Source organism: Coptis chinensis, chromosome 6 (genome assembly GCF_015680905.1).
Source record: "Coptis chinensis isolate HL-2020 chromosome 6, ASM1568090v1, whole genome shotgun sequence".
NCBI classification, from domain to species: domain Eukaryota; kingdom Viridiplantae; phylum Streptophyta; class Magnoliopsida; order Ranunculales; family Ranunculaceae; genus Coptis; species Coptis chinensis.
Window position 1 is genome coordinate 17177825 of NC_141461.1, and position 71827 is coordinate 17249651.

The 71827-nt window shown below is 37.8% G+C and overlaps 4 protein-coding genes and 1 long non-coding RNA gene across 35 annotated transcripts; all 5 read left to right on the top strand.

The window, feature by feature from the left end:
* Positions 1–1246: 1246 nt before the first annotated feature.
* On the top strand, positions 1247–6770 carry LOC147491825 (uncharacterized). Of its 29 annotated transcripts, XR_015199079.1 has the most exons (9): positions 1247–1510; positions 2118–3089; positions 3554–3751; positions 4774–4821; positions 4903–4989; positions 5095–5130; positions 5541–5671; positions 5864–5989; positions 6439–6770. XR_015199079.1 is itself a non-coding variant. In XM_086566559.1 (6 exons), the coding sequence occupies exons 2-4, from the start codon at positions 2221–2223 to the stop codon at positions 5580–5582; spliced, it is 381 nt and encodes a 126-aa protein (XP_086422685.1). In that variant the 5' UTR covers positions 1247–1510; positions 2118–2220; the 3' UTR covers positions 5583–5671; positions 5864–5989; positions 6439–6770. The 29 variants fall into 29 exon arrangements, 2 of the variants coding, with proteins under 2 accessions (XP_086422685.1, XP_086422686.1); XR_015199077.1 differs by having other exon boundaries at positions 3554–4821; XR_015199081.1 differs by lacking the exon at positions 4774–4821 and having other exon boundaries at positions 2118–3751.
* A 3438-nt stretch (positions 6771–10208) lies between these two features.
* LOC147491826 (uncharacterized) lies at positions 10209–18002 on the top strand. Its single transcript, XM_086567342.1, has 7 exons — positions 10209–10726; positions 14754–14896; positions 14994–15128; positions 15229–15291; positions 15365–15485; positions 16232–16324; positions 17953–18002. Exons 2-7 carry the CDS (start codon positions 14759–14761, stop codon positions 18000–18002), a joined length of 600 nt encoding a protein of 199 aa, XP_086423468.1. The 5' UTR covers positions 10209–10726; positions 14754–14758.
* Positions 18003–19907: 1905 nt separating this feature from the next.
* On the top strand, positions 19908–20606 carry LOC147491827 (uncharacterized). Its single transcript, XR_015200321.1, has 3 exons — positions 19908–20137; positions 20234–20434; positions 20513–20606. It is a non-coding gene; the product is annotated as an uncharacterized LOC147491827 (long non-coding RNA).
* Positions 20607–24332: 3726 nt separating this feature from the next.
* Positions 24333–30042, top strand: LOC147491828 (Transducin/WD40 repeat-like superfamily protein). Of its 2 annotated transcripts, none has more exons than XM_086566036.1 (5): positions 24333–24671; positions 26109–26360; positions 26978–27121; positions 27536–28288; positions 29303–30042. In XM_086566036.1, exons 1-5 carry the CDS (start codon positions 24567–24569, stop codon positions 29549–29551), a joined length of 1503 nt encoding a protein of 500 aa, XP_086422162.1. In that variant the 5' UTR covers positions 24333–24566; the 3' UTR covers positions 29552–30042. The 2 variants fall into 2 exon arrangements, with proteins under 2 accessions (XP_086422162.1, XP_086422161.1); XM_086566035.1 differs by having other exon boundaries at positions 24367–24671; positions 29568–30042.
* Positions 30043–63675: 33633 nt separating this feature from the next.
* On the top strand, positions 63676–66027 carry LOC147491829 (24-methylenesterol C-methyltransferase 2-like). 2 transcript variants are annotated; one of them, XM_086565177.1, is made up of 2 exons: positions 63676–65023; positions 65144–65383. In XM_086565177.1, exon 1 carries the CDS (start codon positions 63938–63940, stop codon positions 65006–65008), a length of 1071 nt encoding a protein of 356 aa, XP_086421303.1. In that variant the 5' UTR covers positions 63676–63937; the 3' UTR covers positions 65009–65023; positions 65144–65383. The 2 variants fall into 2 exon arrangements, with proteins under 2 accessions (XP_086421303.1, XP_086421304.1); XM_086565178.1 differs by lacking the exon at positions 65144–65383 and adding an exon at positions 65518–66027 and having other exon boundaries at positions 63804–65023.
* Positions 66028–71827: the final 5800 nt, after the last annotated feature.

Sequence of the window (71827 nt, forward strand, 5' to 3'; positions counted from 1 at the left end):
AATTTTGGCTTTGTAATTAGTTAAGACTTTATAGTTTCAGAGGATTGCTAGCGTCCTGTCCCTTTAAAGGGGTAGGACCGTCCTACCACACTAGAAACAAACTATAGTGACCATTTACCTGTAAACATTTAAAACTGATTTAACTCAATTGACTCACATCTTTTCTCAAACACCACCACAAGCAATCTCCATCCAGCAGCAGCCAAATCCAACACCGCCATCGGAAACCGTCATCACAAGACCTTTCTCATCTTTATCATATTTTGTTACAATTAATTGTTGATAATTCTTTTTTATTAACCTTTTTCATTTGATTTTTCTTTTCCTTCTTTTCTTCCTCTCCACACCACCACCAACTATCAAAACATCATACATCATACATAGTTGATTTTGAAATTATTGTAGTTCACTTGTTGTAAACATGGTGATGGGGTTACTTATTAATGGTTAACTTTTTATGGGGTGTCAAATTTCTGAAGATTTACATCTCAAACTTGAAGGCATCTATTTTGATGCTATGATGTTATGCTTTTGTTGTATCTCAAACAAAGAACATTAAGTGTTGATTTTTCTTTTGTTTGAAAAAAAAAATTACTCGGGCATTTTAACGGATTCCGCAGCCGGAACTAATGGGTGCTGCATTTGTTAAAAAAAGAGAGAGAAGAAAGTGAGTCAACTCATTAATTGACTTGTTCTCAAAACAATTAAGAAAACCTTTAGAATAGGTGAAAAAGTAGTATTTTCTTGTTTGTAGTGTGGTAGGACGGTCCTACCCCTTTAAAGGGGCAGGATGCTAGCAATTCTCATAGTTTCAACCATGGAAGCTATAATTTTAGTGTCCTCAAATTTTATGACTTCAAGGCATAGCTAGTAAATTCGTGGACGGCAAAAATTCGATACGGAAATTATTCGTTAAAAATTCGAAATTTTGAATAATAATACGTTTAAAATCTGACAAAAAAAAATGAAAAAAACACACTACACCATAACAATTTTTTTTATGACAGGGGTTTTTTTCGTTTTGTGACGCCAAATAGGCGTCAGATTATGGCGTCACTGTGTGGGTTTTGCCGTCACAATTAATCAAATAATTCATTTAATTTCTTTAAGAAATGTTTAGAAAATATACTGACGGCAAGGTGGCGTCAAAGAATTTAATTTACCAACGCACGTGTTGGGCATGTGCGACAAGACGAGCGTCAACACGAAACTGTCCAAAGACTTCGATTTCTTCGTTACCTCAACTTCAGAACACCAAATGAGAAACCCTTCTTCTCCACCTTTCTCGATCTATTCCAATTCCACCTGTTTATGTTTTTCCCAAAATTACACTACCGTGGATAAAGGGGTCTCAAAAATAAAACTGAAAATAGGCAAAAAAAAAACATAGCGCTAAATCTCCCTCTTTTCTGTCGTCACTGGGGGGTTTCTTCCCTACGTCTCTCCTGGATACAGTTGCAATGCTCACTTCCAAAAAATCGTCCTGCTCACTACGTGTTCGATTCATCTGGTAAGAATTCCTCGTTTTTAGTTAGAAATTTTTTATTTGTGATTTCAAAATTTTGAAATTAAATTTCTCATATTTAGTTCAAAACTCATGTTGCATAATTCCTGAATTTAGTAGTAACACTTGTGCTTCTCCTGTTTTTCCTACCTCTTCTTTCATTTATGTAATTCTACCATGTGAGGGCATCACCAATGCAGGCCCTTAAAACCCAGATCCACGTCACTTTTTTGGAGGGCCACGTCGGATTAACATGAGCATAAAGAGGAGCTAAATCTCAATAATAGTTGGGTGTTCCAACAGAGAAACTAATAGAGTTATCTGGAAATAGAAACACTCTAAATCGCGTGAGAGAAAGAAATTTGGAGGAAGTAAAGTCACGTGAGCACTTAAGTGGAGTCATGTGCGGATTTTCACTCAAAGGTTTGGGCTTCCGGCTCCTTTAAAAACATCTATAGAAATGAAGATAGTTATCCAGGATGACAAAACTAGAGGCCCATTTAGGGGCTGCACTGGAAGCTGTTTTCTTTTCAGGTCGGTTAAATTTGAAGAAAAGTGCCCGTATCCAGGCCCCATTGGTGATGCCCTGATATACGTGATTTGTACTGAACAGGTTTTCATTACGGGTTATTTTTCCAAATCAGCTTGCGAGAAAACTTTTCTTTCACAGGTGTACAAGTAAAAGCTATTTCGAGATACTCCCTTAATTTGACTTCATGATTTCTTGTATCTTAGTTGAATGTGAGAATTTAAGGAGGATTTATCTGGGATTGGGTAGATCAGGTGGTAAAAACCACTCAAACTTGTGTCAACCATTCTTGGCCAGCCGTTCCATGTGCGAGTTCTTAAGAGCTACGGTAGTGCTCTGCATAGTTGTTTTCGCGAATATTCTATGCTATGTAAGAAAATATTTGAAATTTGAAGGTACAATTGAATGGATCTAAAATTTACTTAATAGAATATCTGGTCTGATTTTCACAGGGAGGATTGAGTTTATGGTGCCTAGTAGTGAGCACTTTGGTCTATTCTTGTTGGTATAGCCAGTACATGTGCTAAACCATGATATTAGTATGTATATACACTAGGAATAAAAAAATTCACTGTAGAATTGTTATACTTGCTACTCCTGCCCTTCGCTAGAAATAGCACCATTAACATAGACGCTGCTTATAAATATGTTTCTTTGTCTAAGGAAGTGCTGATAGTTAAATTGTGAGGACCTGTTTCAGTCCAGAACTAGCTCTTGTAACCATTGGCGGAGGGAAGGAACTTGAAGAAAAACTTGTGGTAACTTTCTTTCTTGAATCTAATACTGATTGTTGTTGTCCCATCTCTAATCAATCAGTATTAGATTCAAGAAAGAAAGTTGTTGTTTTTGTTGTCCCATCTCTAATCACCAGTATAATTATCAAAAAAAAAAAATCTTTAATCACAAGTATATGAAAGCCTCTGTGGGCCTGACTTTTTGGTTTTAATTCCTGTTACTTCAGCTTTTGAGGTACTGGCAGCTGCGGCCTACTAGTGAAACAATTGTAAAGCACATGTTCACTCAATGGATTGATAGTTATCGCGATCTACCCCTCGGGTAATTTTGTTGCTTGTTGTAACCTTTTTTCCCTTATAATTATAATTATACATTATACAAATACCAAGTACCGTATTTGTATTATGTATCCCGATGTGTAATTAAAGATGTCTATTGGATTTTCACTTAGTTTGGTGACAGTGGTTGTCAGTTAAAGGTTCTACTCTTTGTCGAATTAGTAAAGTTAGTGAGCGTTGTTATATAGAAGAATTAGGTTCTAACTTGTAAGTGTATATATCTGTTCTCATCCATAAATTAATCAGAAACCTAAACTCCGAGTTTGTTGATGCTGTGTATGAGGTCAATTTCTAGGATGCATAAGAATATAAGATCCGTTTAAGACAATTTATTGTTGAAGATAGTAATAGTCTTGGAAACGTACACATGTTATGCTTTGGTTGTTGATAATCGAGCGTCTAAGATTCTTGCTATGCTTGATATTTGACATTTGAATTATGTTCCAGGAAAACGGAGGTTGTGGATTCTTTGAGTGGTGTGATAGTTCGTCAGCAACTCCGACATCTAATGTTGCACAGTATTCAACACCTAGTTCATCATTTCCAGATGTTGCTTGTCCTTGTGGTGCAGGTGTATGCTTGATTCGGACTGCAAAGACTGAAAAATATATGGGTCAGCAGTTCTACCGATGTCCTGCAAATCAGGTAGGTGTTATATGAATTTGCAGTTCCGAATTTAGATGATTTTGTTGACTGGAACTTCTTGCAAATCTTAAATAGAATCGGAGAATGCAAAACTAACAATAAATAATTTTTCCCCTCACATTTATTTTATCCTTAGGGGCATTCCCTCTTAGAGAAGCTACACAAAGTATCACTTCCGGAATGTATGTTACTGTGAATTGTATGTTAATGTAGTCTAATGACTGTAATGTAGAAGTATGTCTTGTATAAAGAAAATAAAGTATCATCTCGAGATATTCAATCTCTGAACTTCATTCGTACAAATAGAATTAGTAAGAATCTGATAAGCAGTTTTTTATTAGAAAAGGATGTCAAGTTATATACGTTTACGGAAAGTAATTAATATTATTTTATGCTTAATGGTATTTGTAAATAAGATATACAAGCACCTCAAACTGCAAGGTTATTACTTAGTTATGGCTCAAAACCTCATACAATTTCCTCTACTGCAAAAGTGGAAGAGAAGAATGTGAATCAAGCAACAACTGCTCAAGGTTAGAATCCAATATAGTATCAACCCATATGACTTTCTAGTCACAGGCAATGTTACCAATTATGGTTAGTGATTCTGTCAATAGAAGTCTGACAGTGTCATATACTTTTAAGAAAGATTGTAAAGGTAACCTTTTTTGTTTTATTTTATAATTATTTTTGTTTCCTTCAGTTTGATATGATCGTCTAAGCTATAGCATTAGCTTATTATTGATGCTGCCTTTGGAATACCAGCACTTTTAGCAAAACTTTACTGGTAAAAAAGGGTAATTTTGATAGGTGGCCCAACTAGAGAAACCTATATCAAGGATGTTTATCGAAATTCTGCTGCAATCTGAAAACTTCAAAACTTTAATTGGATTTGGCTTCCATGAGATTTATACTAGGGATACCTGTACTCTTGAGGCTTGACTCATCAATGAGGTTTTCTTATAAATCTTATTTAAGTAGCAATGGTTGTAGGCTAAATATTTACTTTCTACCTAGCAAAGCCTAAAGAAAATTGAAGTGTGGGAGATCTATTGCAATTCCATGAACTGGTGAGATTACTTCAATTATTTTAATGGGCAAGTTGTGAAATGTGGACATATAAGCTATTTGAAGCACATTTTTCTTCACAGCTTATCATAGTACAAGCCTGGAAGGATGCAATAAATATCAGAATCACAGTGATGCCTTAATAATTTGTAATTGAGGACTGTGAAAAGGTTGTAGCTCTTACATGCTCTTTTGTTTACGAATTAGTGGAGTTTGTTAAATTATAGGCCAACTTTTACTGATAACGAAGGATTTTGTGATGGATGTGCCTACAGATGGATGGTCTTCGACAGTTTCTTGCAACGAACTAAGTAAGGAATGGTACCATCTAATGTGCTGATTGATCTGGTTTAGAACTAAATTTCCAAGATATTTTGAATAAAATATTTTATCATCAAGCATAACTGCTTAAATGAAATAATTATTTGTGACTGCTCCCTTATTCTGACTATAGAGATTGTGATGTCAGAAACTATCATATACTTAAAGCAGTGTGTCATCTTTCCTGTTGATGCCAACACCTATACAAGTAACATGTCATCTCATATGATACCAAAGTACGCTCCTCTGAAATGCTGCCTGTTTTGCCTAAATGTTATATGCGAAGTTGTGAACAGGCTGACACTAATATTTTTCCTGTGGTAACTTCTTGAAGATCTTATCCTGATTTACTTGGAGTCACTAACATGTTTTAGTCCACCTCTTTTTCTTTGTTTTGCAGGAAAGCTCCTGTGGCTTCTTTCAATGGTGCACTGACTACTGAGCGCAGCTCAACTGGTGTGCTACAAACAAATGCCTTCAAGACCAGTAACTTGAGCAGTTCAAGCAACAAAAGCTATGGTGAAAGTAGAGGTAATTCCTGTTTTAAATGTGGTCAGGATGGACATTGGGCTAGGGATTGCCTTGAGCCTTATTCTGATGGTTATATGACTTATATCTTATTATCTTCAGTGGGTAACTTTGTTTCTGCACATTTAATTACTCCTATATTCTGAAGGAGCTATCCAACATTAATTTTTGCTTTGTGCTTTTCGTTGGAATCAGGTTGTGGCTCATAACAGGCCAGTCATGGCTGGTCTTCTGCATCCCCATCTTCTTCTGCTTCAGCTGTGGGTCACAACAGGCCAGTCATGGCAGCAGCAACAACAACAACAACAAGCGTTTAGGCAGGTTAGTAGTAGTGTTTCTTGGTGTACCACCCTTTTTTGAATTAGTATAATTTGGTGTTTATTTACTCAAAAAGGGTATTGAATTGAATAAAGATTAGTTATTGGTAGTTTAGACTTTTGGATTAATTGAAGATGACTAATGGAGATTATAAGACATAGTGGAAACTGGGAATCAAGAAGTCTTAACATGGAAAATAATTTAATATCTATTGTTTTGAATGGGAAGGGGAGTAATCACTTTCTTATATCTAGTGTTGTGTTGTCAAATAGTAATGGTCTATAGCTACTTTGATATCCTAGTGGCATGGTTACCTTCTTGCTATGTTACTAATTTGGTAGACTAGAAACTATGTCACTTAGTTTTAATTAGTATAAGTGAACCTATTGTTGTATATCTCTTGTTACATTTTAAGTAGAAGTCTATCTAAACTCTTTTGTTAAATTATACAGGTTGTATGTGGCATTTGTTTGTTGCCGACCTTGAAGGATGGAGGCGGTTGATATTGCCACTTGGACACTTTCTAATAAGAAGACTTTCTTTCTAGCTTGAAAAATTGAAGTACTTGGTGTTTACAAGTGATTTTGTATTGTACTTTTCGCTTGGAAAATTGAAGTACTTGGTGTTTACAAGTGATTTGTATTGTACTTTTCGCTTAGAAAATTGAAGTACTTGGTGTTTACAAGTGATTTGTATTGTATTTTTCGCTAGGAAAATTGAAGTACTTGGTGTTTACAAGTGACTTGATAATTTTGAGTAATGGAATGAATGTTTTATTCTTGAATGGGATTGACGGTGTGATTGTGTATTTTATGGAATGGAATGTTTTTTAAAAGAGTTGTATCTTGGCTAGTTCATGTAACAACCGGTAGTGGCTAGGACTAGTTGTATCTTGAATAATAATAATAATAACTAGTTATGCAATACCAGACACAATGCGGGCCTGTTTATTCTTAAACCCATCATGTCCCCTATATTTAAGGGAAGCACTTGGAAGTTTAACATATCCATATCCAATAAGTAATCCATATCCATATCTATTAACTAATACATATCCATATCCATATCCAATAACTAATACATATCAATTAACTAATCCATTGTTTTTAGAATTTTTTTTTATCCCATGCGTACATTTGAAATAATGAAATAATGCGTAGCTTTGTTTTTTGTTTTAGCATAACACATGAAAGGACAATTTTAATTTATATTAAATTAGAGAGCAAGCCAAATTCAGGGTTAGTTTGGTAAGAAGGCAAGTAATTATTTTTCAAATAGGAACTATTTTAAAAACTTTGCTGATGTGGCTCACTATGAGCATCTTGGGAGAAACGGATATTAATATAGGTAGGATTGGTTGTTATGTATAGCAATTAATTATTTTTATTTTATTTTCTAAAATATATTTTGTGACGCCAAAACGATGTCACAAAATTTGTGACACCTAATATTTTGTGACGCCATTTTGGCGTCACTAATTTGTGACGTCAAAATGGTGTCATAAACATTTGTGACGTCAAAATGGCACCACAAGTATTGAATAATAATAATAATAATAATTGGTTGTTATACATCCACCGGTGGATATATAGCAATCAATTATTATTATTTTTTTCTAAAATATATTTTGTGACGCTAAAACGATGTCACAAAATTTGTGATGTCATTTTGGCGTCACTAATTTGTGACGTCAAAGTGATGTCAAAATGGCATCAATATAGTGACGCCATTTTGACGTCACACATTAGTGATGTCAAAATGGCATCACAAATATTTGTGACGTCAAAATGGCGTCACAAAAATAATTTACGCCAAATTGTGATACTATATTTGTGATGCCAAATGGTGTCACTAAAATTATTTGTGACGCCATTTTGGCGTCACAAAAAAACTGTTTTGGTGTAGTGACACCAAACATATAATTCTTCTTTTATACGCATATAATATGAAAAAAATCATATATACTTTGTTGCATTACAAATTTATAATGTAATAATTTGTCAGAATTACTCATTAACTACACATACATAACTCAATTTTTCATTTATATTTAATTGTTAACACTTTAGTTCTTCGATATTATTTAGGTATGGAAGGTTCTAACTTAAGTGGATTTTCAAAACCTTCCATTTTGAAGTTGCATCGTACCTTTTATAGTACGTTTTTTTCATTTAAAAAATACGGACCTTATTATTCGGCAATTATAAGCCTGGATCATAGAATTTGTGTATTAATCTCTTGGTTTGAAACGTTCGCCTTATTATTCATATTATACGTAAAAATATATAAAACGGGTGTTAAACGCGAATTTACTAGCTATGCTTCAAGGTCTGTTTTATCTAGCAAAGAAGATATGAGAAAGGATGAAGAACTTTTTTGTTTACTTTTGTTTTGTTTCTGATTTATTTCAACCACAGCCACGTGTTTATCTCAGTATTTGTGTGTATTTGGACAATTATGACCTCACGCACATGACTTGTAGAGTTGTAGTAGGGGAGATCGATCTCTCCTCATCAAGACTCAGTTGGTCACACCAAAAGAAACATGTAATACCACTTACTAAAATATATAAGATATCGTCCCTGCGAACTTTGAGACGGTGATACTAATGACACTCACTACAACAAAAAGTAGCAGCAATAGCGACCACAGGATAGCCTACCTCATGGGCACGCTATTTCAACCAACAATAGTATCTTGGTTGGACGAAAAAAGAGGAGTTATATTTCTCCAACTCCTTGAAGGCAAAACCCATTTATCAATCAACCACCGGCGGCGGTTGCCTCTTAACGCACCGTCGCCGGAACTCTTCTTCTTCTTTTCTTCTTCTCTTCTTTTTCTTTTTCTTCTTTTGGAACCCACTCGTATGGGAAAATTTTATGGTTGTCAAGGTTCCGTTGTCATTGGCCATGGGTCGAGAGATAGGTCCGATTCCTCAAGATCCGTAGAAGACATCATCGAGTTAAGTGTTGTGTGAAAGTATTGGTCCATTATCATGGATGTCCTTGGAGGTTGGAGTTGAGTAGAGGTTGGATCTGGTGGGAGAACTTGTAAAGTTTGGAACTTGATTCATTCTGTGCTTGGACGGAAACAAACGAGGAGTTCAAGGTAGGAGCTGTTTTTTAAACAACCCTATTCTCTATGGGCGGATACTGGCATTTGGGATCGAATTTATTTCTTGCCGATAGTTTTTTTTTGTTGAGGTTGGGTTTTTGAAGAGAGGAGCTGAGGTCGATTTTTGTTTTTATGCTGCTTTCTTAGCATAAGCAATTGTTGCGAGATCTAATCCCTCGAAATAATTCCAAACTTAGATCTTGTACAACCGTTTGGAGGCTACCAAGGGGTATGGGAATGTGAAATTGAATCAGTTTAGCGATTCAAAAATGTCAAAGTTTCGGTCTTGGAAAGCATGTTGGATTTTGATGTAGCCGCGATCCGAAAGGCGTACATTTGTTCATCGCTCATAGGTTGAGAAGATTGTTGAACCCTCTTGATCCAGAGAAATCCTTCCGAGTTTGGTTTGTTTTGAAACCAAGGCTCCATTACATCGTGGTTGTTCCCCGGAGTTTTAGGGTTGAACTAGTTTGAATCGTGTGAGAACTTCGCGCAAGTTTGGAACTTGAATCAATAGGTGTTTGGCAGAAACTAGGGAGGTGATAGCAGTTACGGGGTGCTTTTCACTCAACTGTTCTCTATGGGTGGATATGATAGATCGATTGGTTGGAAAATGATTTCTTTGCTGATGAGCTTTGTAATGATTGCTGTTTTTGGGTTTCTGAGGAGATGAGTTGGTAATAACTTCTAGATTTGGTTAATCCTCAGCCTTGCGATGGGGAAGACATCACTTAGACGCTGGTTGCTGCTGACGGGTTGAGAAGAAGGAGTTCGGGTCGCCCAGATCCGTTTGCTCTCCTTGGGCCTGACCTGGTTGGGCCGGTAGACATGAAGTTTTGGTCTTTTTTGGTGTTGGGCTTGGGTAGATTGTTAGTTCATGGACATGTTTCTAGAGCAGGATAATAGTTTTTGTTCGGTCCAGTTTGGGCATCCTCTAGATATAGATTTGTAAGCCAATCTTAAAGAGGATGTCAGTGGATATGTCTATGTAAGTTGTTCTTGATTTTAATACAGGTGAGGGTCTGCCTAACCCTAGCTTACTATTTAAAAAAAAAACCTAATCGCTTCTCAATTAAAAAAAAAAGAGCGCCGTAACCTCGCCCGCTATTTCAACTCTTCCCAAATAAAAAAAAATAAGCGTGCCGCAAGTGAAACCAAAAAATGAAATCACAAGCACAAATCACTCCCCGGGTTTCCAAACTCTTGAGACCAGAAAATCGAGAAAACCCATAAAATCAAGTGTCGCTATTTTCTTTTTCCTATTTTTCACTCTTTACTCCTCACATAAAATCGAGAAAACCCATTTCTATTTTGTCTCAAAAAAACTGGAAAGAGAAAACTCATTTCTCAGAAGCCAAGCGAAAATGAGGCGAGTGAAAATTAGGGATTTCAGATTTGATTATTTGGGATTTCAATGGTGATAAATTGATAATTAGGGATTTCAGATTTGATCATTTGGGATTTCAATGGTGATAAATTGATAATTATGGATTTCAGATTTGATCATTACTAATTTCTTACATTTTTATGTAGATCAAATTGAATTTCGAGGCAGATCGATCTGTTTCTTCATTAAATTCGAGGAGATTTCGAGCTGTTTGTGTTGATTGATTTTCTGCTGTGTAGGTAATATACATATTTCATATTTATTTCATTTCATTATTGATTTCATTTGGTTATTGATTTCATTTTGTTATTTTGATACTAATATTGCTAGTTCAAACAAGGGTAGTGAAAGCATGTTTGAAACAGTTTAACTATATGCTTAGTATTGCATGGATTCATTGATATTGGTAGAATTGTTAGTTGTTTGAACTTCAAACTTTTGTTTGTTTGACTTTGAAAATTGAATAGAGAGAGAGAGTGACGTGAGAAGATGGACAAGGAGTGGATGTCATATGACAGGTAAAACAACACTTTAAGTCCAAGACCTTCTCACTTCTTAAGTAGTTAGGTTGTTGATTCCTGTTTGTTACTTGTAGAAACACCAATGAGTATAAAGTCGGGTTCGAGAGTTTATATTGTTCGCTAGAGAGAATGCTTTGAAAACCGGAGAAGACCTAGATAATATCTTATGCCCTTGCAAACAAAGTGTAAGAACCTAAAGGCCGAGTTGTGAAACCGTATGGGATCACCTAATAATTAAAGGGATGGATATGACATATGATACTTTCGTCTGTCATGGGAGAAACCAAATAAAGTCATACCAAATTTTGAAATGTCGAAACATATAACTTGTGTAGAGCCGCTTATATGGAGAATGAGAGGAAATCAAGAATTGATGATGATCAAACCAATGATGAGTTTAAGAATTACATGGAAAATGTTGAATCACCTTTATATCTTGGTTGTACAACGCATTACCGCGAGATTATCAGCAGCAGTGGTTTTATACAAACTTAAAGCTATCGCTTAATCGGTCTAACAAGAGTTTTAATAGGCTATTGGACATATTGTGTGAAATGCTTCCAAATAACAATACACTACCAGATTCTCTATATTCGGTGAAAAGATTACTAAAGGAGTTTGATTTAGAGGAGAGGAAAATCCATGCTTGTGTGAATGATTGTGTTCTTTTTAGGGGTGATCTAGAGCTTGCAAATACATGTCCAAAATGTGATTCTTCTCGATGGAAAGTAGATGATAGGACTGATAAGGTTTATAAGAAAGTTCCGAAAAAGGTGTTGAGGTATTTTCTTATAATTCCAAGGTTTAAGAGGATGTTTGGGTCGGTTGAGAAGGCTGAACTTTTGAGGTGGCATTTTAATAATAAAAGTAAAGATGGCTACATGCGCCATCCGGTGGATTCCTTTGTGTGGGACAAAATCAATAAAAACTGGCCTTCTTTCTCAAATGATCCCCAAAATCTTAGACTTGCTTTGGTGATGGAATGAATCCTTACCGTGGTCTAAGTTCTAAGTATAGTATTTGGCCAGTAATGCTAGTGATATACAACTTACCACCGTGGTTATGCATGAAAAAGGAATACATGATGTTGGCATTATTAATACCAGGGGATAAGCAGCCGGGGGATGAAATAGACGTGTACTTACAACCACTTATAGATGACTTGCTTGAGTTGTGGAATAAAGGGATTCAAGTTTATGATGCATTCACCAAAAGCTTTTTTAGTTTGAAGGCAGTTTTGATGTGGACTATAAGTGATTTTCCAGCTCTTGGAAATTTAGCTGGATGTACAGTTAAGGGGAAAAAAAGCATGTCCTGAGTGTGCCAATGAAACCCATTCATGCTGGTTGCCTTTTAGTAAAAAGTTTGCATACATGGGCAGTAGGAAATTTCTTCCCAGTAACCATCCTTATCGGCAGAAAAAAAGTTGGTTTAACGGGAAGAAAGAACTTGGAGAAAAGCCAAGTATATTGGCTGGCACTAAAGTTTTTGCAGAGGTTGAGAACATTCAAAATGATTTTGGGAAAGTCAGGATAGGAATGAAAAGAAAGAAGAAGTGTGGGCACATGTGGAAGAAGAGATCAATTTTCTTCGACTTGCCGTATTGGGAGGTAATAACTATCTTCGATTTGTATATAGTCCATATGTTTTTTTTTCCTAAGTTTGTAATAAATTTTCATTTTGCAGTGTGATAAAATAGTTCTTCATTCTGTTTTTCAGCATCTAGTTTTGTTACACAACTTGGATGTGATGCATATGGAAAAAAACGTGTGTGAAAGCATTGTCGGGACATTATTGAATGTGAAAGAAAAATCTAAAGATGGACTTCATTCTCGCCAAGATTTACAAGTAATGGGAATTAGGTGTGCATTGCATCCAAAAGATAATGGTAAAAGAACCTTTCTTCCTGCTGCACCTCATACTTTATCAAAGAAGGATAAAAATATCATGTTAAAGAGATTGACGGACTTAAAGTTGCCGGATGGTTATAGCTCAAACATTGGAAAAAAATGCGTTAAGATGGTGGAAGGCAAGATAATTGGTCTCAAGTCTCATGATTGCCATATTCTAATGTAACAATTGTTGCCTGTATCTTTGAGAGGGCTTCTTCCAAGAGGTCCAAGAGACGCAATATTTCGATTTTGTGCTTTTTTCAACAAGTTATGTCAAAGAGTCATACATAGAGAAGAGATGGAAGCCCTTGAGGATGAAGTTGCTGAAACTTTGTGCATGTTAGAAAGGTTCTTTCCTCCTTCCTTCTTTGATATAATGGTGCACTTGACTATTCACTTAGCACGGGAAGCACGAAAGTGGGCGGGCGATTCATCTTCGTTGGATGTTTGCATTTGAGAGGTAATTACTTGGCTTTACTCAGATCAATTTTGTCAAAATAATAAAAAATTAACATTATAAGTTACATCTTACATATTTCTTTAGATACATGAAGATGCTTAAAGGTTACGTTAGGAATCCCGCACGTCCTGAAGGTTGCATAGCAGAAAACTATGTTGCAGATGAAGCTATGAGGTTTTGTAGTGAGCATATGAAGAAAGTAGCTGAAATGGATGTAAGAGAATCTCGACATGAAGAGTATAATGAAACGATACTTGAAGGACGCCCTACTTCTAAGGAGAGACCAGTTTCATTAATGCATCAGAGATGCTTGAGAGTGCACATCGTTATGTGCTATTTAACATGGCTGTAGTGGAACCATATGTAAAGTATGTATAACTAAATCTTGTCTATTATTTAATTTTTAACATCAAACACGTGCATGATTGTTTTTGAATTGACCAGATTGCACATAGATGAACTTAAGCATTTAGAGCCACGTCTCTCAAAGAATGAAAGCTTGTTGTGGGCAAGACATGTAGCAAGTTTTTCTAGTTGGTCGAGGCAAAAGGTCACGATGAAGAGAAGAAAACCAAGATATCCAACTTATTGAAGTGGCTTGCTTTATGGTCCTCGCGAATCAAGCAATGTCATGCTCGTGTTATATCATCAAGGGACAATGCTTCCATACCAAAGAGGGAGAGAAATATACTCAAGATAGCGGGCGCGTTGCATCAATTCAAAACATTGTGCCGATCTAGTTCAAAGGATACAAACCAAGTTTTGAGAGATCAGTTCCAGATTATGGTTATATAAAAGACATTATTTTGCTTGATTATCATATCTTTTAATTCCTGTGTTTAATTGTTATTGGGCAAATGTTACCAGTGGTGTTAAAGTTGACGATGGGTTCACCTTGGTTAACCTTCACCAAGGATAAAGCCAACAGAAAGAGCCTTTCATACTAGCATCACAAGCTAACAAAGTCTTTTACTCTAGGGAAAGTGATTTATCTGCCTGGTATGTCCTATTGAAGGTTCCGCCAAAAGGTTTCATTGAGTTGGTGATGCATGAGAACATTGTTGACATTTTCCCACAAGCACAAGATGTTTCTAGCCGTAACTAGAATGTCAATAATGATGATGATGAGACTTATGTGAGAAAGGATTGTGAAGGCGTATGGGTATAATAGTATATGCATGTAATTGGTGGTCGATTTAGTTTTGTTCAGAAATGTAATAGAATATTATGTCTCGACTTTTTGTTGGAATTTCTTATATGCTATTTTGTATTATTGACAAGTATGTTTGATGAATTTATATTTTGTTTGATGAACTTTGTGTATGTATTATATATATTAAAGGTTGTTGATTGAACTTTATATAATGACTTCTCTGCCCTGGTCACATATTAGACATCATGGGTAAATCTCGGCTGTATCGCAATGGGGCTCATGGCAATGAGGAGGAAGAGAACAAGAAGAAAATGAAGAAAGGTAAGAATATTGATGATAGAGACCCTGAACCACTGTCAAGCAAGGGCAAAAAGCGTGAGAAGGTAAGTTTATGTGAGGGTACTTGTCAATGTGATATATAGTTTTGTTTTTGAAGATGGGATTAATTAATTACATTATATTGTGTGTGTCTTTTTGAAGGAGAGAGCTGATTTTAAGCAAATTCTTGCTGATAAAGGGGAGGAGATGTACATGAAGATGAAACAACGAGGTAAGGGTGTTGATAATGGGGAAAATCATGAAACACTTGCAGACATGAAGAGAAAGCTTGAAAAGGTAAGGTTATGTTCCGTACTTGTTAAATATAATTTACTGAAATTGCTTTTGAAGATGAGGTTAATTCAATGTGTTGTTTGTGTTTTTTTTTCTATTGCAGAAAGGAGTAGCATGTCTTGGTTCTCATGGTATATTGTCACAACCCAATGAGGCAGAAGCAGAGGTAAGCATTTTTAATGTAAACCTGAATTAGGAAGAACATATTTGGTGATCTAAGTCTGACTTATATTTTATAGAGTTCAAAGAGTGCAAGTAAAAGAGTTAAGAAAGAGAGAGATGCAATTCTTGCTGCACTGTTTGGACATTCAGACGGTGGTGTACACATTTCAAATCCTCGCAATGATGTCTTTACTTCAGGTATACATGCATCCTTATATCTAATTATAACTTATTAGGAAGTATGTGGTCTCTCGCCTTCGGACCTCTTCCAAGCAGAGTTTGGTCTCATTTCCAATTTGTAAGACCGTGTTCTCCATTTTAATTACAAAAACTAGATGCAAACCTTCAGGTGTGCAGCAGACGTATTGAAGTACTCAACTCTCAATTGCTATCATAAATCGATTAATGGCCAACACTAAAATTTGGAACCGGAGATGGGTTATGTATGCTTCAAGAAATGCAAAGAGGATGGCACATGAGAAAGTTTTAAGCTGAAAAGAATAATGAAGAAACGAAGACGACACATTACGTATGATCCTAGAGTTGTATCATGATACTATGCATCACATTCAATTAATAACTTCGATGGACAAGTTTAAATCACAATAGCAAGAATACAAGTTTTAACATGTCGGTTTTTCATCTTTGTGTTTGATCATGCACTGCATAATATTAGACCAACCGAAAGAATATCTAATCATCGATTAAATGATGAGACTCACCAAGGTGACTCTTTTTTTCGGCGGGCTGAACCCATCTACAAAAAAGGATTAACAAAGAATTCAACCAAAGGGGGCTGCCAGTATGCAATGTCATACCAAATGAAAAAGCAAACGGTTGAATCCTCGCTAATGATGTCTTTATTTCGGTATACATGCATCCTTATATCGATTTGTCCTCACTATTGATTTCATGTTAAGTTTTTCATACTATGTTTGATGCAGACCAGAATATTAGACCAACTGAAAGAATATCTAATCATCGATTAAATGATGAGACTCACCAAGGTGACTCTTTCGAAAGCGGGTTGAACCCATGTCACACCCCGAATTTCGACAGAATTCGGAAAAAACATTATTTGTTCCCGACTCTTCGATCTCCGAGGTGTGACGCACTCTCAACTCCCCCAAAACCCATAAACGGTTTAAATATCACGGATAATAAAACCCATAAAATTTTTAACTTAAACAAAAGTCTTCTTCATGACAAAGATTCACAAATAAGATTAGGTTACAACTCTCCTTTCAATAACTCTTTAATAAAATTTACAAATGAAATACAAAAACATTGTCTAGACTGAAATTCTATATCACCTCAAGGGAAAACAAAACAAATCCTGAGATGCAACGCTAACGCAAACCACAAGCAGCAACCACTCTTCTTCAACACTAAACTCAAAAACTTATCAACTATGTTCATTGAATGAACACACCCGATAAGCAAACATGCAAATCGGGTCAGCATTATAAAAATGCTGGTGTGAGTAGCTCTAAAAACAACATATACTTATACAAATATATACATAATCCATACGGCAGTTAGTTCCTCCACCGAGGCCTTTAACTTTCGATTTACTAATATAACATGCTCAAATACAATAATTAAGGCGTAGTTCCTCCACCGAGGCCTTTAACTTCCCACTAACCACACAACAAACTATGCGATCATAAATAAGGCATGTAGTTCCCTCCATCGAGGCCTTTAGGTTCTAACTAAACAAATAACCAACCAAACATATTACCATAATTAGATTATTTCGTGCTTTCTTTGTGTGTCCCTAAAATCACGTCGTATCTATGTCTTACCTAGTTTCCGCTACCACAATCGCTACCCAACGCCCGAACACATACATCCACATGGCTCCCCTTATATAATGTACCACTCCATGCGAACCACCACCCGAAATGGATGCACCGACACGTAAAATCTCACACGGAAGCCATTATATAAGTAATGCCCCTATTCGCATAAAATATCGCGGCCTCTCTTCAATATTTGCGAACGGAATAATCAAGCCACTATTCGCTCACGATTGCTTGCCCAACACATGGGTCAATCAACATCTCATATATATACAACATCTTATATATCAACATCTTATATATCAAGCCACTATTCGGCTACGATTGCCCAACACATGGGTCAATCAACATCTCATATATATACAACATCTTATATATCAAGCCACTATTCGGCTACGATTGCCCAACACATGGGTCAATCAACATCTCATATATATACAACATCTTATATATCAACATCTTATATATTAAATACGCCCACACAGGGCAGATCACATGAGTTGTGGTAGTCAGGTTCTAGGATTTTCGTTACGTAATTTATTCAGGTGTCATCCATCTATGACTCATAATAATTCCACTATATCACGTGCAGGTCAATTACCTTATTGCACTAAGCCACACTATTTAGAAATATCTCAATTATATCTCAGAACCACTTTTATTATTTCACGCGTGCCAATATATTATTGCACTACGCCACAAACCCGGGAAAATATCCACACATATTATACTACCTCATAGTAGCATCTCACATATAAAATAATAAAACTTTTATACATCTATGTCTCCAAAACTATTGCATTCAATATATATATCCCAACATATTACATAGTGTCACAATATCAACGTCAAATCTTAATTAGATAATGACAACCAAATTTATATCGCCTTCTACAAAGATTTCAACATTTGATTTGTCCATACAATTTACAACATAAAATGTAGCACAATTAAACAGTCTACAGTCCACAATCAAAGCCCAATATATATATACTTTACACACTACTCACGTCAAATCATAATTAGATAATGACAAACAACGTTATATAATGTTCGACAACATTTTATTATTAGAATAGTCCATAAAATCAAATATGAGAAAAACTGGAAAAGTCAACATTCCACGGTCAACGGTCAAAGTCAAAGTCAAAACGTCATGGTCAAAGTCAAACTATCGTTTCCATGTTCGACAAGTTCATGGTCATAGCCATGGTTCATGGCTAAGGGCAATGTGCATGGCTCATGAGCTCATGACCAAGGTAATGGTTCGGACCCAACTAGCCAAGCCCAAACCTTAGAACTCGAAAGTCTAAAACCAACTCATTTATTCTACCTGACCCAATTGGGATCTATATTAAGTCCTATGGACTGGCCCCAAGCAATATTAGAAACTGGCCCAAAACTTATAATCGAATCGCCCAAAACACAACCGAAGTTCGCCCAAAAATTAAACCTCAAACCGCCCAATCAAAACAAATAAAACGGGCCCCTAGACTAATATTAGAACTGGCCCATACAAAACAACTAAGTTTTCGGCCCCAAAAACTAAAACTGAAATTTCGGCCCAACCACTATTGAAATTTCGGCCAAGCCACTAAAAGAATTTGGCCCAAACCAAACACTTAAACATTTCGGCCCAACTATCACCTAAAGCCCAACCATCTAAACCGGCCCAAAGCCCAAACCCGAAATTACTGTTCATCTTCTCCAACATCCTCCACCACCAGCAGCCACCAAATTTTCCGGCCACCCACTCCCATTTTGAACCAAGCGGTTTCACTCCTAACCACAAACCCTACAACTTTAATAAAATCAAAAACTCTAATCCTTTGATCCCCCATCTTCCTCAACATTAGATCTGATTTTCGCCGCCATTAATGGCTCCTCCAAGCTATCAACAGCCCCCATCCAAATTCTAACGTTCAAACATACATCAACAACCCACAAAACAACATGGCAGATCAAACACGAAAATAAAACCAAAAATAAAATCCCCGGTTATCACAAGAATAACGCTTTTCTCGAGAGGAGGTGTGGGCTCAGCGCCTCCTCACCGAAACCTCGAGGCTTCCAACAAGATTCCCAAATGGTTGGGTTCCGATCCCCTCACCACCAAACTTTTGGAGTGAAATCAACACCCACTCAAAACCACTCAAAACCTCCAGGTTCACCATCGTCGACGCCATTAACGCCTCCGAAGCTTCGGCGACAGAAGACATCAACTCGATACAAATCCAAAACATAAAGGGTTCAAACAACCCAAAAGACAGATCGATGCCATTATCTCGGCACGCGACGCCGCCATTGGCGACGCCTGTCGAAGCTTTCGGCGATTTAAGTTCGAGTATCCACGTTCAACAGTTTAATTACAAAATCCGAAATTTAACAAAATTTAATAAAACAAATGGCACGAAGTCCAATACAACAGATAATAAAATTATATAAAACCCAAAAGCGATAATACCGATATATGTAAACTACAAATCCGGTGAAATAGCAAAATAACTACTCACCTTTATTAACATATCGACGAATCCTCCTAGCCCGATTCGTCGCGCTCCAACCTCCAGCAAACAAGCTTCAAGCTCTGCCTCCATTTTTAATATTTTATTTTTCTCTGAACCCAATTTTCCAGAACAATGTGTTTATATACTTGGGTCCGAAACCCAAGCCCAACACAGACTCGGGCCCAAAACCAGGCCCACGTATCCCGAGTCTAATCCGACGAATTTTTAAATAAATAATTAATTTAATTAATTAATAAATAGATAAAAACGTATTTTAAAAATACGGGGGTTACAACCCATCTACAAAAGGATTAGCAAAGAATTCAACCAAAAGGGGGCCTGCTGTATGCAATGTCATACCAACTGAAAAAAGCAAACGGTTGAAAGTCACATACAACGAAAGGGGTCAACCTATACATGAAGAGTCTAAGAAGCTTGTGTCTTTCTTGGGAGCTCAAGTACGGCTGATGGTTGATATAAATATTGACAATTGGAAGAAAGTTTCAAATGAAACGAAGATTCATTGTGGACAGTAACAAAGGTATTATTTAATGCAATATTCCTAAATTTTGTTTAATGTTACATGGTTATTATCGATTTTTAAATTTTCTTGTACTTTTTTTATTTTGTTTTGTAGCAAAAGTTTGTCGTTCCTGAAAGTGCAAGACATATTACCATGAGAGAGTTAGGCTACTTGTGGAGATCGTCAAAGTCCAGATTCTCAAGGATAATAGCATCATGTGCAAATGAAGAGGAAAGAATGGAAAAAAGGCCTAAGAATATTAAGCTCGAATGGTGGAAAACTTTTGTGAGAAAAAGGCTCTCCAAAGAATTTCAAGTATGTATAGTTTATTGTTCTTAATAGTTTTGTTCATAATATTTTAAAACTTAAGAGGGAGTAATGTTTTTTCCCTAGGCGATAAGTATGAAGTTCAAGAAGATGAGAGCAAAACAGAATCTTCCACACACATGTAGTCCGAAAGGGATATGCTAGATTGGAGGCTGAAATGGTAAGATCATTCAATTATGATTATGTCATTTCTAAGAGAATAATTAGCTTAACATGTCTAGTTCATTTGTTTAACTTGTTTAAAATTATATGTAGAAAGAAGAGAGTTCCATCCTCCGATCGAGAGCTGATGTGTGGGAGAAAGCACATACTAAGAAGAATGGTGAACCCGCATGATGATGCGATTCTTTGCTGAAAGTGGTAAAATAATACCGTGTAAATATACTTGAATTTTTCTATTGTTTCATTTATTTAGTTATTGATGGTAAGCCAAATATGGATGTTCAGGAAAAGATACAAGAATTTAGAGAAACCCAAAGCAGAGTCATCTTCCTTATCTCTCCAAGACGATGCTATTTCTCACCGTTTGGACCTGAACGCGTCGGTCGAAAGTGAGAGGATATGGGTTTGGTGTATGTCCATCAATGTTAGGACTTATTGCTCAAAACAAGGAAATAGTGGCCCAACCTGCAAGAAGTAGTTTCTGTTTTTAAACGAGAAGGTTGCTAGCATGGAAACTTTGAGACGGACATGCAACACCATATAATTGAAAAGAGGGAAATGCAAGAACAAATGAAAAACATGCAACAAGTAATGACTCAAACTTATGCAAAGTCGCAAGTGTGTAAAGTAGTTTGGTTCCAGTTATGTTTCTCGGTTTTAGATATTTGTCACATTATTACTAATTTACAATTAAAACAGGGCATTTCATCATTTGTCCATGCTAATAAATCTCCACCCCAGTATACAACCTTCACCGATGTAGTTAAGTTTGATTTATATTTGAAACTCTGGTTTGATTGTCTACTTATCTTAACTTTTTGTGTATAATTGCATTTTTTTCTTGCTCTTGTTTTATGATAGCCATCTTTTGAAGGTATTGAGTGCAAGTTGTTCAGGATGGATAAAGAGGATATAGTTGCTTTGAAGGAACATGGCTAACAAATGATCCAATGCAATCTGCAATGATGTCAAACTTGGGCAGTGCTTGCAAGGTTTAGGTAACTAATGCGCTTGAACCTAGTGCAAAAGTTTGGAAACCATCCAATGGATTACTTAACGATGGAGCAGGGCGGTGGACAAGATCGATAGCATGGCCCGGTGATCATATTATTAAAATGGGTATGCTTCATTTTTTTTTTTTTTTTTGACATGACAATGACGATGACGATCATCATCAATCGAACCGGCTCTTCTCACCGAAATTATTTTGGTCATCCGAGACTTTGTCCGCTATAGTCAGTAGTTCTAAACAACAATGTTTTTGTTTGCTTTCAGGTTGGGTTTTGTGGTTATCACCGCTTGTCTTTTTCATTAATAACATGATTGATTTATTTTGCATTCATTTTGCTATATCTAATGTTATATCCGAATAAGGTTAGTACTCAAACTATTGAGATTGGATATTAAGTAAGAACTTTAGATTCGCACCCAAATCAAGGACATCGACCTACTTAAGTATGAGGAACTCACTTTTGCGGTTTTTCTAATAAATACAACAACAAACAAGTAGAATATGGAAATCTTTACACAAGTTACGGAATGTGAAGATAGTCAAGGAGGTTTCGTGGCCCTAATTCAAATGTATGAAACATTTTAAATTAATCTCACTTTTGTATGGGCATTGCACTAGTATTTATAGTATATGGTGTTCCCGCCACACGTTGATTTATATCTCGATTTGTTTTGCATTTGTTTTGCTAAGTCATTTTGACTTTTCCATAGAGTAATAAACTTAAGCTATGTACTTGTAATCTCTCGCTCGCATATTGATGACATGCATGCCGAACTTTGGGTGGGAGATTGTCCATACTTGAATGAATCTCAAGTTCCGCCGGCCGCGTGGTTGTATATTGTCACCGTCGTGGTGAAGTCGATGAGAGAAGCCTATGGCTTGGATTATAGGAATAATGCCTCACTTTGTTCTTTTGGGGATCTACTCTTATTTGGCAACGATATGTGCTAGAACTATAAGTGACCTCTGTGGAGCTTGTTGCATTTGAAAGTCAGATTTTTGTTGTTGTTATTGTTGTTGTTATGATTGTAGGATATATACATATGAGTGTATAACCATATATTATGGTTTTAGTGATTAATACAATTAGAATTTGAGTTTAAGTTGTATTTGCAAATATTTGAATTCCAATATTTGTAGTGAAAGGGGTAATTCGTAAGCCACCTGCAGGACAAAAAAAAAACCAAATAACAAGTCGGTGATAGCGTGCGGTGGAGTCATCTTATTAATGGCTTGCACTTTAGGCTATAAGTGGTTCAGCAGCCATAGCTTGTCGGGGATGCTATGTTTGACTTGGCAAAGAAAGATAGCGAGCTTCAATAGCTTGCACCACAACGCTATTATAGATCTTTCATAACTTTCTTTGGAAGCTATCGTTGCTATCTTTTGTTGTTGTGACTACTGCATAGACAATTAGACATCACGGCGATACTTCAATTTTTTGGTATATATCGCGATATTTTGCGATAAATATCTATATTTCAACAAAAAATATATAAATATTGTGATATTTTGCGATAAATATCCATATTTCAACAAAAGATATATAAATATCACGATATGTTTAGAGATATATAAGACTGCAAATATCTATGATATTTTGATGATATTTATGATATTTTGGGATATTTTGGGATATTTGATATTTTGTGTAGATAGTAATTTTATTTAATATTTATTTTTATATTTCAAATAAATATAAATTATATATCATGATATATCAAAAAATATCCATAATATCTATGATATTTATCGATATTTTATATATATCCACGATATTTGCATATGAAACAATATCAAATATCTCCAAAGAGAATAATATATCTACAATACATATCCATAAAGGTATTTGTTATTGATGGACCCATATTGTGTTAGGCATACCCAAAAAAAAAAAAACAATTATTAAAAGTGTCATTGGTCCCAAAAAGTCCAAAAAAAAAACAATTATTACAAGTGTGACATTGGTCCCAAAAAGTTGAATTCGAAAACCCCAAGCTTAAATTACCAGGCTAAGTCGTTCATTGTGTAAACCCAACGATATGGCCACACTGTTTGGACTAAGTCTCCAAACGACTTGGCCACACCGTTTGAGACTTAGTCAAAACGATGTGCCGACACCGGTCAAGAGGCCAAAAAACAGAACTTTATATTTTTTCAAAGTTCAAATCCCAAACGGTATGGCCATATCGTTTGGACTAAGTCTCCAACGATATGGTCACACCGTTTGGACTAAGTCCTCAACGATATGGCCACACAGTTTGGACTAAATCTCCAGCGATATGGCCACACCGTTTGGACTAAGTCCCCAATGATATGACCACACCGTTTGAGATTTGAACATTGAAAAAATATAAAGTTATATTTTTTAGCCTCTTGACCGGTGTGAGCACATCGTTTGGACTAAGTCTCAAACGGTGTGACTATGTCGTTTGGGACTAACCATATCGTTGGAGACTTAGTCAAAACGGTGTGGCCATTTTGTTGGGTTTGCATAATGAACGACCTAGTCGGGTCGTTTAAGATTTGGGTTTTCAAATTCAATTTTTTGAGACCAATAGCACACTTGTAATAATTTTTTTTTTTTTTTTTTTTTGGGGCCAATGGCACACTTGTAATAATTGTTTTTTTTTTTTTTTTGCCAAACACAGAGTCCGTGAGGAATAGGACTCATCCGTAAATGAGAATCGATATTTTGTACTGTATGCCACTATGCCCCACGATATCAATATGCCTGCAAAATGAGAGGGTCGGTCGAACTGAGGAACCGTCATTTATAATTGTTTCCTAAATAAATCTTAATAAACAAAGCCAAACCAAACAAGAGACTAGAATCTTTCACCAATGTGTCCTTCTCCAACTTCAAATCCCAACCGTCCAGCACATTAGATTCATCCCCATCTCCTCTTCTTCTCAATCCAAGATCATATTGATCAAAATAATTTAATGGCAAAGAGACTAAAAACAAACGGTGATGTGGTTAAGTTATGGAAGAGAGAAGTAGGTGAAATGCCACCTAGAAACTTTGCTCTTCAATTTGGTGCATCTGAGGTTAGTTATAAAATGGCTATTAATTTTCATTGGACTTGGTTTTTGTTTTTGTCAAAAGATTGTTTCTTTATTGTTGTTTAATTCAACTGTTGATTCAGTATTTTACTAATATGTGAATGTTGGGTTACATTGTTTGTAAAACAAGAGATTGTGTTCCATTTTTTTGCACATTACTTGTAGACAATGATACTAGGATTGCTAGCTACTCCAGTTTGGCTTCATATACCCGATGAAATATGCGAATGCAGTTGAGGGGATAGTGTTGAGTACACCATTGGACTCCATTTTTCGCTATTTGTATAGTGTTACAGGGCACCATTGGTATCCATTTGTTGTATTTATAGTGTTATGGCACACCATTGGACTTTGCCTTAGAGGGGTTGTAGGAAGGTATTCGGTGAGGAGCAAAAGGAAGCAGATTTTTTTTTTGATAAGTAAATTCAAGAAATTGGAGTTGTATTATATCATTTTCACTTGTGGTCTTTACCTAAGTGCAAGTGTGATTAGTATGGAAAAACAGCTTTTTTTCTCTGGGAGTTTGAAGTGCATAACGCCTACCTGCGCTTTTGACTCCACACTTCCGTGGCAAAACACACACAAGACAGTCAGACCTTCCTTTCTGTGCTAGCACTAAACTGTGGACTCTATAACATGTTGAACAGTTGTTTCCATTGAGCCCTTTTATGTCTTTTTATTATTCCTTTTCCAGAAAATACAAATTAAAATGGTATTAATAATAGTGTGAATTCTTTAGGGTTCAGTTTTGAGTTATTGTGTATAGAGATCCAAGATTGATTTATCTTTTTAAGAATTGAACTAGTGGTCCATTTTATAACATGCGGGATCTCTGAGCCTTGTATTTTTTTTCGCCTTTTCGTAAAAGTCAGAAAATTCGTTATTTATTTCTTTAGGAATAAAACAGACATTGGATGGCAATTGCAACTTATGATTTTTAAAGGAGAAAAAACTTCAGTGAAAACTCGATTTTTTTGTGGTAAAAGTTAAAACCCAGGCATAAGCTTTGTTTTGGGTTCATGGGGGAATGCTACTAGCGGATTAATAATAATTGTGTCAAACCATTGGAAACAATGGCTGTAGTAGTGGCAATGGGCTAATGCACTTTGGTACTTCCCTTGCACTCCTGCAGACTCCTATCGCTTCATTATGCACTTGCATTTCTCCCCTGTTAAGTTAAGACTAGAAAGTCTTATTTGGACTAGGTCTTTTGAATGTCACTGATAATTCATCTATAGTCGGTTAGTCGCAGATATCTATTTGGGTTATTAACTTATTAATGATTTTTCCTTACCGTATCGTTATTGTCGCTCATAAAAATCTCCTCTCACAACCTGGTTATATTTGTTAATTGACACCATATATATGCTCCCCACAGCTTCCAAACTCTTGACTATTTTTCTAATGTACTTTGTCTGTCAGGATCTTGTGCTTCGACTAGATGTCTACAGAAAGCTAGAAAAGCACAGAGGTTGCGTGAACACAGTTAGCTTCAGTGCTGATGGTGACATTCTTGTGTCAGGCTCAGATGACAGAATGGTTGTGCTATGGGATTGGGATGCTGGGAAAGTGAGACTCTCATTCCACTCAGGGCATCATAACAATATTTTCCAGGCAAAGATCATGCCATGCAGCGATGATCGGAGCATTGTTACTTGTGCTGCAGACGGACAGGTAAACGCTTTAGAGAACTGATAGGAACTCAGGATATGGGTCATTCTTCCCCTTCTGTGTAGTAAAACTGGTATGCAGTTATCTCCTTTAACTATGGATTCAAGTCATCTTCTTTGACAAACCTTTTAAAAAAGTAACAATGACCATAATATCTCTGGACAATCCCAGGGAGTGTAATAGATGTAGTGATAAGGATCACCCTTCCAGTGAATCAATTTCTAGTAGCTACTGGTGTGACATTTGGTACTGTATATGGAGTATAGACGTCATCATTGGAATCCTGGAACCTCGCCAGTTTTTCCAGACGAAATCTGACTGCTATAGATGTAATACAACTAAATAAGGATAATCTTACCAGTAACACAGGTCCAAGTAGGCTTTGATGGCATTTGATTTTATGGACATCTTCATGCATGATGGTAGGATAAGTTCCTGACTTCCTGTTGTACCTGACAGACTGACACGGTGTTCCTGTTCATGGACAACCTTATCCAATTTCTTTTATTTTTATTTGCGAAATTTTTTATCCAGTCTTAGATGTAATCTTTTTGAGCATATGATATGTGATCTTCAGTCTGGGTTCCTGACAGGAATTTCTATTCGATTCTTAAATTTAGGTAAGACATGCTCGGATCCCAGAAAACGGGATAGTTGAGACAACAATGTTGTCCAAGCATCAAGGAAGAGCTCATAAGTTGGCAATTGAACCTGGAAGCCCCCACATTTTTTACACTTGTGGTGAAGATGGGTTAGTTCAGCATGTGAGTTTGGTAACTGTGCACTTACATTGTTGGTTTTTTAGTTTATTTTCTACAGTATCTGTGTGTACCCTTAAGGATCAGTTTTCAATGTGGTTCAAACTTCAAACTTCCCGGTTACAGCCAACTCTTTGGCTCCAGTTATGAAGACTGTATTCCAAGGATCAGCTGTTCTTCTTCCTTGATTGCGATTCTTAATTTTTGAATGTTCCTATTCGGTAGGGAGGTGCTGTTATGAAGAAAAATAGATGGGGGATCCATTACATGTTTCCCATACCCCCATCTCCTTGCAATTGCTGAATCCTCTAGGTAGATTGTGCCAAACAGCTGATCCTGACATTTTGTGTGGGCCGTCCTTAGCTTTTATCATTATAGTTTCATGTTAGTATGTTGCTCTTACAATTTCTCTTCTCACAGTTCGATTTAAGAACCGGAACTTCTACAGAGCTCTTTACTTGCAAATCCTTCAGCGATAAATCAAGGTACATGCCGATTGTCCCCCTGAACACCATTGCAATAGATCCAAGGAACCCAAATCTCTTTGCAGTTGCTGGATCCGATGAATATGCTCGGCTTTATGACATCCGCAAATATAAGTGGGATGGATCGGGTAATTTTGGTCAACCTGCGGATTGCTTCTGCCCTACACATTTAATCAGTGATGAGCAAGTGGGAATTACCGGCGTGGCTTTCTCTGACCACAGTGAGTTGCTCGTCTCTTACAACGATGAGCATATCTATCTTTTCACGAGAGATATGGGACTGGGGACTGATCCTGTTCCAGCAAGTCCCTCATCTGTGGAAAGCAATGTGAGCGGAATGGAACATAATCCAGCTTTGGCAGCATCTCCATCTTCCACGGAGGTGGATGAGATATCTGGACCTCGAGTCTACAAAGGGCATAGGAATTGTGATACAGTGAAGGGCGTGACTTTCTTTGGTCCCAGAGATGAATATGTTGTGAGCGGGTCTGACTGTGGCAGGATTTTTATCTGGAGGAAGAAGGATGGGGAACTTATGCGTGTTATGGAAGCAGACAAACATGTGGTGAACTGTATTGAACCTCACCCTCATGTTCCGCATCTTGCTAGCAGCGGTATTGAGCATGACATCAAGATATGGACCCCCAATGCAAATAACAAAGCTGCTCTGCCCATAAATGTTGAACAGGTATGTCTCATTACTTCTAAGAACATTTTGGCTTGCACTTCAAAGCAGCTTGGTTTTTATTCGTAAAGGTTGATGCTAGAAAGAGGAAACCTTATCTTTCAGTCGGGCGAAGACAGCCCAAAATTTTACCTTATTAACTTTTGCTTCTTGCTTTTAATATCGGGCCTGGAAGGTGGTACTAGGTAGGGTAGGATTTTAATCCAAAATTTGACCTTGACCAGATTCCATGGTGGGTTTGATTCAAGGAGTGAATTCGTAATGAGAAAATAGTTGGATGTGGTTTTAGCCTTTTTAAACCTCTGGTCCAACTTGGATCAGTCAGATATAGTTCCACCCTTAGATATGGAGGACTCCAGAGATACTGCTTCTTTTTAATATACGTAAGTACCATTTTTTTATCGGTAAAAATCAATTCATTAATAAAAACATAAAGATATAGTGTTACAAGTAATAGGCTAAGTAGCAAGGAGCTACTCAATGCCCAAGAGGATCCCCTATGCCCGGTTACAAACCCTTTCATAGTACAAGGGTATCCCAATTACAAATAAATATATCTGAGTACTAGAATGGATGCCTGCTTAAATGATCTGGTCCTGGGGTTTCGTCAAATAATAGACACCAACATAGTGTTAGGAATATTGTAGTTTTGCATTTCAGCGGTGCCTGGTGATTTGACAGTTGTGGCATGCCATTTATGTATTTCTTACCGAGGAAATATTCCTTGACAATATAAATTTACCTCTACCAATTCCATCATCAGTTCATCACATTCTTCTTGGAACTGTTAGGATCACGATTAGACATTTTTTGTTCAGTAAACTATAAAGTAAGATGTTCATCATTACATATTTGTTCTTTTGCCTAGAAGATAATGTGGCTAGGTCTTAGTAAATGGTCTTTCCTCTCTCCCTTACATGCCACAAAAGTGGTATGTGCTTGCAATGTGTAGACCTAGATACTTTTTGGGGGCAGCAGAGGAGGTTCTAACTTCTCTGCTGGTACTTGTTTTAAAAGGTTCTGATACCTGATCGAATTGCTTGCTTTGCCATTGGTTACGACGATGATTTCGGTGATGATGATTACACTGATATGGATATCTTTGATGGTGATGGTGACGGTGACGACGACGATGACGATTATGATTTTGATGATTCTAACAATGACGACGACGACGACGACAATGATGATGATAATTTTGATGATGACGATGTTGATTCTGATAATGATGATTCTGATCATAATGATGGTGTGGATGATGACTGAAATTATATGTATGCAGTTGAGGAAAAGGAACGAAGATTATTCATTCCATCGCTTCGCTTCTCCAGAAGACTTAGTGATGCGGATCTTTCCATTGCAACGGCGGAGATCGGGCTCAGGTAGTGAAGATGAAATGGTGTCAGGTAGAGAGTTATTTGAGCTTCTTATGGCTTTTAATGGCAATGGAAATGGTAGCAGAGGTATTGTTGACGATGATGATGATGAGCATGATGGTGGTAGCGGTGGTGGAGATGCTAATGGACCCTCTGAGGATGCTGTAGCAGATACCTGTAGAGTTAACTGATGGCGAGCAGGAAAGATTGTATATACTTGGGGAATAATGTTTATACTTGGAGTGAGTGCCATCGTATACCTCTATTATGGATTTGTATCTATTTTGATAGATGTTCCAATGTATACATCTTAAATAATGCTTATGACTTGTATAGATGTTCTTTTCATTAAAAAAAAGTGGGTTGGCAAATTTTGATAAATATTGTTGTTTTGCGCTTTGTTTAAAGTTTTGATTTTTAAACCTTGCAAGATGTTCATTTTTTGTCTCAACCATAGACGGAAAGATTTTTGAAGGAGATTGTTTATCGAGTGGATCACAAAACATTTATTCTGATAAATAAGCTTGTTACTTTTGGTTTTGGTAGGTTGATCTTTTGTGACCACTTTTCTATGAATGTGATTGGTACATTATTATGTAGTAACTCAAATGTAAGTATAAAATCTCATGCATGAGCAAAGAATGATCGTTGTGTCAGATAATGTGGCAGATCGAAAAAAACGCATTCATCTTGATATTAAGGGTTTATAGTGGATCTGTGGATGTACATCAGTACATGTCGTGCAAGATGTACTGTCGTCCACTTACTGATGTTTTGGATATCAGAATTAAGAGATGAACATCTCTAAAAGTGAAATATTCTATTATTCTCTTCTATGCAAACCTCGACTTCTTTTTCTATATTTTGATTTTAGCGCGTATTCTATTAATCTTTCCAGCAATCTCTTTAAATCTTCCGAACGGGTTAGAGATTTTAGAGCGCTAGTGCATCTTCAGGGGTTATACTTACTAGAGCATCTTCTGTGTTTATTAATCGGCCTACTGATCTCTACTTTTTGAGAGCAGAGGCTAGAAAAGCTGTTCCACTGGGATGTACTGTGAAATTTTAGAGCTCCCAAACATGGTAAGGAAAGCGACCACATGCTTTTAAGTGGGTCTTTCACCATAATGTATGCTGTGATTTGGCTTTCCCTTACAAACAGTCAATGGGGGACTGGAATAGGTTATTGGATGAGACCGAGTTTGACTTGAGAGCTGAACTGCCTACGTATCTTACTCTTGGTTTTCTGAGGGAGAGTAGAATCAGATCTGGCATAGTTCATAGGAGAGGTATTTATAGACATTAAGAGTTTATCCTTGCCTACCACGTGTAAAGGGTGTCCCAAACGAGGAGTGGAGATCAGGATAGTATGTGGAAACTGTCCTCATAGGTCTGCTGTAATGATGTGGAGTGGCACCGCATACAAGTAAACTATGGCCGTGACCGTGGTCGACGGCCAAGATATGTGCAAGTACACTTTTAGTCATGATTGCTTCTGGAAAGGGTATCTGTGTCACTTCCTAGCGTAGTTCGCGTGATACTGCGATCTGTATGTAGCGTTCTACTAGCTTATGGATGCGACCTGGATCCATAGGTCGATGTGCCATTTCCACCATGTTAGGCGCGAGCTGGATAGAGAATATCACTCCCCTACACAGCCCCCTCTCAGTAGGTTGTGAAAACGACCTGCTGAGAGAGATCGGTAGCGCGCGTGAAGTATGCTAGAGGTGGAAATTTCCAACGATCTGTGAGGAATGGCTCGTGTTAACCATGTGAGTTGGTGGGTGCAAACGTTTGACGCGTGTTCAAAGACGTGACATGATCCGAAAGCAACAGAGAAGAAAATGCCGCCCGCTTTTTCGGGATGTGTGAAAAGACAGACATTTGGTTGGAAGTCGGTAGGCGACTAGAACGGGGTGTAATCATGATGCCTTGGAAACCGGAGGGGCGGTTGCTCAAAAATTTCACTTGCTCTTTTGAAACTTCATTTGGCTGCTTCGTCTGGTAGACAGAACTTCATTACTGCATCGTCTGGTCACGTCGCTAGTGAGAGTTCGCTCCCTCGTGTCGGGGACGTGGGGAGTGAATTCTACTACGTGGGGAGAACGGGGAAGAAACGTGCTGTAAAACGCTCTGATTGCAACTTCCACTCGGCACCCATAGCGACTAGTCTGCTGAAGGGGATCGTGTTAGATGGGGACAGAGCTAAAGTTGAGGATGAAGATATGGATACACTGCTGGGGACCATGGATATGGCTAGTTGTTTGGTGAGTGTTTCTCTGTCAGCTTTGTCGCTTTGTTTCTTAAGTGATTCTGATTATGACTTTGTCCTTGTAGTTTCTGGTTGGGTATGATAAGCTCAAGAACGCTGTGCAACGTGCTGATACTGATGTCAACTCCCGGGTCGAGCTGGGATGTTTCATGCGAAGCTGCCAGGGGGCAAAGAGGAAGAAGTTGACGCTGATGACGGCGAAGACCGCGGCTTTGCCGATGAGAACGCTAGATCGGTCGCTACAATGGATGAGCCAAAATGGAGGTAGCGTGGTCACCGAAAGCACGCTAAGCGATGTCGGGCCGGTTGCTCGCAAAAGCTCAAAAGCGTATACCACGGCTTTAGCGAGTATGCCAAGTTAGGCGAGAAGTATTGTCGGTGACAAAGGCGGATAGGGCTCGAGGGGACGGTATCGCCGTTGTTCTCGCTCGCGAGGCACGTTCGCCGACCGATCGCTCCTCGGACAAACATGTGGTTGCGGCTCCGTGATGGTGATTTCTCTTCTTGGTAAGAAACTTAGTTCGTGTTGTAGTGACTATGCTTGTTCTTTGCCCCTACGAGGGTTAAACATTAGAGCTGCGTTTTCAGCTTTGCCCGAAAGGTTTTTTTCCTTATTTGATACAGTAACCCCACCAAAGTGGCGCTTCGTTAATCTCTTCTCTTTTTGTTGTTCATCGGTCCGATCTGGATTTCCTGGGTAAACCCAGCAGATTGGTGGGTTTGAACTGATTACCTGAAATTGGTCGTATAGCTTCATGGTAACTGTATGCTTAATGTTTATCTTTTGCTTGACTGTTTGTAGCTATTACTCTATTACTCTGTTCATTTGGTTTGTTTCTGAGATGTACTCTCGTAAAGTGTTATGCTTGTGTAGCATTGCTCGGGAGAGCGATCTAGGAGATATAAGTGTCCGATTAGTGTAGACTTAGGGGGCTCGTGACTCTGTGAGTTCCTGAGGGCGTGTTGCTCGCTGAGAGCGTTCTTACGTAGTTGATTCTAGGAGTATAAGTTCTCAACTAGTGAGACTTCGGATGAGCTATGAGCCCGTAAGCTCCCCGAGAGCCGCTACGCTTGAGAGCGCAGGTAGTCCCCGAGGCGTCTTTGCTCCTCGAGGCGTTCTCACCGAGTTGATCCTAGGAGTATAGGTCCTCAACTTAGCGAGATTCGAGAGGCGATGAGCCCGTAAGCTCCCGAGCTGCTTAAAAACGCCAGAGAGAGCTGTGTAGCCCCGAGGGCGTCTTTGCTCCTAAGAAGCGTTCTCCGAGTTGATCCTAGGAGTATAGGTCCTCAACTTAGCGAGATTCGGAGAGGCGATGAGCCTGTAAGCTCCTGAGAGGCGTTAAAAGCTTGAGGCGTGTGTAGCCCCCGAGGGCGTCTTTGCCTCTGAGGCGTTCTCGTTGAAGTTGATCCTAGGAGTATAGGTCCTCAACTTAGCGAGATTCGAGAGACGATGAGCCCGTAAGCTCCCCGAGGCGCTTCGCCGCCAAGCGAGAGCGTGTGTAGCCCCCGAGGCGTCTTTACGCTCTGAAGCGTTCTCGGCGAGTTGATCCTAGGAGTATAGGTCCTCAACTTAGCGAGATTCGGAGGCGATGAGCCCGTAAGCTCCCCGAGCGCTACGCTTCGCCAGCGAGGTGTAGCCCCGAGGTGTCTTTGCTCCCTCGAGCGTTCTCGTTGAGTTGATCCTAGGAGTATAGGTCCTCAACTTAGCGAGATTCGAGAGGCGATGAGCCCCAAAAGCGGTGCATATGGTGCTTGCGGTGCGAGTGGCGTGGCTTGGAGATGCGAGTAAATACCGCAGCTTTATGATAACAATCTTGAGTATCTTACACTTGAGCTTGTAGCAAATGGAAACATGAATTACAAAACATAATGCAACTCACCGTAAAACTTTTTTTAGCAAGTACGTTTCCAAGGTCATGGCAATAACTTCCCTTCCTGGGTTTTAGTCCAATACGCTCCATTGCCAACTACGCGTTCCACTATGTAAGGGCCTTCCCACGTTGGCGCTAGCTTAGAGTCATCTTAAGTTTTTTTCAAGACTAGATCCCCAGGTTGAAAAGATCGAGGATGTACTCGTTTGTTGTAGGATCGCTTTAGGATTTGTTGGTAGGATGCTACTCTGATAGCTGCTAGATCGCGCCGTTCTTCGAGGAGGTCGACCTCTCGAGCTAATACTGAGTCATTATGACCTGACTCGACAAGCTCAGATCGGGTTGTCGTGATTGTCAGCTCGGTGGGGATGACGGCTTCTATGCCATAGCATAAGGAAAATGGTGATTCGCCGGTGCTGGAGCGAGCTGTGGTGCGGTGAGCCCATAGTATGTTCTCAAGCTGATTTGGCCATTGGCTCTTGTTCTTTTCAATCTTTTTCTTCAAATTCTCTAGAATGGCTTTGTTGCTGGCCTCTGCCTGTCCATTGCTTTGAGCGTACTGGGGAGAACGATCTTCCACTTGGTCAGGAATTCTCTGACTGTTTTGCCCTTGAACTGGGAACCGTTGTCCATCACTAGTGTGTGTGGTAAGCCGAATCTGGTGATGATATGAGTCCAAATGAAATTCCTGACATGTGACTCTTTGACGTGTGCCAACGAACCGCTTCACCCACTTAAGGAAGTAATCGTGGCAGCTAAGACAAAACGGAAGCCGGTACTTTTCTGAGGGATGAATGGTCCCATAATGTCCATGCCCCACATGTGGAACGGCCAAAGGCTCGCGATGTTGATCAATTCGCTGGGCTGGTCAGATGATGTTGTGACCAAATGTTTGACATTTGACACACTCGGACATATGTTTTGGCATCAACTCTGCATCACGGGGGCGAAGTATCCTTGGGAGATCGCTTTATGGGCGAACGAGCGACCTCGGCATGATTTCCACACTCTCCTTCATGAATCTCGTGAAAAATTAACTCGATCTTTGCTCGACCGATGCACCTCAGATGAGGTCCCCTTGCGGACTTGCGGAATAACTTGCCATTCACTAAACAATAGCTACGTGCCTGGTGTGGAACCTTTCTGGCTTTAGTACGCTCATCTGGGAGTGTACCGTGCTGGATGTATTGTATAATAGGATGCATCCATGTTTGACTCATCTGATCTCCAGAGAGTGGGCACAGGTCACTGATTGCTAAGACATGGTCCGCTTGGTAAGCTGGTCGATCGACCACTTCAATGGTCAGTTGTCTAGGGGCACAGTTCGGTGTCTGAGTGGCTAGGTACGCTAAGCTATCTCCGTGACGGTTCTCGTCTCGCAAAAAATGGTGTACCGTAGCTCTGCTGAAAGAAGGAAGTAAATCATTAACAACTTGAAGGTACTTGGAAAGGTTACCTTCGCTGGTAGTGTACTCTTTTGCGATCTGGCGAACAACCAGTTGCGAGTCACTAAAGATTTGTAGCTCATTTACAACGAGCTGGATTGCCGCACGCATTCCCATTATTAGTGCCTCGTACTCTGCTTCGTTATTGGAAGTTGCGAAGTCTATGCGAACTGCTTTCTCTATCATAGTTCCCTCGGGGGATACTAAAACGATTCCAATACCACTACCTCCTGGGTTGCTGGAACCATCTACGCAGAGGGACCAGACTGTTTTTATGTTTGCTTTTGTGGGTACGACCTGCCATACGCCCAATTAGGGTAGGCCGACCGAAAATCTGCTAGGAAGTCCGTGGACGACCGACCCTTCTTCAAGGACGTCGCGGGGGATCGGTCCATGTGGTGCTCGCCCAATTCTTCGACCCATATTGCCATCCTAGTGGTCTTATTTTCCTTGTGAAGGATCCTCTTCAATGGGAGATCGCTAAGTACTTTGATTGGATGGGCTTGGAAGTAAGGTCTGAATTTTCTTGCCGAGTATAACAAAGCAAGCACTGCTCTCTCCACGTGGGAGTAATTTTTCTCGGCTGGAGTGAGCGTCTTACTTGTGAAGTAGATAGGCTTTTCGGAATTGTGTTCCTCTTTGAATAGAACCGAACTGATGGCGAAGTCCGATACTGCCAGATAGAGCCCCAGAGTTTCTTCGTCTGTCGGTTTAGCTAAGACGGGGGGTGTTGTGAGGTATTCCTTGAGGGTGGAGAATACTTAGTGGCATTGATCGTTCCATGAGAACTGCTCGCCTTTTTTCAGTATCTGTAGGAACGGTCGGACTTATCTAATGCTCTCGATATGAATCGGTTGAGTGCAACGACCATGCCTGACAACTTTTGTATTTGTTTCTTTGTTTGCGGGTCGGGCATGTCTAAGAACGCCCGAATTTGGTTTGGATTCGCTTTGATACCTCGCTGTGAGACCTGATATCCCAGAAATTTTCCGGAGGACGCTCCAAAAAGGCACTTCTCTGGGTTCAGCTTCATTCCGGTTCGTCGTAATCTGGATAACACTTGCTCAAGGTGAGTAAGCTGGTCGCCTGCTTTCTTGCTTTTGACAACCATGTCGTCGATGTAGACCTCCATGGTATCTCCTAACATGTCTTGGAAGATGTCAGTTACCAGTCGTTGATATGTCGCCTCCGCATTCTTCAATCCGAACGGGAGAATGTTGTAGCAATAAATTCCTTGCTCAGTGATACATGAGGTTCTTCTCGATCTTCTTGACAAGTGGTATTTGGTTGTACCCACTATATGCATCCATGAATGATAACATTTCGTGCCCACAAGTCCGGTCGACAAGTTCGATTCGATTCTAGGTAGAAGGAAGGCCTCGCTGGTGTTTTTGGTTGGCGTTGGTGAAGTCGAAGTCGACGCGCATTTGACCCATTCTTTTTTTGAACGGCCACTATGTTTGCTACCCAATCTGGGTAATCGACCTTCCGGATGAAACGGACTTGTTTGAGTTTATCGACCTCATCGTTGGATCGCTTTTGAAAACGTAATGACAATCTTCTAGGTCGTTTGTCGAACTGGTTTTGGCACCGGGGTTGATGTTTAACCGGTGGCATGCAACGCTAGGATCTATATCGAATGCGTCGATATCGACCAAGCGAACAAATCTTTATTCATGAGCGAAAAATTTACAAGATGAGCCTTAAGTGTGGGGTCGAGGTTAGCCCGACATAGACGAAGTTTAGGTCGCTCTTACGTTCCCCAATTCACTTGCTACCTTTCTTGAGTCGGTGTCGGGTTCTGTGCGGTTTGAGTGCTCTTTATAGGATTGCACTTTGCGATATGTTGTCTTCCGACGATGGTCAGTAGTAGCCGTAGGAGCCGGGAGCATCTTACGTGGTTCTGACAAATGGGTCGAGGTGACTTCGCATTTAGCCGCGTGACAACAAACCGGTGGTGGTTTGCTACAAACTCGGGGTTGTATGAGAGCTGGTGGGGCGATCTCTAGCCTTTGTTTGCACGTGACGCTCTCTACTGGGGCGACCTCAAGGATTTGCAACGCTGGTACAACTGCTGCCTTGGTGGAGGTCGGGATTCGGGCTGGTGAGAGGAAGTTCTTGTTCGAGCCCCGCGCCACTTTTGGTCTAGTCTTTGGCCATCTTTGGTCATTGTATAGCTGGTGGGCTCGTTTCTGATGGTGATGGGAGATTCGACGATCTTGTTCGCTGCGATGATCTGGTTACAATGATGGGCCTCGAGCTGGTTGCTTCGAAGCTCCATCATTCCCCTTGGGCTAGGAAAATGGATCACTTGGTGCAAAGTGGGCGATCTTTACTTTGATTTGATGGATCCATCGTCGTCCTAGAATGGCGTTGTAAAGGCGACTTGGTATCAAGGACGCCGAACGCGTTGAAGGTGACCTTGTCTTCTGAGCCCACCGAGATCGGGAGTATGATGTCTCCTATTGGGTCGGCCCTGGAGCCATTGAATCCGAAGAGGGGTGCGATTGGGTCTATGAAAACCGACTTTGGCAGGTTCATCTCTTGGATCGTATGGTAGAACAAAATATCGCAGGAGCTGCCAGGATCTATCAAAACTCGCTTGACGGTCCAGTCGCTGATTTTGACGTGGACCACGAGTGCATCGTTGTGCGGGAGGCAAACCTTGTTGAGGTCGGCCTCTGAGAAGGTGATGTCTCCTGTCCTGCGTCCTGAACTGCGTGGTGCGGGTGCGGCCTGTGAAGAAAAGTTGTAAACTTCATGAAGGGTGCCAACGCGCCTTCTCTTTTCTCGCGAACTTGAAACGGAATCATCCTGAAGTGTGATCATGTGGATGGTTATGTCATAATGCTAAGCGACTGATTGATGGCGGCGATCTTGATGGGGCGGTTTTGGACGCCCTCTGGCGTAGGGACGACCTTGGGACCGGTGACGCTTCGTCGGGGTGGGGATCCGCCAGTTTTTTTTAGCGGGCCATGAGCTTGTGGCGCAGTCGCCGTCGGATATGTTGGTGTATTGCTTGATGTGTCCGGCCGGCGAGATCCCCGCAAATAATGCTTGAGCCCCGGCCATGTCGGTCTCATGGCACCTAAGCGGTGGAACGCGCGTAGGTAGGGTCGGTCGGGCGACTGGCCGGGTCGCCTTTATCTCGGTCGGTCCAGGTAGGTAGCTCACTTGATCTTCTCTAGTATGTAACTAGGAGATCTGGTGAGTACGGCGAATTCTCGGTCATTGCTTGATTTGGGTTTGGAGGGTTGCCCTTGTTGTCGGGGTCGTTTTTTAGAGGATGATGTTACCTCGTAAACCTCTCCTTCTTCTGTTTCTTCTTCTTCTTAGTTCTGATTTTTCAAACCTTCTTGCAACTTGATATATCTATCAACTCGAAGCGCATCTGGCCAACGTTCACCGCGTTGTTCTTCGGGAGCGATCGGTGAGTCGCGATATTGCGGGTGCGGCGGCGTTTGTGGAAGCCACTGCAGAAAATGATTCTTTGAGGCCGCTTTCCATGTCTAAAAGTTCTGTTTTGAACCGACTTAAGAAGGAGCGGAAGGTTTCCTCCTTACCGAGAGCGAGCTGAAAGAGTGAATTGAAATCGCCCTTCTTACGTCTATTATGGATGTATTGGCTGCGAACAGTCGGTGAAATTTTGTTTGAAGCTTTTATCGAAGTCCGCCTCGAGGGAGAAAAAAACCGGTCCGAGTGGGCCATCCTTCGGACTAGCGGAAACGATCGCAATGAAGGTGGTCGAACTCGTGCATTGTAGAGTGCTAGACTTTGAACATACCGGGCTATATGCTGGCCTGGGCATGTGCGGCCGTCGTACATTGGGAACCATGGTTGGACAAAGTCTGGAGGAGAGACTTTGTGAAGTAGCTCGGCTGACAAATGGAGATCTTGCGGTAGGTTTTCAATCTTTTGCACTATCCGGGTGGAATCTTTCTTTCTGCGTTTTTGTCGAGCCTTTGGCTCGACTCGTTGATCCGTTGGTGACCGACGTTGATGATGTCGCATCCTCTGCGGTGACACCTAGTGGGTTATATGTATCCACTTGTGCATGTAGTGTGGCGTTTTCTTGCCCGAGCTTCGGCTATTTGCTCGCTCAACATCCCTAGTTGTCCCGCTAAAATGTGGAGTTGAGCTTGAGGCTTGCCATGCTTCGTGGGCTTGAAAGTTTTGGCTACTGGATTTGTTTGGAAATGGTTTGGTTTCTCGCTAATCGAGACCACGACGGCGCCAATGTAAAGGTGTGATTTGGCTTTCCTTACAAAAAATATCAATGGGGGACTGGAATAGGTTATTGGATGAGACCGAAGTTCGACTTGAGAGCTTAAACGCCTCGTATCTTACTCTTGGTTTTACGGGGGAGAGTAGAATCGAGGTCCGGGCGTGGTTCATAGGAGAGGTATTTATAGACATTGAGAGTGTATCCTTGCCCACCACGTGTAAAGGGTGTCCCAAACGAGGGGTGGAGATCAGGATAGCATGTGGGAACTGTCCTCATAGGTCTGCTGTAATGATGTGGAGTGGCAGTCTGTACAAGTAGCTTGCGGCCGTGACCAGTGGCTGACGGCCAAGATATGTGCAAGTACACCTTTAGTCATGATTGCTTCTGGAAAGGGTATCTGTGTCACTTCCTAGCGTAGTTCGGTGATACTGCGATCTGTATATAGCGTTCTACTAGCTCATGGATGCGACCTGGATCCATAGGTCGATGTGCCATTTCCACCATGTTAGGCGCGTGCTGGATAGAGAATATCACTCCCCTACATATGCTTTCCCATATTTAATCAAGGTAATATTGTAAATGACCTACAAAATGATATGCTTTCCCATTAAGTGTTTTCAGCATCTTTGTTAATGTACTCTATTAATAAAGTATTCTTTGATTATTTCTTTGTTGTTTTCAATTGTCGAGCAAGTCTAATGGGTGCTATATGTACTGCTAAAGGGCCATATAACATCCCAAACATCAAAATATCATTTCAATAGGGCTGCTAGAAGGGTAATAAATTTGGCTGGTGTGATAAATCCAGCCAAATTTGTAGTCTTGTCTAGCAGCAGCTATAATAAATTTTGGAAGACGGACAACATAGTTTCTTCAAAACATAAAAGGGCAATTGGAATAAAATTCAAGATTTTGGCCTGCCAAGGTAAAAATCCTATGTGGCAAGGTTTAGCACCCTCTATTGGACTTGCCCAATGGAGAGTTGCTAAAAGGTATCACATAGGCCTTTTAGCGTACCCAGCCAAATTTGGTGCCCAAAATCAAAAAATCATTCCAATGATCCAATCACACTTTTTAGCAGCTGTTAAGTTTGAGTAACAGATGACAGATCTGTTAAATTAATTATAATGGGAGACAAACATCATAGTTGTATATAAATAACCAACAGACGGCAGAAACTATGCCGTCCGTCTCCCGAAATTTATTAGGACAGCTACTAACGAAGGTCTTAACTTTGGTTGAGTTTTTGACTACTTCCAAATTTAAAACCCTTTTAGCAGCCCCATTAGAATGACATTTTTGTGGTTGGAGTGCTATATGACCCTTTAACAGCTCATATAGCACCCCATTGGACTTGCTCTTTTAGGTGGGAATGACATTGGGCACATCTATCACTTGTACACACTTGCATTTTTATTCTCAAGTAGGCCATTATCACTTCGATGCAATACTACTTATATTATATATTACCACCTACAGGTAAAGAGGAACACCTGAAAAGTCAGACATACACTTCGAAAGATCAGAACTTCCCAACTGGTGGTTTGCCCAACCAGCTAGTAAGTCTGCATCCCCATTTGAAATCCTACTGATCCAATTAAACTTACATGAACTGAAATCCAAAATAATAGAGTTTATAGAAGCCTTCAAAGCCTCCAAGGACCATTTACATTTTGATCCTTGAAGCATCTTCATCACCTCCATGTTGTCTCCCTCTAAAATATAATGATTATATCTGAGATGCTTTGCCAAAAGAGCAACAACTTCAGCTGCACCCAATTTTGCTTCCTTGACTTCCTGAGCCTTGAATCTCCTAACAGCTGCTCCAACAATGGCTCCTTCACTATTACTTGCTATTGCTCTAGCCCAACCTGTATTCCTGATAAAGGAGGCATCAAATCGAATCACAATACTTTCATTTGGGATTTCAGGAAACATCATTTCTATACTTTCATCAAAATTACTAATTGAACTTCGAGATGTAGGGGAAACTTCTCTGTATGTTTCATAACATTTATCTGCCAACCCTTTTCTTTGTCTGATGATGCGGTCCCAATTTGCCTTTCTTTTCCAAATTTGACCTCATTTCTGGAACTCCACATGTGTTAAAGAAGGTACATGATATGAGTCCCAGCCAAACACAGCTCATCATTCTTGCTGTTGCACCATGATAGGTACAAGTCCAGCTTCTCCCTCAACCTTAGTTGTTGTTGATTGCAATTGATTCTCAGCCCCACTTGAGAGCTAAACCAAACAGCTTTAGTCCAGTCACAAGTGAAGAATAAATGTTCAGCAATTTCCAGTTCTCTATGACAAAAAGGACATGAGAAGTCCCCTTTCATTTTCTTTTCTGCCAGCCTATCTCCCATAGTCAGCACATACATATATAGCTTCCAAATGAACATCTGCATATAAGAAGGCAGAGGAGCTGCCCAAAGCTATTTTATAGCTTTGCAGTTTACACTTGAACTTTGACCCATATCAAATTTCTTTTTATGCAGAAACTCATATGCATACTTAACTGTTAGCCTTCCAAACTTTTCCATAGCCCATAACATTTTGTCAGCAGAGTCAGAGGCACGTCTAATAATTACCTCCTGAATTTCCTGACATATGAAAGGGTGAAAATAGTGATTAAGTTTGATTGGATCCCAGCCACTTCCACCTGTCAAAAAGAGGTCTGAAACATGAAGGTTGGTAAGAGTATTATCCACCACCCCCAATTCTCCGAGAGTCACAGGTTCATTCAAACACATGATCCTTGGATCCTTCAGAATGGAGATGGTGGTACCCTCCTCTATTCTCCATATCAGACCCCCACTAATGGAGTTGAAAATTTTGTGGATACCCTTCCAAAAGTAAGATGCTTGGTCAGGTGGTTTTCTGTCACGCCCCGAGACCCATCACACATCCCGAGGACGTGGAGATGAATCCCGAGGCAGTCACTATCCCAATTCTATTGAAATTTTGGCGGAGTTTCCTTTGTTTAATCAACGTTTTGTATACAAAGAGCTAACTCAGTGTTTCGTATAACAAAGGCAGTCACTATCCCAACTAAGTGTTTCGTATATCCATTCGGTCCTCCCGACCACGATCCGTAGTATCATCACCACTAGTACCTTCCGGATCCATGGTAACTATTCTGCACATATACAAAAAGCCAACTCAGTGTTTGATAAATGAGAGAGAGAGAGAGAGAGTTTTCAAAGTTAGGTAAGAGGCGCGGGTCGCGAGGTCGCTTTAAAATCAACGAATTCATCTCGACATGAAGCGCTGGTAAGCGCTCAAAGATGCCTTCGGCAGAGCTGGCGATCGCTCTCTGCTGGAACATAAAAAAAATAACTTCTAATATATAGTGTCCAATTCGCCAAAAGTTTTTCGACAAGTAACCGCACTCTCCGTTGTGACAAAAAAAATAACCGTGCGACGTTTCGACATTGCCAAACTAGTATTAATGCTTAACGTATCAACTAATGGGTAATGTATCCCTACCTAGAGTTTTGCCGGATTCCGACTAAGACTTCTGAAACTCTTCACAACAAAGTTCCCAACTAACCGCTCCCAGACGGATCTAATAGTGGACGCTCTGATACCACGTTCTATCACTCCCCGAGACCCATCACACATCCCGAAGACGTGGAGATGAATCTCGAGGCAGTCACTATCCCAATTCTATTGAAATTTCGGCGGAGTTTCCTTTGTTTAATCAACATTTCGTATACTTACAACCTGTCATAACCTGGAAATCATATGCTACATCCTTCCCAACAACCATATCTATATTAAACTAACTTCATATACAACAGTGATGTATATATACATATCCACAAAATGTTTAAGTGTAACCGTCACTCAAATACATCAAGTATTACATCAAAATGAACTGAGCTCTCTCTATACAACCAAAAATAAACTATACTCTCTCTATACAACAAAATGAGCTAGATTCGCCCTATACAACAAAATAACTTGACTCTGTCCCTCGTCAAACATAAGGAAAACCACCCAAATCCCTATAACCATCTTCACTAGTGGTAGGGATAGTCTCCTCCGCAACTAGTTCGTCTGAAATGTTAATGTAGGATGAGCAAAACAACTATGCCCAGTAAAAACGCACATAACCAATAAATAGTCTACTTATAGCAACCATTTAAAACATGCAGGGTTTCCATACCAAAATATCGTGACTATATAATACATCACTAACTAGCATAAATCATTTCGGCATGCTTCTTTAATATTCAAAATAGAGTTTTCACAATCATCATACAACTATTGTGGTCGCTGCATCCTATTAGAATGGTGAAGGTACGACTGGTACTCAGCCCCAGTCCCAGGCATATCTCGGTTCAGTACTTTCCAGTGTGAACCATGCACCGTTGTTTTCCTAATTTTACCGGCAGGGAGCTGAAATGTCGTTGTTGTGTTCGTACACACAAAACCCAAAGCTTTTAGGGCTCGGGGGGGGGCCTCAGAACCACGACCCCCATACGGGCTGTCACCTAACTTACGGTGGTCAACCGTTCGACGACTGCAGACTGCTCAGGATCCTGACACACGTCCAGGAGTGGACTAAACTCTCACTCCTCGCGTCTAAACCTCATCGAGGTAACATGTAACCTCACACAAGCTAAGCACCATGCAGCGTGACACGTACAAGCATGGTTATCTAGAAAAGTATAAAAGGAATTCCCGGACTACATCTTATGATACATCCCTTTAAAGATGGGCCACCACCTCGAAAGGTGTACACCACAGTTGTAATCCTAGAATGAACTACCGTCTCCGGAAATGCGACAACAATTCCTTCTTTATAGGAATTCACAATTTCTTTTCTAAATCCCCTCGTGATAAGCATAGTAATATATACTCGTATTACCGGTTATTTCCAAATACTATAAATACATATTTAGTTTTTCCTTTAAAACTGTTGGTTCTGTATGTGTGAGTTCCTGGATTTCCAACAATCGATTAAATACAACCTATGACTCCCAAACGGGCTAGTCATAGTAAATGACAACCTATGATTCCCAAATGGCGAATCATAGAAAATAACAACAAACTATGTCCATGGAACAATCCAGAACCTCACACATAGTTACAAACACCCGGGTAATCCTTACCGACATTACAAAATCCATCTCTCTGTCTCCTTACTGAGACAAGAGACGAAAGCCCTTCCCAAAACCAATTTTGCTCTTTTAACGAAAGAAAACAATCCCCACTACCCAGATTTCACAAAACTCATTTTTCACCCAAAAACTATCTATATATCTAGTTTTTATCGGGGAAAAATACGAATGCAAAACATGAATATCACATATATATGCATGGTTGATAAGCAACTATCTTTTACCAATTTATACCAATCAAATCATGCATAAAAATAAGCATGCTATATATTGGTATGTAAGTTCCTACCTTAGCAAGCTCCGTTTCTCCTCAAGTCCCACTTAACCGAATCCACTCGTATTTAACTCCTATAACATCATATATATAGGTAGGTTATTAGAATTTATAAAACTAACGAGTAATTCTTATCTAATGTAAACCAAGAAGAAATCTTGACGCTAAGCATTTGTGTTTCCGGCAACTTTTCCTCTAACTACAGTTAATAGCGGTTACAGGTCATTTCTAGCCTATTCTTCCGACAGGTCTCTGCAGTCCATTTACAGCCACTGTAGGACCTTATGCCAACACCCATCATATCCATTCCACTAACGATTAAGATTTTTTTCCCGACTCCAACTACAACAAATTCCACAACCTTCCATTCACATTAAATCTAGTAATAACTAAGTGGGTGTTCTTTCTCATTCAATCCTAAATTAACATGATCTTAAACAAAGTATAGAACTAACATAAACTTCTCTAAAATAAAGTGAATATATAATAATTCTTACCAAGACAGTAAAAATAGCTCCTTAGCTTTCTTCTCTACCAATTTCACTCAACTCTATCTTCTCCAAACAGCTACTGTCGAAATACATCACCCCTAATTCAATTATTTCTATCAATACATCCCAATCCATCGCAATTGAGTATAGTTATCTATTGGAGACGAAATTAAACTCATATTTCACTGGATACGACGAAATTCCAAGAAATTTTGAATCTTCACACTTGAATCTAGTGTTTCTAAGGATTGGGTGTGGAAACCTTAGGTTTGGATCAATGGAAATTGGGCAGCTTTGGTTTCCTCTCTCCTAGGGCTCTAAGTGGTTGGCGAAGTGGAGAGGAAGAAGAAAAATTGGGTGCAAATTAGTTTGGTACGATTTCTATGCGAATTAGCTAAGGGTTAGGTAATAAGACCATCCTGCCCTTACCTTGTTATCTATTATCAAGCAAGGGCTTGATCACACGCTCTCGCGTGTAACGGTCTAAGTTAGCTCACGTCATCCAGTAATTACTAAGTTGTCGTCAAATGACTTGCCCAGTTCTAAAGTTTTCGGGTTTACAGGCGACAGACTCGTATTGACTATGCGAGTATTTAGTTATGCACACACGAATTTACCATGTATCGAATTATTTTATCACTTATTATTTATCTTCTTTTTCGATCTTCGTATATTCTAGGTAACTAATGATATGAAACCTTAGAATTTTTCAAGTGGTTTTCCTGAACTAACTTGGCTTCTCAGTCGGTGTTAAATTAATTTACGTTACGTCAAGCTAAACGTCTATCCGACTGGTCACGTACGTAATCGTCCCTAAGGTTCACGTGTCTTTTACTAATTTACCCTTAATAAGAATTCAGGACTTTACATTTTTCCACATCTCCAATCTATTTCTTACCATATATGCTAAACATTGTTCTAGTCCACAGAGAATGAATGTTTGTTGATGCTTTCCAAGGAAGCTTAGCCAACATTGTCTCATTCATATCTCTAGCCTTTCTAAGGCCCAAACCTCCTTCAATTTTAGTTTTACAAATTTGTTCCCACCCTATGGTGTGAACTCTTTTAGAGTTTTATGTTCCATTCCACCAAAAGTCCCTACATGCCTTGTCCAACTTATTGCATGTTGCCACTGGAAGCAAAAAAGTGGACATGACATATAGGGGAGTAGCCTGGATAACAGCTTGGATGAGAGTGGTTCTCCCAGCTTGCGACAACACCTTTGCTTTCCAGCCTTTAACCTTCCTATGGATTCTATCCACCAAAAAGTCAAAGTCCTCAGCCTTTTTCCTAGACAACATAATAGGAACCCCTAGGTACTTTTCTTTTGGATCAAAGTTCCTCATTTTTCAGAATCTTTTGAGCTTTATTTTCTGTCTATACTTGACATTCCTACTAAAGAACACACTAGATTTGTCAAAGTTTATTTTCTGCCCAGAGGCATTGCAATACTCATCTAGAATCTTCTTTAGATATCCACTTTCAGCAAGGTTTGCTTTTGTGAACAGAATTAAGTCATCTGCATACAACAAATGGGTAAGAGCAGGAGAGTTTCTCCTTATCTTGACACCATGCAGCTCATCCTTGATCTCGGCTCTCACAATCATCCTAGAAAGAGCCTCAGAGACCAAAATAAAAAGATATGGGGATAGAGATCCCCTTGTCTCAGCCCTCTCTCAGGGATAAACTTTTCCAGATGAGAGCCATTGAGCATAACTTGGAAGGACACTGTGGAAAGGCATTGATGGATCATCCTTCTCCACTTATTATTGAACCCCAACTTTTAAAAAATATTGTCTACAAAAGCCCATACAACCCTGTCATAGGCCTTGTCCATATCCATCTTGAGAGCACACCAGCCCTCATTTTTATTTTTCATGTTTTTCATATTATGAAAAACTTCACAAACAAGGCCAACATTATCCCCAATGCTTTGACCTTTAATGAATGCCCCTTGAAAAGGAGACACAATTATGTTCATAAAACCTTTTAGCCTGTTTGCCAGAATCTTAGAGATAATTTTATACCCAAAATTGCATAAGCTAATAGGTCGGAATTTAGAAGCATGATATGGATTCACAACCTTGGGAATCAAAGCAATGTAGGTCTCATTGAACTGAGGATTTAGATATCCATAAGTAAAGAAGTCCTGCACAAAAGGACACCATAGACTTCCCTACAATATCCCAACATTTCTTATAGAACACCCCTTGGAACCCATCAGGTCTAGGGGACTTTAGGCTGCCCATCTTATTAACAACCTTCCAAATATCATCCTTATGAGGGATGCTGGTGAGGACCTCATTTTCCCTCTCACTCACAGTGCTTTGGAAAAGCTCCAAAATCTGGTTATCCCTTTCAGGTTGATCAGAAGTGAAAATCTCTATAAAGTATTGATTTAAAGAGATTCCCACTTCAATTCTTCCTTATTTCCAGAGCCCATCATCATCCTTGATCTTGTCAATTTTATTTTTCCTTCTTCTATAAATGGTGGACAGATGATAAAACTTTGTATTTTTTCCACCATCTTTGATCCAATCATTGGAGGATTTTTGTTTCTAAAAATTCTCCTCCTTATCATACCAATCCAGCAGAATCTCTTTCAAGTTCTTGGCTTTATTTTAGTTTTCTATAGAAAAGGGCTTAGACAAGACCCTATCCAGTTTCTTTTGAGTAGCCTTGATATTAGAAAAGATATTACCAAAGACAAACTTATTCCAATTAGTAAGATCCTTTCTAGTTCTATTAAGCTTATGAATGAGATTACTGTCATGCAGATCATAGGTGATAGCATTCCATGCATTATCAATAACAGGTCTACAAGCATCATTAGTTAACCACATGTCAAAAAACTTGAAAGGTCTAGGTTATGCTCCTCTTATTTATCAAGATTAATGAATAACGAAATATGATCAGAGGAAGCATTGACAACAGTTTGAACATGAGTATGAGGGAAATTAGCAAGCCATTCAGGGGAGGTTAAAGCTCTGTCTAACCTTTCTAACACATGGTCTCCAGGTCTCCTATTATTACTCCAAGTGAATTTGGGACCTTTGAACCCCAAATCCACTAGGCCAAGATCATTTATCATGTTGTTAAACTCATTCATGCTTTTAGTTATTTTACTTCTCCCACCAACCTTTTCATTCAAATGTGTGATAGCATTAAAATCACCAAAAAGGCACCAGGGTCCAGGAATCAAAGGGGCTAACCCCCTCAATTCATTCCACACTTTATTCCTATTGTGAGCAGCATGTTTACCATAGACAAAAGAAAAAAACCAAGGCTCAGTACTAAAGTAATTTATGATTTTACTTGTAACTTGGTTCCGTGATGCCCCTAGTATCTCCAAGTCCACCCCTTCTCTCCAAAGCACTGCCAAACCTCCACTAAGGCCAATAGCTGGAACCGCAAAATCTCCTTTGAGCTTAAGTTGCTTACTCAATCTTCCAACACTCTCCTTACTAGCTTTTGTTTCAGAAAGACAGACTATATCTATATTAAACCTAACAATCAGGTCCTTTAGTTGTTAAACTGTCGTGGTGGTGCCTATCCCCTGGCAATTCCAGGCGTGGATCGTCATGGATACTAAAGCAGCTGTGAAGGGACAGCTACCGTGAACCCTGGAGGAGAAGACAAGCCTCCACTGTTTGAAACCCCCATATTATACTCGCCATCAATTCTCTATTGTATACCTAAAGTGCTTGGTCCATCATACTCCTGGACCCTTGTACTTCCTGCTTTTTCTCCTTCTTGGCCATGATAGTGGAAATTGCGAACCACTGTTGAGTCATCCACAGCTAGGGGTTGTGGTTGATAAGTTGGATTCTCACCATCTACCTCATATCCCACCATTCCATGCTGGATCTGGTTTTCCACATAATACACCTCCATGGGAGCCTGATTACCACCATCCAGTTCTTCTGATACCCCAGATTCTATTGAGGAGTCATCCACCCCCTCAGATTCCGTTAGTGTTGGATCTGTAGTTGAATCCTCTTCCAACTGTTCCTCTTATGCATGTGATTCTGCTGAATCGCTAGATATTGGAACTATATGAGCATTTGTTGGGATCAACAGATGACCTAGCCCTTTTTCCTTCATATCATCTCCAAATCTCTTAGCTTTCTTTGAACGTTTCTCAATAACCCTTACACTTCTTCTGACCCATCCATCTCCTCCATTATTTACCATTTCTCCTTCCTCTTTCTCACTGAGACAGAATTTTCGTTTTCCCCCTTTTTTTTTACTCTGCTTTTTCCTTGTTTACAATGTTCAAACTTGCTTTAAAACCAAATCTAGGAATCTTATCTTTTCTACCTCGGGAAGCCATGGTTTTGAAGCCTCTTCCACGTGTAGATTGGTTCTGGAAACGGTGAATAGGAGTAGTTTGATTTTCCTTCTGTGGTTCCATGTTGACTGGATCCAATCTTTTGAGGCTCAAGACACCATCCTTGGAACCTGAGCTCTAATCACTCTGGTCTTTAGGCTGGTCACAACCCCCTGACCTACTTGAGTTACACATGTCTCTCAACCCCTCTTCTTGATATTTGTGGATTAGGTTTACAAAAGCTTCTATTGGGCTAGCAAGCGACTCTGACATTGAGGTATCCTAGGTCCGACCAAAAACAACTAAGTCCAAAGAATTTTCCTTCTCAAACATATCTATGTCTTGGCCCATAGGATTATCCAACGGGCTTTGTTGCTTCGTCCTTCTGTTTTCTGCTTCTGGTCCAGGCCCATGGGCCACCCCTCCTGATCCATTGGGCTGAGATCCAGAACCCTGCATTTACTTTGTACTAGGCTCTTCAGCAGATATGACCATTTGATTTCTATCCATTTGGATTCATATATATGACAGTTCAAGTGTACGATCAGAAAACTGGTGCGGCTTGCCGGCTTAGAACATTTTTATTATAAAGGACTTTGCTAATCATTTGACTTATGGACTCGACGATAAAAATGTACCTCCTACTTGTCGTTACAAAGTGATCTAGACTTGCTCTTATTAGTTGACATAAAAGCAGTGTTCGTGATTCCGAACGAAATCTCGGAATTCCGCCCAATATTTCAATTTTTAAAAAAACTGGAATTCCGTATATAGAGTCGAAATATGGATTATTCCAAAATCAATCGAAATTCCGAATATGATAGGGGTCGAAATTTGATGAATTTCAGTTTTTGGATTTGTCGGAATTATGAGAATTCCGAAATCCCGAACTATGCATAAAATAAGGCAGAGGTGCCTAATTTCTCAATCCTTTTCTTTCTTTCTATTTTCCCCCCGAAACAGGGCAATGAGTGCAGCTAAAATTTCTTAAAACGATTTTGTACAATTTTACTCAATGTGTCTCGGCAGAGTCTTAGCTGATGGTCCAACTGTCTATAAGAGTATTCCCAATGCAAATCACTTTGAGAGGAAATAGGGATTTGTCACTCTTATGGAGCCAAAAACCCTTGCCCAATGCAACGGTGACAAATCATAGCTTGTAACTCAATAACAATTAGGGTAGCACTTGCTATGGAGATAGCTGTTAAGTTATGAACTTCGGACGGGACCTTTTATTCCATCTCGCGTCTATTTTCGGTTTTTTTTTTTTTTTTTCTCCAGACGGGATGTTTTCATTCCGTCCTGTGAGTTTTTTTCGATTTTTTTTTTTTTTTTTTCTGTCCGACGTTTTTTTTTGATATTTTTTAATTTTTTAAATTCATACGGAATGAAAACATTCCGTCCGACGTTTTAAAGTCACCTCTGCATTGGGTAACCCCTCGTAGCTTTTCACCAGAAAGGTAGCAAATAGAGGAAATTGTCGTACGTGGAGGTGAAAACTTGTTGCTTGCATTGTGAATGCTCTAAGACTATAAATGCATTCCCAATGCAAGTGACTCATGACTGGAGTCACTTACACTCAACGCCTTGTGCCAAAACTCTAGATCTCTAGTGTTGTCTACCACAACATTAAGTAATAAACCATTTTTTTCTTTTTTCTTTTTGGGTAAAGACCACAACATTAAGTAACAAACCATTCCAGTGTAGAGGTGAGTATCAGATGTCACACCCCAATTTTTATAGAATCCAAATCGACAACAAAATAGATTTATCTATTTCCATGTCATGTATAGATCTTCCAGCCAAATCCCCAAAGGCAGGAGCCGAGATTGTACCTTCGACATGTTAGATTTTTAGGTCGATCCACAGTTCAAGGTCTGTCGGGGCATTTAAAAGTGAGACTGGTCATAGTATTTCTACACCAGAAAAACTACCAGTGCGCAGTCTTTTTCATCTAATTAGAATAATTAGATGGAGGTCGACCCGTTATCGGATTGACATGAAATTTCATATGTAGTTTTATCACATTAGTTAATCTGACATATCCAAAGTTTAGAAAAATCCAACAGTGGGTGACCTGTTGAGGCAGGGAAAGACGAACATACTAATTTATTTTTATTTTTATTTTGATAGTGGGTACTCATAAACCTACTGATTTTGGTTTAAGTCGCAAGCGAAATATGGTTTACATTATGATTCAATTGTTGTTAATAGTCATTGTGTATGATTTGCTATGTACTGCATGAAAGTGTTATGTATATCTATCCCAAGTGTATTATTGGTAATATATATTAGAACATTAGCATGGCAATTGATTGAGCTTGCGTAAAGTGTCGCCTCTTGAGAGTGTATGTAATAAGAAATATTGAAGTACTCTTGATCATGAAAATTTCTTCATTTTGTATAACCTATATATTATATGGATGTGAAATCATTAGAAAGAAAACTACAATAAATAGAAATAGTTTGACATTTTCCATACTCGTAGTTAACTATGCATTCGCTCTCTTTGGAGGTAGCGACATAAATGTGAGTTGATATTATTTTTGCAAGGTTCCATCTCCCAGGGAGGAACTATCGGTCTCTTTGCCTCATTGGGATTGGGAGATGTGATGTAAATCTCGTGTGTTTGGAATTGGATTACGCATTCGCTCTCTTATGAGGTAGCGATGTAAATGACGCATTCCATCTTTATGAGATGTAACATAAATGAGGGATTAGAATTTATGACAATGTTTCATCTTTTAGGGGAGGAACTAAATGTCATTTGCCTCACTAAGAGATGTGACATAAACTTTGGTTATGTGGATTCATATGATATTGGTATTTCGCGTGGTTGGTTTTTAAGCATCCGTTAGTTGTATGTGTTATTGCATTTCTAGTGTTGCCAACAGAAATGTGAGCAGGGAGTGGACTTGGGTGTGAATGAGAGTCATGCTTGGGCAAGACATGTTCCGGCATGAGGTCAAGGTGTGGAAATCGGAAATAGTCCTTTTAGGAAATTAAATATATATAAAAGATATCTAAGATAATTTAATAAATCATGGGGGAGTTTTAATTAAAGAGCATATTAATACTTTATATAATAGTAGTTGAGACATTATTTTTATGCATGTATTGTTATCATCAAATTAACCTGTTTTGCAGGAGGGTGGGGTATTTAACTTTTTTGCAAGGTCAAACCCACTCTAAGTAGTTCGTTGCTAGAAGGTATAGTGTATTTATTAGTTTAATAGTATGTTAGTTTGTTACAGAGTTGGATACATTGTATAAGAGAACTGTGATAGTGATCTGCACATTAGGAGAAACTAAGTTTCTCTTGTCAGTTGGTGACAAGAGATTGATGTCTCTAACGTAGCCGAATGATATAGACATGGTATACGTAACTTCATAGTGATAATGTGTATTGTTATGAACTATCATGATCATTGTATTTAGGACACTCACACTAACATTTTTATGCTGATCCTAATTTGCTTTCGGGTGTGTTCCTTATGAAACATAGACCCTTCGCAGAAACTGCAGCAGTAGTAGCTGTTTGAGTTGGAAAACTCATTGAGCTATAGTTGAAGTAGCTACCTTTGCCTAGGGAGTTGCCTTTCTTTAGAGATTATACATTTTTTTTATTGTATGTTGGATTTTGAGTTAATAAGTTGAAACATTCTCGTTTATTTTTATTTCGGTTTGATGTTCCTCAATATATCAGGATATATGATTATAATTTGGAGATTTTTTTTTTATATTTGATTTATGCAAGTTATCTTGTTCGTTTTTTTTTATAGCTATAATTAAATGTTTGTTTATCATAAAAGTACAAATCGACAACAAAATAGATTTATCTATTTCCATGTCATCTAGATCCTACAAATCCCGAGGCGGGAGCCAAGATTGTATTCTCCACGATTTTCTCCTATTTTAACTTAACCAAATTTCGAAAATTCTATTCCTTTTTATTTTCAATTTTTTTCAATACAAAAAATATTATTATATTAATAAATAAATAAATAAAAACACTGATTAATTAGAAAATAAAAACCGAGGTTTTAGATCAGATGTTCGGACGAAGGCACTCATATTGTCCTATAATCATATTCGTATTTGGTCCTTTGACCAATAACATTTTTGTTTCCTTTGTAAATTGCACATCCTACTTGTCTTTCTTTCTTTTGGGGGCTAAAGTCCTACTTAGTGTTATAGTATTGTAGATTAATTGATAACTATCATATTTTTATACGGTCATAAAAATTGACACTCCAAATGACATTTTTGTTTCCTTTGTAAATTGCACATCCTAATTGTCTTTCTTTCTTTTGGGGGCTAAAGTCCTACTTAGTGTTATAGTATTGTAGATTAATTGATAACTATCATATTTTTATACGGTCATAAAAATTGACACTCCAAATGACACTATGAATCGACACTCCAAATACGTTGGCACCCTAAATGACACTATGAATCGACACTCCAATGAAAACCTATACTTACACGATGAGTTAGTGTCTGATTTTCTATAGATATAATCTCTCTAGACCACTAGGGATATGATCTCCACAAAAATCCAACTCACGTTGATATCTCTAGCATTGTCAAAAGCGGTATTCCATAATATTTTTAATCCATATTTCTTTCAATTTCGTAAAATACAATTGACAAGGATAAAGATACTACAACTTTCTAGCTTTACCCCCCCCCAAGATCACACCACATCCAAGTCAACTGTTATCTTTTTGGTCAATGCATATAAAAAGACTTCATTGCCCTTTGCCCTTTTAATAGTTTTATAGCTTTACCCTTCAGAACTTAGGCCAATTAGTTTTATCCCTCCAGTTCTTTCATCTAGAGGTTTACCCCTAAATACGCTTGGCACCCTAAATGACACTATGAATCGACACTCCAATGAAAAACCTATACTTACATGTTTTAGTGTCCGATTTAAATAGATATAATCTCTCTAGACCACTTTTCTAGGTGATCTCCACAAAAATCCAACTCACGCTGATATTTAGCATTGTCAAAATTAAATTCCAATAATATTTTTAATCCGTATTTCTTTCAATTTCAGTAAAATACAATTGACAAGGATAAAGATACTACAACTTTCTAGCTTTAGCATCATTACCATACATCCATTATCTTTTTTCAATCACGTAAAAAGATTATCTTTTAATAGTTTTATAGCACCACTATCACATAAAAAAATTTTTTATTTCCAAGTTTTCATCTAGTTGGTTTTCTCCTAGCATACATGTAACCGAAGTTTGACAACCTTGGTCAAGATAATTAATGCCATTTTCATAATAATTAAATAAATGTGGATGTCATTTGATAAAGATTGGTGGTCTTGTGAACTCTGAGTTCACAAAATCATGACATGTGTCATGATGATTTATTTGAATTCCAATTTTGTATTTGCCAAAGTCACAGCAGTATTTATATAATTATATTTAGAAAAGCATTAAAAATTTTTATTTGTCTTGACCTAAAACGTCACTGGTCAAACTCATTTGACTTGGATATGTTGTGGTCTTGGGGGGTAAAGCTAATTGGTCTAGGTTCTGGGGGGAGGTAAACTTCTGATAAAACCGAAAGGATAAAGCTAATTGGCCTAAATTCTTGGGGGGGGGGGAGGGGGTAAAACTAGAAAACTATTAAAAGGGCAAAGGGAAATAAAATATTTTTATATGTATTGACCAAAAAGATAACAGTTGACTTAGATGTGGTGTGATCTTAGGGGGAGGGGGGGGGTAAATCTCTAGATGAAAAAACTGAGGGGTAAAGCTAATTGGTCTAAGTTTTGGGGGGTTAAAGTTAGAAAACAGATAAAGATATTGAAATGGCCTGATTTTTGTGGACACGGTCCATATATTAGTGGGGTCATCTTCACCAACCGTATGTCATTGTGTAAGTACAGTACGTTTTCAGAGCACTGTTAAAATTCAAAGTGTCACTTAGGAGTGCCAGCGTAGCCTAATTATACCGCAGCTTAAAGTTGTATGAAGTCCCCAACGCAAAAGGACAAAATGAAGAGATACAACATCCGGCTTTAGTTTTTCCATTACTACGATGTTTTTTTTTTTTTTTTCATGACTAATTCATAAATAAACAAAAAAAATATAGGGACAATTTAGTAGCTATTATGTGGGCTACATGTTGGGCCCAAATAGTAATGTGGAAAAAGTGTGTTGAGTTTAAATGACATAATTGTTCTTATTATTATTTCAAATTTAATTGAACATTTTGATTTGAGTTTTTATAATTTAATTAATTGAGTATGGGCAATTCTGTCCAAACAAAATAGTTGAAGAGATGAAGAATTACATAATTTTTTTTAATAAAGTACTGTATTTCATAGCCGCGTTATTTAAGTTAGTTTAGATTTTTTTTTGCTTCTAGCTAGGTGTGTGATTATTTTAAATTTAAAGTTAAGCACTAGGCTTATTAAAAAAAAATAAGCACTAGAAGTTACGAGTAAAAAAGGATTGCTAGGGGATTAGAGATGTAAATATTACCCATGGGTATGGGGATCCACTCTATGGGGATCCGATCCTAATAGGACGGGTATGGGGAATTCCCAACTAGGGTTGTCAATAGGTTTTGATAACCCAATAACCGACCCGAACCAAACAAATAATAAACAGTTTGGGCTTTGATAATTTGGCTTGCTCTCCACTGATTTGAAACCGGACTGAACCGATAAGATATTGATTTGGTTTCAGGTTTGCCCTCCACTGAACCTATATGAATCCGAACAGATAAGATGACATTTTAGTAATATTTATGATTAATCTAAACTATTATAAAGATTGCGGCTTTTATCTACAGTTCTGCAACAGTAAAATAATATTGTTTATTGTAACTCTAAATCTCTTCGTCATTTTTGTCCTATCTGGATTTGTTGTTATTATTTTTCCCATGCACTTTCATATATTTACAGGTGTAGTTTGATTGTCAGTAGGGGTGTGCATGGGTACCCAATTACCCAAACCCGAACCGAAACCGTTTATAGCGGTTCTGGGTCCTAAAATGTTAGACCCATTTAAAGTAGGTCTTCAAGAACCGACCCGATAAAGAACCGAAACCATTAGAACCGAATAGTTAAAAACCGCAGGGTACTCGAACCGAAACCGGAACCGATTAGTTTGATTTTGATATATAGAATTTAGTATTATATTACACTAAATAAAGACAAACCCAAACATTATTATTATATATAGTCTATATTTGTTAGGTGTAAAATTATACTAAATATATATAACATTTAGCATAATAGTGAATGTGTGTTATTAAATGCATCTTTTATAATATTACATTAAATATGTATATTATAAATATTAATAATAATGTTTACGTGTCTACGTCTACACGTATAGTCGTATACTATAAATTAACTAATGCACTGTCTATATTAACTAATGCATGAACGTGTACGTGCTTGATATATCACATGTATATATATTAGATAACGAATACGTACAATGCTAACTAACAATTGTGGTACATGTGGTATTTATTCTATATATGACGCATTACGTATAGTATAATATACATATATTCGATTTAAAATATACACATGTGTATAATGTATGAGAATGTATTTAAAATTTTTAGATAACTTTCAAATATTATTATTGAATTTAGGACTATTACTTCTTATGAGAGGACAAAAATATTGATGACAAGTGTTATAGTCGCCGTAAACCAACTTTTATATCAGTTATATAATTAAAAAAAATAATTTTAGCAATAAAAATATATAACCCGATAAGGAACCGAAACCGGAACTGGAGCTGACTTAATAAATGGGTATGAGTCCGGGTTTTCAAAATATAAGAAAAACCCGAAAGAACCAAATCCGTTAGGAATCGCTAAAAATAGACCCAAAACCGAAACCAATAAGAACCGACCCAGAACCGACTCATTAACACCCCTAATTGTCAGTCAACTATTGCAGCTGAAATAAGAAAAGAAAAAAAAAATAATAAATGTGTATATGAAACACGTGCATAACATGTGGCATCTTTCTAGTTTTGTATATGTTTATCAATTGTGTGGTTGAAATTAATTAATTTAATTTAGGATTTAATTGATTTTATAGTTTTCGATTCGGTTTCGGTTTGCAATATATCTTATCGGTTCGGTTTGGTTTGGTTTCGGATTTCCAATTTTCTTATCAGTTCAGATTCGGATTTTTCAAAACCCGACCCAAATTGATCCATTGACATCCCTATCCCCGACTCCGACTAGTCTCAAGTGGGGACAGAGAAAGGAGTCCATATATATTGGTTAATTAAAAGATTTTCACTTGTATACAAGTCAAACACAAAACCCCTCTTATAAAAAAGTAACTCTCAAACCACTAAACCAAAGCCACTTTATGCTATATAAAGATTTTTTTTTTCTTTGATAAAAAGATATTATTGGTTAGATACTTAGACTTAGATATTATATATTGAGATAGATTATAGTTTTTGTACTTACAAATTTAAACTAATGTGAAGGTTTATTAGTTTTTATTAAATATTATAAATTTTTTGAGTACAATTAGTTAGTTAGGTGAGTATGATGAGTACAAGTCATGATTTTTTTTTTCTTTTTTTCAAAGTTGGTTAATGAGAAATAGGACATGTATGGGGTCCTGGTAGATTGGGACGGGTGTGTGGAATAAAATTGAAGTCAGGAATGGGAATGGCCAACCCGCCCCATTTACATACCGGGATAGAGCATTTGTGAGTTGCTACTTTTTTTTTTTTTGAAACTGAGTTGACTACTTGTCATTTTGCTATTAAGAACGATTTACTCTTTGAATCACAAAACAAAATGTCTTAAAGTGTGCTTCCAGTTAGCATCCCACATGAAAGGATGAGCGAAAATGCACTTTCTACCCAACAACAAAAAAAAAATGAGCGAAAATGCACTACGTATATATTTTATAAATGTAATCACCTGATTACTGAGACCAGAGATCCCACAGCCCATACTTCTTGTTTATGTAGAGTCCTCAACGTCTCCAACGCACCAGAGGGACATAGACTGTTCGTAAGGAATTGGACCAAGACATTTTATTATCACGGAAACGAAGTGGGGTGGAAATGTGGAATAGTGGACACTGACAGGGGATTCGCAGATCCCAGAGTTGAGAAAATCTATAGTATCTTATCATATCGGCTGATAAAAGTTCCATAGTTACACGTACCTAGAACGAGACCACAAAGACAGAACTTTGAGGCTTTGAGCTAGTATGGACAATTGATTTTTTGATAATTTTTAGGGCATGTTCTTCTTTGAATTCTTGGCATGGTTGGGACAGTTTTGTCTCCTAGCCTGCCAAAGCTTGTATATTTTCTTTTTTTTTTTTTATAGGAAAGCTTGTATATTCAAAGGAAGGGAGTTTGATAACTCAAAGGAAGGGAGTTTGATAACTCAAGTGCATTGCTACAAATTTCATTAGAAAGTTCAAAGTTTTGATGTAATTTTTGGGTTCTAGCTTGAATAAACGCTATCAAAGGGCACAATGACAATATTTAGGATTATTTGAAAAAATACCAAAGTTCTTGTCGACCAACTTAGATAGTACGTCCGCATTTGAGTGAAACGTGTCCAGACTCCAGACACAATATACTTATCAAGAATGTGACATGCATTATATACATTCGAAGAGAACTCAGAATTTCCCTTGTACAGTGTTTATAGCTACAGGGTATCACCCATCATTGAAATGCCGGTGCCTTATTTTTCATTTCAAATTTTCAATGACTAAGACGTCAACAAAATCGAGAGAACATAACCGAGATTGGCATGGCCCATGTGCAAGAGTGCCAACTACCAAATGCCCAAAATCACGTTCCAAAGATGACAGGTCAACATTTCCAAAGATAAATTTGTGATTCAAAGAGTAAATTATCAAAACAGACTATACTGCAAAATATGATGATACTATACTATGATTCTTTCATTTCAGTTATTATTATTACTATTAACCATTTTGTTGGACTCCAATAGTAACTCAGATTTTGTTTTAACCTTGCTACACAAGTCACAACTCATCACAAGACTTGGTGTCTTTGTTGTATAAAAATAATGACATCCTCGTTCTAATTAGGGAGGTACCCGAAAAAAACAAGCCTAGTTCTAAATTCTAAATTTCTAATTGAAGGAAATATTATCCGAACCAAACTCATGGTCATATGCATTCCTAGTTGCGGCACTACAATAGCACATTAGCACATATGGAAAAGATTGAACAGAAAGCAGAACACATCTCTTGATAGTTGAGATTTGCGACCATCATCTTCATTTCCATTAGCAAAAGTTTCATTCCAACACTTAAGTCAGATGTCCAGACCTCATAGTTTGAAAATGCAGAAAATAAACAATGAAAAAGAAAACAAGAAAATATGTCGCATGTGGTTAAAGAAGGCAAAACAGACTAAAAGAAAAAGAACGATAAAGAAAGAATTGAATTCTCTCTTGTAGGCTTGCCGTGCTTAAAAAAAAACCCTCGTCATAGCACTTGGCTCAACTTTTAAATGAGTGGGGAACACATAACAAAACCGAGTTACTTTCTACGTTTGTTTATTTTAGTGTGGAAGGACAATGTAATATCTAGAAAATTGGGTATAGGTGCACAGATGCAAATTTCTTAAGTTCAGAGGAAATAGCAAAATTTTTTTTTTTTTTTCCTTTTATAAAAACTGAAATTTGACATTGGTCTCAAATTTTAGACAAACTTTTATAATTTTGACCTCTTTTATTAGTCCTAACTAAAAAAGTCAACTACCAACAAAAAAAAAACTACGAACTAAATCGGTTACCAAAAGAGTAGTGGATTAATCAAAATAACTAAAATTTATCCGGAATCTACAAAATTCTAATTAAAAATGAGATGAATTTTTGGAGAGACCAAAACAATGTGGAAAACATCAACTTCAAAAACGGAAAAAATGTATGTTGAATACAACTAATTTCAATAAGACAATTTTAACAATTTAAAATGCAAACATCTCCGATAATTTTGAATAATATGTTTAAACTTTTGTTTGATGTAATTCAAAAACTTTTATATTTTGTAAATGGAAATTGTAAAAGGATAAATGGTTTTTTTTTTATAAGACAATTGTATTAAAAAAATAATTTATTGAAAAATAATTATAATTAGTTATTTTTTACATCTTTTTTAAAGCTAGGGTCTTCGCAATAATATCATGACAATTATTTCTTATATAAATTCAAACAAATATAATATTGGAAGTACCTCTTCTAAGTGAAAAATAACATTCGACATTGTTATTTTAATTGAAAATATTTTTAACGCCTTTTTTCCGATGAGATTTTGCTTTAATAGTGTGTTTTAGAACCTTATGATTGACACCGATTTACACCTACAAAGATGCACATTAGATTTTCATTTTATTATTTATTTGTGGAAAAAAAAAAAAAGTTATAAAAAAATGAAAGAGTAAAAAGGAGAAATAAAAAGTTTTAAAAACAGTTAATACACAAAAAAAGTGACGTGTTGTTAAAATTGGAGTAGAATCAAAAGATAATATTGGTTTTTCTCTAGACAAAAAACACTAAAGAAAGTGTCTATAGCCAGGGGTGTCATTTTTTTTTTTTCTAAAAATCTGATTTTTTTCGAATTCCGATCTTATATATTTTTTGAATTTGGCAATGATATTTGTGTTTTGATGTCTGAAATTTTAGTATTTAATTTTTCCGAAAATAATTGGATCGGAATTGGATGTTTTTTCAAAATCCGATCCGATCTGATTTTCGATTAATTTTCAAATTTTTAATATATACTTATATAGCCATCTATTTCATATAGTTACTAAATTAAAACTACAGATAATTTACAAACCAAATAAAAACCATAGAGAAGTAGAACATTGTTTCTCTCACAACTTCAAGAAATCAATATTGTCATTCTAGTACATGTTTCTCTTTCTCCCATCTTCATATTTACTGAATTAATGCATTTTGTTAAAAAATCTAAGTTGTTTACTAAATTAATATATTTCAAAATGATTGTTAAATGAATGTATTAATTGGATAAAAATTAGTTATCCTAAAAGAGAATCCGATTATATAATTCAAATTTTCGATTTACTTTCGAATTTTGCCGATTTCAAAAATTTCAAAAAAATTCTAATTTTCCAAACTTTCCGAATTCGGAAAAGAAATTACTATCCGAAAATTAATTGGATCAGATTTGGAAAGAATATAAAATTTAGAAAATTTTCCGAAAGCCATTTATCATATCCGAACCAAAATCACCCCTAGTAATAGCTCACACTAGGGGTGGGCAATGGGCCGGGTCGGGCTAGCCCGGCCCTAAATATTTAAAGCCTTTCAAATATTAGAACCGGGTCAGCCCGGCCCTAAAGTTAGTATAAGGCCGGGTCGGGCCGGGTTACAAGTCTAAACCTCAACCCCTTACCTTACCCTAAGCCCTCTTTAAAGGCTTTAGGGCCGGGCATTAGGGCCGGGCCTATATATTTTCTTTTTTTTTACTACATCAGTTTTAAAACTCATTTATATTACAAAATGTCTGATAATCTACAAACTCAAAGTCCAACCAATCTAGTAATAATCTTGTATAAGTCCAAAAATTTAAAATGCACATCCACAATCTAATGAATCAAGTACATCGAGTTTGAATTTGTTCTTCCTCCTCAGACTCAAACCTCACTAAAATTTACATTTTAAATTGAAATACATAGACAAATAATTATATTATCATTTTAAATGAAGAAGTAATAGATATAAAAAGAAAAACATAATATTTTTGGTTAAAGGGTCATGGAAGTTGTTAAACTATTTGTAATATCATAAATTATTTCTATAATAGATTCAAACAAATATAATATTACATTTCTTCTAATTTAAAAGTGATTCAAGCTTTGTATATGGAAATCAAAAATATTGGTTTTGAACAAGTGATGGAGAAAAGGTTGAGATTACAAATGTCATTTTTCCGACAAAAAGGTTGTTTTTGGTTTTACATGTTACAAATGTCTCCTGCGTATTTTTCTTTAATGGTGTGGAAGGAAATATTTAGTTTTAGACTTGGCTTGGATGTGAATAAAAATATAATTTATAAGAAATAAGTGAGAAAAGAAATTGAGAATAATAAGTTATGGATTTTGACTTGATGATCAAAGGAATAAAGTCTTATTTTTATTAAATTAGTGCTTTCATTGTTTTTCATGGTACATTAAGTTGATAAATTTTTTGTTATATAAGACAAGTTATTGGAAGACTGCTTGGATGTAAGTGATAAATTACAAGAAAGAACAATGTTATTTTAATTGAAAATATTTAATGTTAGAGTTGGACAATTATGGTATGTATGTATTTTATAGTGAAAGTGTGAAAAAAAGGGCGGTTAGGGCTTGGTTAGGGTCGGCTAATAAGGGATGAATTAGGGTCGGCCTATGTTTTAGAATCTTAGCCCCAGCCCTAGAAGAAGGCATTAGGGCCGGCCGCGGCCTACCTAAACTCTGTGAGGGGCTTTAGTTGTGAGGGCTTTATAGGGCTTAGGATCGGGTCGGTCGGGGGCCGGGATTAGGGTCGTTAGGGGCCAAATTCCACCCCTAACTTCACCCCCCTAGACTGACTAATAATTGTTATTGTGGTCCCAGTCACGAACATGGGCTGGGCTATAGAGCATTCTTGGGTTTCAACCCCCAACTATACCTTTCATACTAGCGTCAGTAGCGTGGGGCTGTGGGCAACATCTAAGATAATTAAGCATGTGGATCACACCCTACATGAAAAGGTTTATACAAATAGGGGGCATGGCGCACCCGACTTTGATAGTTTATTTCGGCTAAAAAGTTACTAGTAGCGAGGAAGATGTGTGTGGTAGTGTGGTGTAAACCACAAATCACGATTTAGTCGTCTACACCACAATTATATCGAGTAAACCATGTGGAGCACCTCAATCCCCACGGTTTGCCTAATTTGAGTTTGGTTGCCCAAAACAAACTACGCGTATCATACTAGTGCCCTAACTCCATAGACTACTTTATCAACTATCGAGTGTTCTAACTTTTAACAGTACTAGTTTGCTAAGTCTCCGCAAAAAAGTCGACTTCCGTTACACAAGCTATAATAATACCGAGATTCCTTCAGAATAAATAAAAATATATAAAATCTCTTGTTTATTTAACTCACTTTCCTCTCTCACTCTCACTTCTCTCGCTCAACTCCTTGTATTTTTTACTCCTCCCTCCCCATGGATTCCTTCTCCCTTTTCTTCACAACAGCTCTCCTAGCCGGCGGCTTATACTGGTTCGTCTTCTTTTTCGGCTCAGCCGAAAGAAAAGGCAAACGCGCCGTGAGCTTATCAGGCGGTTCAATATCTCGTGACAATCTCCAAGACAATTACAAACAATACTGGTCATTTTTCCGCCGTCCTAAAGAAATCGAAACTGTAGAAAAAGTACCGGCATTTGTCGACACTTTTTACAATCTCGTTACCGATATTTACGAATGGGGCTGGGGACAGTCTTTCCACTTCTCCCCATCAATTCCTGGAAAGTCCAATAAAGATGCTACTCGTTTCCATGAAGAAATGGCTGTTGATTTACTTGATGTGAATCATGGTCAGAAAATTCTAGATGTTGGTTGTGGTGTTGGTGGTCCTATGAGGGCAATTGCTGCTCATTCCAAAGCTCATGTTGTTGGCATTACAATAAATGAGTATCAAGTGAAAAGAGCTCTGATCCATAATAAAAAAGCGGGTCTAGACTCGCTATGTGAGGTTGTGTGTGGGAACTTCTTGGAAATGCCATTTGATGATAATAGTTTCGATGGGGCTTATTCAATTGAAGCAACATGTCATGCACCTAAACTAGAACAAGTTTATGCTGAGATTTATAGAGTTTTGAAACCTGGATCTAAGTATGTATCTTATGAATGGGTTACAACGGATCGTTATGATGGAAATAATGAGGAGCATGTTGAAGTGATTCAGGGGATTGAAAGAGGAAATGCATTGCCTGGATTGAGAAGGTATGATGAGATTTCGGAGATTGCGAAGAAAGTTGGGTTTGAAGTTGTGAAAGAGAAAGATCTAGCTAAGCCACCTTCACATCCATGGTGGGATAGATTGAAGATGGGGAGAATTGCTTATTGGAGGAATCATGTTTTGGTAACTGTTTTGACTTGGTTGGGGATTGCTCCAAAAGGAGTTGTTGATGTTCATGAGATGTTGTTTGTTACTGCTGATTATCTCACTAGAGGTGGTGAATCTGGGATTTTTAGTCCTATGCATTTGATTGTCTGCAGAAAGCCAGAGGCTTAGTTGATGATTCTAGAGGTACACTTCACTTGGTCTCACACTTCTCTCTCAATTTGTCCTTTTTTTTTTTTTTTTTTTGTTTAATTATCCTAATTATTGTCTAGGGGTCACTTCAGTTTTTTTTTTTTTTTTTGCTAGATTTTGTGTTGGAACCATGTATTTGGTGTTGAAGAGAGATGGGGATTTTGGAGTATTTATGTTTTTTTATTTTATTAGTTAATTGTTATGTTTATGGTGGTAGAGAAGAATTTGGATTTGGGTTTTTATGTGTAAGATTGTAACAGCAGGTGTAGGAGAGGAAAAAAATAGTGCAGCAATCTCTTCTAATTTAATCCAAAAGTTACTCTATTTAGTAATAATAAGTGGTACTTCAACAAAGCCATGGGATTCGTTTTTGTTTTTGTTTTTGTTTTGTTTTATACTTTTACCAAATGGCCAATTGCATCACCGACCCTCCCAGAAAAGTTGGTTATTTTGAAGAAGAGTTAAAAATGTTGTGTGACACTTTGCAGGCATGCATGTTGCCCTTTCTGAAGATATTTTGTATACAGAGTCACGAGAATTTGTGAGTGCGCAAACATTAGGTTTTTAAGCAAAATTCTTGCACATTTCATCTACGTAGTACGTAGTACTTGCCGCGAGAGTGGTCACAAATCCAAAGGTGCGAGCTCTTTCTTGTTTAGACTTTAGACTCGTTGACAGAATTCATTATCGTACTTCCAGAAGTGAACCACGAGAACTGTGGAAATTCCATTTCTGTTGTGGAAACTGGAAAGTTAGGGATCCTAATTCCTAAACATCTATGGCCAAGGATATTTTAGGACTTTCAAATCAAACTTCTAGTCACTAGGATGCACACAGCAAGAATAGTAGAAGTTGTATTATTGCTAGAACCTTTAATTTGTTTTTTTTGGTGGTAATCTTTTTTATTTTGTTATTGAAAATTATGAAGTGTAGAATGATAATGTGGTACTTCAAATTTCCAAGTTCTGCTATATCAGTATAATATGATTATATATGAATGAATGATTGCAATGTGGGAGTGTGTTTTCGTAAGGCTATCTAGGTCAGGCCGTCAGGGCCATGGGGGCAAATGCTATGAGATGAGAAAACATACAATGGTCGATTTCTTTCACCTGCATTTCTTGGTTTCAACGACCACTTGAGCAGAAACCACATCTATCCAACATAGATAACTAAGAAATTTGTCTTGCTTTACAAACCAACAACGGAACGTAGTGTTAGCCTTTTATGTAGTAAGTGTTTGTTTGGGATTGGAGTTAGTATAATAATAGAATAGTCTCCAACTGCTCCCTTAAACAAAGCCTTGCCCTATTCAAGTAGATTTGGCACACTAACTTTCAAGGCATTCGGCAGGCTTCACATAAATTGTTTTTCTCCTTTGGCCTCTTGCAAGTACGTAGTACGTTTATCATTTACTTTATTTTTGAACTTTTAATAAAATTAAAGGTGTATTGTGTAATTGTATCTTGGTGAGTTGTATTTGAAACTAAGGATCCCTTATCAATCTTGCATCCAACATAATCAGTCAGATCTCTTCTTTATTAATTGATATTCTTATTTTTATCAATGTGATTCTTTTTTTCCGATAATGTTATCAATGGGACACGAGAATACGAGATAGCATACTATTGATTGATACTATACACGTGGTACAGCGACGATTTTGCTTAAATTGATTATTAAACTAATCAGTGATTATATTAAACGGTAAAGATGGCATGTGGTACGAGAGACAAAATACTCGTGAGATGCACATGAACCTGCCAATCTTTGCCTGCAACGGATCTGAAATCTGAATGTTGTGGTGACCTTTAGTGATGGTTTATTTTGTCTAATAGTTCATTCTTGGCATTGAAAGTACAAGACAAGTAGGCAATGTGCCAGCTAATTGGGGTCCTTGCACCATGTGCTGTTCTTGTTATGTTTCAGATTTCGTTGTAGTTGTTTTCTGCTTAGAATCCTTAGATCACTTATCACACCTATGTGTGTACTGATAGGCATTTTCTTTCCTTGTTCTGTTCACACTTCACAATGACTTCAAGATCTGCTTCATTGTTTTTTGTTTCCCAAAACTATGGTAGCGTTGCAGCTTTAACTGCTTAGAACATTCCCAGACCTTATCCACATACGATATATCGTTATCTGAGACCTCAATTACCTAAGGTTGGATGGGATGCCTGTAGTTTGAACTTTTACGAGCGTATGGCACTATGGCAGAAAGAGTACATTGTCTACAAGTTACCATAGTCTGCCTAATACTTATGGGCCTCAATTGTGGGGGTTTGGTTCGGTTGGGCATTGGGTCAAACCCGATCTCAAGTTACTCAAATGCTGAAGTGCTGGAGGTTGGGTCACTTGGGTAGTTGGGTGCACTGGTTTAGGTTACTTGGGTCTGAGTATATTGACGACATATACACAAACATATGGCCATATGGGGAAGGCAGAATCTTAGATTGGAATGTTAAGAAATCGAAGAATTTTGTGATGATAAAATTCGAAAGAAAAAATATAAGCACACCAATGGTTTGGACCTCTATCTCCAAATTTGAGGGAGCAATTGGGTCTGAGTATATTGACGACCTGGGTTCTATACAAAAGCAAACATATGGCCATATGGGGAAGGCAGAATCTTAGATTGGAATGTTAAGAAATCGAAGAATTTTGTGATGATAAAATTCGAAAGAAAAAATATAACGCATTTAAATGAAATGATCGAACTTGGATTGCCTGGGTTGGGACAATGTTTGAGCCCAAGCTTAGTACAAACTCGGTCACTTTTTGAAATTCTCAATTTTGAAAGGCAAACATTCGTTCAGGTCTGAGAAATCTTCAGGTTGATGACCAAATCCTACATCCCTATACACCAAAAGTGTGGGGAATGGATAAGGTTTTCCTGCGACAACTGTCCAGTAGAACCCATTGTTAACATTTTGCGTTCAGGTCTAAGACCTCTAAAGGATGAAGGGTCTTCAGGTTTTAAATGAAAAAAACAAATCGAATCAGTTGATTGGGACAAATATATCAGTATCGGTCCTTTTTAATTCTCAAATTTTAGTGTCAAAGCCATAGAATGGATAAGGGCCCGTCGCTTGACAAAAAAGCATATAGCCTGCAATCTGTAAAGTAGTAGAATACCATTTCCTTGTTAGTGTTTGAAGTGGTATGAATGATCCAGGCATAACATTGAGAAATCTTCAGGTTGATGACTTGATCAGTTGTTTAATATCGATTACTCTCAAAAATCAGAAACTTACAATTGAGCAGCAATAACCATATGGAGCAATAGTAATGAGAAACTTACAATTGAGTAGCAATAACCATGGAGCAATAGTAATGAGAAACTTACAATAGAGCAAGGCCTAAAATATCGAATTCGGTGAATGTGAATATTTCTATATACCAAAAAAACCGATATATATCGGATATATCAAAAATATCAGAGATATCTATTTTTTTGTTCACCAGTCAAAATTTTGTTTTGTATATCGATATATTGGAAATATTGTCAATTATATCGGAAATATCGTCGATATATAAGTCAAAATCAACAATATTTGGTCTAAGTCAATAATATCGGTCAAAATCAACAATTTATATCGGATATATCGATTGATATATAGTTATATCAGAAATTGTGATATATATCGGAAAAAAATTCAATATTCGGTTGATATATATCAAATATATCCATATCGATGTATCAAAAAAACGATATATATCGGTAATATATCGTCGATAATTTGGGCCTTGCAATAGTGTAGCAATGAGCATGGAGCAATAGTAATGAGAAACAAGAAAAAACAAACGCTAAGATTCATTTCCAAGTGCTTAACGTTTCTGCAGGCTTCTTATTACGTGGTCACCACTCCACAAAGACACATCCCCAACAATCACAACAGCACCACTATCACGAGTTCGTGTAGTTTAAAACTAGGGGAGCAGTTGAGCAAAGGTTTCACTAGTCACTAGTCACTAGTCACTACTACAGACTGTTGTACTTAAATCTGAATTATAATGTCAAACACTGTTTGAACTTTGAAGGCTTTTCCATTGCACAGGTACTCGGTTTGCCAATCCTCCGCCTTTACCCAAACATGGAACAAATAACCTGTAATCAAATCAAATAACAATATCTGATGAAAGGGTCCTTTTTCACACAAATATATGAAAGGGAATGGTAAGCCCATTGGAGTACCAACTGGTGCTTGGAGTGTAGGGCTTTAGAGGCTTAAGAAATGTTGAAGAGTTTATATAGGATTTAGGAATTCCTATATACTGCATATAGGATTAATTCGCTCGTAGGAATTCCAAGATGAATGTTTTACATGATTTTGCATGTGCACGAACAGATTATCCACAAGCAAAATGGATATGATTGTACAGAAAATTTGGTAATTTTAAACTTGAAGACAAGTCTGCCAACTTGCCAAGGATCCTAATAACTTTATCAATCATAAATTCATAACCAAATAACCAATTAATTAGAATAATTTTCCTTTTAGGAAGGAACTCATTTCTTATATATGGCAGTCAAAATAAGTTCTAAGTCTTTGACAGGAGCTTCTCTAGTGAATAATGCGATGTCGTGTGACAATCGAAGTTAGATACAGCAGGTGCTAATTCCATATGCACATAACTCAGCAAAAGTCAGAAAAAATTACAACAAGTTATAGTTGAGATCAAATCAACCTATAAATATGCAACTAGCTAACATTGTTAATCATTTTAGAGAAATGAAATTTCAATTTGTAATTCTCTGTTGATGATCCTTCTGAACGATCTGGTTTTTTGGTCTGAATACAACTTGAGCATTTTTATTAACATGCTAACATTAATTCAAATTTGAGAGGTAAAGTATAACTTTTCGTGATAATATGATGCAACTTATGCCCGTGAGGCTGCGAGACCAGTCATTAGTATTAATATAATTCTTGTTAGGAATATACAATTTAAATGTACTTACTCTTTACCAATCACCAAATAGGACAAATCTTTTGCCTTGTAAGTGTCTTGTATTTTTTTGTTAAATCTGAGTCTAGTATAGAAACACTATGTCTTTAAGACAGATTTTCCTCCTCACGGTGCTTGAAAGTTGATGGGAAACCGTTTTTCAAGATATAACGTTTCCTTTTTATAGAAAGTTAGCACTTTCAATTCTACGGAATCGGCAACACAACATGTATATTTACTAAGAAACGTAGAAAGAAGAAAAGATCGAAATGTGTGATCTCAGATCCTTTCAAACAACACAGGAATTCTTGGGAAAAGTTAGGCAACTCTTTGAAAAGTCAAATGTTTCAAAAACGGTTCACGACATAAAAACACCTTGTTTGAACCCGGTGCCTATAGAATCGAAGGTCTAGCTTTTTCGCATAATGCACTATTTTGAACCAGTGCACCCTTTCGAAAAGGTGTATCCCACGCTATTGTTTCAAGATAAACTAACTAGCCTGTTAGACCCAATTCGGATTGGGCCTAATTTAAGAAAAAAGAAGTTTGTAGTCCAAAAATAATATACACGGTAAATTAAAGCCGAGCCGAGTTGAACGAAAAGGGATTTTCTAACGCAATTTGTGTGTTTCTTGTTGAGCTTGACTACGTTCTTTCTCCACGGAAAATTAGTGGTACCCCTTGGGGCCCAACCCAAGTAGCCACAAGTAGGCCTTATAAACTCAACAACTCTTTGGTCTTCTTCCTATGTGGGACTAACCGTTTTACACACTTTCTCACATTCATTTCTCAATCATTTCATCTCAAGTTGGGTAACTTGGGAGACAAATTACTCATTCATTTCTCAATGGATTTGTGTAATTCCAAATTTCATGTGTTCACTACACTTTGAACTTTCAATTACAACCATTTTTCTAACAATTCTCCACATGAATGAAAATTCGGTTTTTTCACTCATAAACAATGGATTTATGTTTTTCTACAAATGAAAAGATACCGTATCAGGTCAAATAGCATGGGAGGCCTTCAACTTGCCTTAATGAAAGACGATCGGATTTAATTAGACGATCAGTAGACTTCAATTAATGTCCTTGAATTGTCGGTAGCCTATATAAACCTAAAATCATCTTCACACGCAAGACATTCTCGATCATTGTTGGTTCTCACGTCCCTAGTGTTCATTTTTTTCGGCCTTGAACACTTCTTGGTTTTCATTAGTTTGCTTTTGAGATATTTGTCTTTAAAATTCAAATAGAAGTTGTTTTAATAACTTCCGTACTAACATAGGTGATTTCTATAAAGAAGGGACGCTGAATACTCTACTTGGATAACATAATTTTTCAAGATATAGTAAAACATTAAAAGCTTAACTTATCATGTTTTTGGTTTTATCATAGGAATGGGTTAGAGTATAATTTTACTGTTTTGGTTTCAGAATAATTCAGACCTAGATCTTGGGATCTCCAAATAAGGTTGGTTTTTCCATTATTAGGACTCTTGGTTGATTATCTCCATTTAAGCCCATTCCCTTGATAATTTTTCCACCTACTTGCTCTTTGTTGAATGGTAAATTTTTTGGTCCCAATGATATCTTTTGACCTTACATAGTCGAACTCAACAACTCCATTTGAGATGGTTATCTTCAACTGTTATGTAATCTCACGGTATGTATCCGAGGCTATCTGGATTGAAACTCTCGCCCAATGTACTGCGGCTCTATGAGAGGCTTGAACCAAGAAGCCGAACCGTGAAAGGACTACCGCTTTGGAAGTTGACATTAAGATGCACTAACCGGGCGAGGAAAGGTGGACTTATATTTTTACTAACGGTTATACCATTTTCAAGTCA

Coding starts and splice junctions, on each gene's coding strand:
- LOC147491825 (XM_086566559.1), top strand. CDS start 2,221: ATGATTTCTTGTATCTTAGTTGAATGTGAGAATTTAAGGAGGATTTAT. Junction 2,362..3,553: donor GCGAGTTCTTAAGAGCTACG/GTAGTGCTCTGC, acceptor ATTATGTTCCAG/GAAAACGGAGGTTGTGGATT. Junction 3,752..5,540: donor ACCGATGTCCTGCAAATCAG/GTAGGTGTTATA, acceptor TTTGTTTTGCAG/GAAAGCTCCTGTGGCTTCTT.
- LOC147491826 (XM_086567342.1), top strand. CDS start 14,759: ATGGGTAAATCTCGGCTGTATCGCAATGGGGCTCATGGCAATGAGGAG. Junction 14,897..14,993: donor AGGGCAAAAAGCGTGAGAAG/GTAAGTTTATGT, acceptor GTCTTTTTGAAG/GAGAGAGCTGATTTTAAGCA. Junction 16,325..17,952: donor CGAAAGCGGGTTGAACCCAT/GTCACACCCCGA, acceptor AATCTTAATTAG/ATAATGACAACCAAATTTAT.
- LOC147491828 (XM_086566035.1), top strand. CDS start 24,567: ATGGCAAAGAGACTAAAAACAAACGGTGATGTGGTTAAGTTATGGAAG. Junction 24,672..26,108: donor TTCAATTTGGTGCATCTGAG/GTTAGTTATAAA, acceptor TTTGTCTGTCAG/GATCTTGTGCTTCGACTAGA. Junction 26,361..26,977: donor CTTGTGCTGCAGACGGACAG/GTAAACGCTTTA, acceptor TCTTAAATTTAG/GTAAGACATGCTCGGATCCC.
- LOC147491829 (XM_086565177.1), top strand. CDS start 63,938: ATGGATTCCTTCTCCCTTTTCTTCACAACAGCTCTCCTAGCCGGCGGC.